Source organism: Capricornis sumatraensis, chromosome 9 (genome assembly GCF_032405125.1).
Source record: "Capricornis sumatraensis isolate serow.1 chromosome 9, serow.2, whole genome shotgun sequence".
NCBI classification, from domain to species: Eukaryota; Metazoa; Chordata; class Mammalia; order Artiodactyla; family Bovidae; genus Capricornis; species Capricornis sumatraensis.
In genome coordinates this window covers 62,498,597-62,567,096 of record NC_091077.1, presented here as the reverse complement: position 1 = coordinate 62,567,096, position 68,500 = coordinate 62,498,597, and the positions used below count along the sequence as shown (strand labels likewise).

Sequence of the window (68,500 nt, the reverse complement as noted above, 5' to 3'; positions counted from 1 at the left end):
CGAGTGGTCCTTGGAGGAGTTCCTTTCCTTTGATTCTTCTCCACCCTATCACTCCCTGCTGGAATCCAGGTTTCCAGCTGAGACCCTAGGTTTTGCTCTTCAACGCCCCAAGCAGCGGGAGCCAATAAGATTTCACAGCAGGGTGTGTGTGTGTGTTGGGGGGGGTGGGGAGCAAATGTGTCCACATGTCACCCCGTGCTTGCCCCAGTGCCTGACCCCAGCCCACCTGCCCAGGCTTCCCAGCCCTCTCTGCAGCCAGCTGCATCTCCCAGCTGCCTTGCTTTTGTTCACACTGCCTCCAGATGGAATGATCTTGCCCGCCTCCCCCTGCCGCCTGTCTCCACGTACAAATTCCTTTCCCTCCCTTGCATACCACAGCCTCCAGGAAACCTCCACAACTGGAAGTAATTTATCTCTCCCCTTGGCCCTCCCAGCATTTATCCTCCTAGCTTCAGGGCTGAGGCAAAGCTTTTCATCCACGTGTCTTTCCGGTCCTCAACAATCAGGCCACACATCTGTTCCCTCAGTGCAGAAAGCAGGCACAGTGGGGATATTTGATTGGATGTGTAATGGCTGCTATTTGGGGGCTGTTTATTGTGCATCCTGCCCTTATGTTTATGTCATTCATTTTTTAAAAAAAAATTTATCTTTTAATTGAAGGATAATTGCTTTACAGAATTTTGTTGCTTTCTGTCAAACATTAGCATGAATCAGTCATAGATGTACATATGTCCCCTCCCTTTTGAACCTCCCACCCATCTCCCGTCCCATCCCACCCCTCTAGGTTAATACAGAGCCCCTGTTTGAGTTTCCTGAGCCATACAGTAAATTCCCATTGGCTATCTATTTTGCATATGGTAATGTAAGTTTCCATGTTACTCTCTCCATACACCTCTCCCTCCCATCCCCTCTCCCCGTGTCCATAAGACTGTTCTCTGTGTCTCCACTGCTGCCCTGTAAATAGATTCATCTGTACCGTCTTTCTAGATTCCATATATATGTGTTCGTTTACGATATTTATCTTCCTCTTTCCGACTTACTTCATTCTGTGTGATAGTCTCTAGGTTCATCCACCTCATCAGAACTGACTCAAATGCATTCCTTTTTAAGGCTGAGTAATCTTCCATTGTGTATATATCCCACAGCTTCTTTATCCATTCATCTGTCAGTGGACATCTAGGTTGCTTCCATGTTCTAGCTATTGTAAATAGTACTACAATAAACTTTGGGGTACATGTGTCTTTTTCAATTTTGGTTTCCTCAGGGTATATGCCTAGGAGTGGTATTGTTGGGTCATATGGTGGTTTTATTCCTAGTTTTTTAAGGAATCTCCATACCGTCTTCCATAGTGGCTGTTATCAATATACATTTGCACCAATGGTGCAAGAAATTCCCCTTTTCTCCACACCCTCTCCAGCATTTATTGTTTGTTGACTTTTTGATGATGGCCGTTCTGACTGGCGTGAGGTGATATTTCATTGTAGTTTTGATCTGCATGTTTCTAATAATATGACATTCATTTTTATCTGGTCCCTGTAAGACAGTGGACCAGGACAGACTCGACTCAGACATGGTAGATGTGTAGGAGGCATTCTTTGAGTTAATCTTACAGAGGCAGAAATTACCTGATCTGATCCTTTTAGCAGGTTTATATTTTTGTAAAAGGTCCCTGTGTGAATACAGCAGTCTGGAGCCCCTCTTGGGGCTCACTATTCCAGGCTCCCGTCACCTTTGCCTCTGTGCACCTTCCCCCATGTCCTCCATGGCCAAAGCCTTACCTTTTCCAGCGCTGACATCCCCAGGGCTGGAGAGAAGCCACACAGGCCCTATGGTGCTGGAGGCAGAGCCCCAGCAGAGTCCAGTGGCTGGACTTGGGAGAGGGCAGCAGAGGGTCCACAGAGGGAGCCCCTCGACTCTGAGCGAGCTTGAACAAGTCACCTCCTATCCATGTCTCCTGTTAAATACAAGTTTTTGACTTTTTTTTTTAAACAACTCTAATGAGGTATAACTTCATTTGATAAATGGCACACAACTTAAGCCTATATATACTGTTGAAGGATATATAGACACACTCATGAGCCTATCACCACAATCAAGAGAGTGATGTTTATCACCTGGGAAAGACTCATCAAACTCCTTGGTAATCCTTCCACCCCTCCCTCCACCCACAAGTAACCACCAATCTGCTTTCTGCCACTATCAATCAGTTTTTAGTTGCTAGACTTTTATATAAATACAGTCATACAGAATAGACTCATTTCTGTCTGGCTTTTCCCACTCACCACAGTGACTTTGAAATTCACTCATGTTATTGAGGTCTCAATAGTTTATTTCTTTCTATCACTGAGTAGTATGCCGTTGTACGGCCATACCACAAAGTATTATTCATTCAACGCTGATGGACACTGGACTTGTTTCCAGTTTTTTAAACTACTCTCTGGTGCTGGCCAGGTTCCACAGCGGCTCCACAGGACACAGGAGTGTGCAAACTAAGGCAGATGCCAAACCAAGGCAGATGCCAAACCAAGGCAGCTTGACATACAGTTTTACCTACCCAGCTCCCTCCTACAGCCAAGGTATTGAGCCACACTCAGGACTTGAGCAGATCTGGGTTCAAATTCTACCTCCACTGCTTACTAACTGCATGGCCTTGAGGGGAAAGTAACGGATTCTTTTGTGCAACTCACTTCCTCATCTGTAGAATGGGAATCATGATATATCTACCTCAGCTGGCTATTGTGAGATTATATAAGGTGGCTTACGTAAGATTCTGAGACTGAAATAAGAATGCCTAATACTTGATGGTGGCATTCCACAAATCAAGTCTTTTGAACAAAAAGTTTCACCATTATACAATTTGAAGTTTGAAAACTAGAATTTGCAGACCTACAGATCTGGGTCCTTTCAACCCTGGAGACTACGAGAAGGAAAAACAGACCCTCAAGCATTGCGCTGAGTAGGAGGAGAGCGGTGGTTGTTCAGGTCACAGCCCTCTCTGTGGCATTCTCCTTTAATTAGGGATGGTCTCTTCAAAAACACAAGCCTGTAATTTCTGGGGAGTGTCCCGCAGAGCTGCTTTTAGATTTCCATGTCTTTAGGGGCTGTGGTCACTTCGTTTAAGTGGATGAGAGAGTGCTTATCTGCTCCCAGGAAGGGAAAGGTCTGCAGAACTTTGAAAGAGAATATCAAAGCCTCTGGAAACAAGGATGTTATCCCCCACTGGTCTGCTCGTCCTGGGCTCCTAGCATCCTAGTCCTTTTAGGACTAAAAATCCCCAGACAGCTAGAAGCCAGCCGGATCTTAGATGAGAATGCAGGCTCTGCAGACAAACATGGGTTCAGTGCCAGCCTGGCTGTTTCCTGATGGCATGAGCTTGGGCAGGTTGCTTAACTGTCCTCGGGATCTCAGTTTTCTCATCTGTAAAATAATAACTATGCCTTTTTTCACAGTGAAATGAGGTGATGCATGCACACAGTGGGTGCTCAGCCTGGCTACTGTTATCATCATTGCAGGGTTTTGGGGAAGAAGATGGCTGGTTGTCCAGTCCAATATCCACACAACCCCCCACCCTGCCTCCCCCCAGTGGTGGGCCCCCAAGTCTTGGCCTGCACACCAGCCCTGAGAGAGAGCTCTACAAGCAACTGGCTCAATTCCGGACAGCTCTGGGCGGCGGGGAAATTCTGGTGTTGAGCCCACATGCACCTCCCTGGCACTTTTCACAGTGGAGGCTAGGTTTATCATGATACTCAGGCGTCAGTCCAGCCCCTCCCCATGGTGGCACCTGGCCCATCCCCTCAGCTCTTCCTCCGGAACACAGCTGGAGTCATCAGACCACCTGGTCACCAACCTCCTTGTTAATGCCCCCCCTTTTTTTTTAGCTGTACCTCAGGGCAGGTAGGATCTTAGTTCCCTGACAAGGGATCCAACTTGCGCCCCCTACAGTGGAAGCATGGAGTCTTAACCACTGAACTTCCAGGGAAGTCCTTGTTGATGCCCTTTTGATAGTGGAAGCCGAGAAAACAAGAGGGCCAGGCAGCCCTGGGCCCCCACTGCTCCTAGGCCCACCCATACGGTTCCTGGCACCTGGCACATGTGGAAGCGGATCCCCCACCCCACTCCGCTTGACATTTTGGGGAGTGGGTTCCTGAATCCTATGGCTCCATAACAGGCCTGAGGCTACCCGGTCAGGCCGCCGCCCATCTCAGACCTGACCCCTCCTCTGCTCAGTCACTGCCACTCCCAGGGCCATTTGGAAACCATCCTCCCTTAAGCAGCCACTGGTGGGTATCTAACTCCTTTTTTTTTTTTTTTTTTTTTTCTGGTCTAAACAGAAGCTGTGGTTCCCTCTGTGTTCCTGGCAATTAGAGAGGCCAGAAAAGCCACTGAGATGATAGGAAGGGCTAGAAGGAGAGGTGGAAGGTTAGAGGCTGGGGAAGCAGCCCAGAACCTCTAAGAGCTTCAAATGCCCTCCAGCGCTGTGAGACAAGCTCCCCAGACCCTTCCATCACCACCTCCTGCCTCTGCCTCCTCCACACACCAAACTCCAGAGGTAGCAGAGGCCTTGAGGAATTCTAGAATGTTAGAACTGGACAGCTCTTTAGAAAGAAAAACTCCTACTGCCTCATAATGGAAATATCTAAGTTATGATGATGATACAGAAATAAAACCATCTTATTCATAAATCACTCCCTGCATTATAATCTCTACATGATGAAGAAAGTCTGTGTAACATTTTGGTGTATTTCTTTCTACATCTTTTTGGTGCTTATGTAAATATTTATGTGCATGCATGCTCAATTGCTCAGTATGTCCAACCCTTTGCAAGTGTAGCCCACCAAGCTCCTCAGTCCACAGGATTCTCCAAGCAAGAATAATGGAGTGGGTTTCCAAATCCTCCTCCAGTGGATCCTTCCAACACAGGGATCGAACCCACATCTGATGCATCTCCTGCATTGCAGGCAGATTCTTTACCACTGAGCTACCAGGGAAGCCCCATAAACATATACATATATATGTAAACATAAAAGGCAATATACTGTAGTGTTTCAAAACTCAGGCTCTGGAATTAGACTGTGTGCATTTAAATCCCAGCTCCATATCTTACTGGCAAATTATTTAACCCACCTAGTTTATTTATTTAACCCTCTCTAGTTGCAGTGCACAGGTTTCTCATTGCAGTGGCTTCCCTTGTTGCAGGGCGTGGGCTCTGGGACGCTGTGGGCTCAGTAGTTGCAGGTCCTGGGCTCTAGAGCACAGGCTCAGTAATTGCAGCGCACGGGCTTAGTTGCCCTGCCGCATGTGGGATCTTCCCGGATCAGGGATCAAGCCCATGTCCCCTGCACTGGCAAGGGGATTCGTTACCACTGAGCCACCAGGGAAGCCCTCATTAATCATTTTAATAATTTTATTGGTGCTGATGTTTTGTAACCTGCTTCTTTCACTAAGTAGTTTCCATGGATGCATTTTCATCTTGGATGTATTATCTGTGGCTGCTTCTTCACTACAATGGCTGAGTTGGATAGTTGCAACAGAGATTGTCCACAAAGTCTAAAATGCTTACTATCTTTCCCTTTGCAGAGAAATTTTATCAATCCATGGACTAGATCAGTAATTTCACACTGTGTTCTATGGAAACCCAAGGTTCCTACAGGTGCTTCAGGGGAAAGAGAAATAGATGGTGAGGTTCCAGGCCCCCAGCACCTTTCTATCAAGACTGATTCTCTTGGGAATTCCCTGGTAGCCCAGTGGTTAAGACTCCATGCTTACACTGCAGGAAGCATGGATTCAATCCCTAGTTAGGGAACTAAGTTCCCACATGCTACGATGAAACTAAAGAATAAAATAAAAAACGACTGATCCTCTTATTTGTTAAGATTAACCACCTCACACCAGTCAGATTGGCCATCATTAAAAAGTCTACAGTACAGAGGTTTCCCCGGTGGTCCAGTGTTTGCCTACCAATGCGGGGGACACAGGTTCAATCCTTGGTCCCGGACTAGGAACTCACATGCCATGGGGCAACTGAGTCCATGCACCACACCACTGAGCCTCTGCTCCAGAGCCTGCAAAACACAAATACTGAAGCCCTGGAGCCCATGCTCCACAAGAGAACCCACTGCAATGAGAAGCCTGCATGGCAACTAGAGAGCAGCCCACGTGCAGAAATAAAGATCCAATGCAGCCATAAATAAATAAATGTTATTTTTAAAAAGCATACAAATGCTAGTGAGAGTGTGGAGAAAATGGAACCCTCCTACACTGTTGGTGGAAATGTAAATTCGTGTAGCTCTGGAGAAAGCATGGAGGTTCTTCAAAAAATCAGAGTTGCCATATGGTTCAGCAATCCTATGCCTGAGCATATACCCAGACAAAACTATAATTCAAAAAGATACATGTTCCCTTATGTTCATAGCAGTATTATTCACAAGTCATAGCCAAGACATATTCAAACAATCTAAATGTCCATAGACAGATGAATGGATGAAGAAGATGCGGAATATATACACAACAGAAAATTACTCAGCCATAAAAAGGAATGAAATAACACCATTTGCAGCAGCATAAAGGAATCAAGAGATTATCATACTGAGCAAAATCAGAAAGAGAAAGACAAACGCCATATGCTATCACTTACATGTGGAATCTAAAATGAACAATATATATGAATAAAATGAATATCAAATGAACATATCTATGAAGTAGAAACATAATCGCAGATATATACAACAGATTTGTGGTTGCCAAGGGTGAGGGTAGGTGTGGGAGTGAGGGATTGGGAGTTTGGGATTAGCAGACGCAAACCACTATACATAGAAAAAAATAGGTAAACAACGAGGACTGACTGTATAGCACAGGGAAATATACTCAATAATATCTTGTAATAACCTATAGTGGGAAAGAACCTGGAAAAGAATATATATATCTATATAACTGAATCACTTTGCTGTGGACTTGAAACTAACACAACGTCGTAAATCAATTATATTTCAAACATAAATTGGCAAAAAAAAGAAAGTGTTCTGTGTGACAGTAAAGGAGAAAGACACAGGAAGAAAACTATAAGCTTTTCTATACAACCATATATGGCAAAACATTAAATTTGTTAAAGCCAGCAGGTACGTACAAAGATGTTGATTTACTATTCTCTAAACTTTCTTTGTGTGCTTGTAATAGCTCATAAATTAAAAGAAAAAAGATGATATATAAACACAGAAAACACGCCAACAGTTCAACAGGATATACAATGAAAAATGAGCATCCAGTTCATCTTAAATCTGTGGTTCTTTTCCTTAGAGACACTGATTATCACCAATTTCATAAGCGTCTTTCAGGAATAGTCTGCAAATGCAGGCTTTAAGATCCAAAAGAGTAACTCCACTGGGAACAATCATCCTTACATGCATGGACATCTGGTCCCATTCCTCATATGGGAAGCAGCCTGCACACCACGGCCTTCCACTTGGAGAGTCAACCTTGTGACTCTTTACTTTGGACATTGACTGGAAACCGCTTTTTGTTCTCTCTGCCAGTGGATCTGAACCCATCTGGTGCATCTTTTCCAATTAGTGACTTTGTGGGCCTCTCTTGTTAACCAGAGTCAGCTTCTCTGGAGAATGACTGCTTGTCTCTGTGACATCCCCCCCAAGGACCCCTGGGGCTTCGCTGGTGGCTATTGGTAAAGAATCTGCCTGCAGCGCAGGAGACCACCTGCAATGCAGGAGATGCAGGTTCAATCCTTGGGTCAGAAGATCCCCTGGAGGAGGGCATGGCAACCCACTCCAGTATTCTTGCCTGGAGAATCCCATTGGCAGAGGAGCCTGGTGGGCTACAGTCCATGGGGTCACAAGAGTTGGACACAACTTAGTGACAACCACCAAACCACCAAGGACCCCTAGAATGAAAATTTTGTATGCCAAGCAACCTGTATTTTAAGTCACCCGGGAAGCCTATATTTTAAGTCAGACCCTCCCAAATATATTCTCAAAACTTGGTAAGAATCAGTCCAGCCGTTTTACAATGGGGTACACAAATAGACAAGAAGTCATAAACTTCATTTTCATATTATACAGATAAATCCTTTACTGCTCTCTGACCCTGAACTTTAGGAAAAACAAAAGAGAAAAAGAGAGAAAACATATTAAATGGGAACATACTTAGCACAATGTTCTGAACTTTGGCTCTTTTTTGCATTTCACAGCATCTTACAATGATTCCACATTTCATATTAATCCACATAGTTTTGCCCTTCTATTTGTAAAACAAATATTGGTTCAATTTTATTTGTGAATATACTGGGGGCTAAAATTAGTAAAGATCTTATTCTTTCTAAAACAGTCTTAACTTGCTGAGTATAGGAGAATGACTTCATCTCCTTGCCTGAGAGTTTTTTAGTTTTACCACTTAACATCCTGTGTCCTGGGAAACCCCTCAGTTCTGGGTGAACTGGGATGTTTGATCATCATATTTAAGTACCATAAAAATATCAGACAAGTTTGAATAGGAATTGGTCCATTACAGCAATGTGAGCAGTAATCTTCATTTTTGCCCCCAAATTAAATTATCAACCAAACGTTTTCCATATGGAGGAAGGATTTTCCTAGTACTTTTGTCATTATTGTTGGGAACTGCCTCATGTCGTTAGGGGGCTGCATAATATTCCATTGAATGACTTCACCATAATTTTATTAAACCCATTCCCTCCCAATGGTCATTTCATTTCTTTCCAGTGCTTTGCTGGAATAAACAAGCCTGCCATAAATGTCCTTATTTACCTGTTCTATAAACTGGTAAATTCTTCACAATAATTTGTTTTGAAAATAAGGTTTTCCTGCTAAAAACAAAACTCCAAAAGCCACAGGATTAAAGACTCTTTCGTCTTGGGTCTCCTGCAAGTCTTTTTCTTCAGGTGACTGTGCTCACAATGAGTTAAAAATGGGTGGGCAGCCAAGACCCCAGGAAGGAAGCCCAGGCAAAGGGAAGGCTTCCTGGTGGGGCAGAACAGAGGAAAACAGCCTGGCACTGTGGTTCCCAGCTTGGAGCTGGTGTTTATCAAGGCGGGTGGGAGAGGAGCTGGCCAGATTTGGAGGGTCCAGTGTTGGCTGGGAGAAGGGCCGGGAGACTGGAGCCATTCAGCCGTGTTCTAAAAAGAGCAGGGAAAGGAAGGAAAAACAAGCCCAGACACACACTGGGTGGCTGCCGGCTGGCCAGGGATCTTGGCACAACAAGCCAGGTGCCAGGCGTTGAGGCCAAGGCAGTGGGAACCCACCCCAGACTAGGCAGGTTGAGGTCAGTTCCACAACTGCCTCTGTTAGGAATGAGTTTTTACAGACTACGGGATAATTCTGTACTTTTCCAGAAAGATGAGCAACATGGGCCAGAAGGGTGCATTTCTAGCCATGTTGTATATGAGATCCATGTGTATTAATGCATCCTTTGTCCCTCAAAGGGGCTCAGCATCATTTGCCATGGTGTTAGTGAAACACAAGAGCCGAAGTCAAAAAAGTCTGGGAAATGCTAGGTCAGTCAAAATCAAGCAAAATTCTCTAGTCTGGGAATTCACAGAGCCTTCAATATACTAATACCATAATTCATGGATTTTCCAAAAGGAGAGATTGTGTTGTTTCCAAAACTTGGAGTCCTCAGAACACAACTCTACCCCCAAACACGGAATATATAATAACATCTTTGCTGAACGTTGATTGCTAATTTTAATCGGTAGGATAAGGCAGAAGCCAATAAGCCTAGCCTTAAACATCCAAAAATCTAGGAGAGAGAGGACTGTGGAGCCTGGCCAATATGGGATGCTGTCAGGCCCTACAAGAAAGCATGAGGGGCACTTTTCACAGTGTAACATAATTGACTTTCATGAGCGCAAGGGATTCCCTGGAATTCTGACTTGGGAGTAGCCCCATCCAGGTCGCAACATTTGACTGATTATGGCAGAAGAGCTCGGGTTTGCTCCAGCCTGCATCTCACTCCTATTGGTCCTAGAGACTCAGCAATACCACAGTGCTCTCTGAGGACCTTTGTGTATCAGGGTGGGTGCACACAGAACCATAGGAGAGAGGCCCTATGCTGGGTTCTGAGAAATGCTGAGATCACTTCATCCAGTTAGCATCCCCACTGCATGGCTCTGTGTCTGTGACTCCACCTTTGCTGATGTCTCCTTCAAGGTTAAAATGCAAAGCCATCTGGGGAGAACCACTGGCGCCTCTCTGCCCTGAGATCTGAGTGGAAAGAGCCAGGTTTGGTGCTGGTCAAGGATGAAATGCCCTGTACTAAACAGGCTATATTTGCACATCTTTCCTATCCTTGAGTAACTAGGTAAGGCAGATACCTTGTATCGAGGGTCCCTTCCCTTAGAAAGAATTAGCAAATGAAATGCTAAGGTGTCAGGGAAAGTCTTAGTTTCTCTGCCACTAATTTGCTGATTGATATTAGAAAATCCTTTCCCCTCTCTGAACCTCACGTTCTCCCTCTGTAAAACGAGGTGGTCACACTATTTCCATTATTTTCTAACTTTTGACCAGAGGAAGACTTTGGTCAAACAAAGTCTTAAACTTTATCCTGTATATTGGGTTGGCCTGAAAGTTCATTTGGATTTTTCCATAACATCTTATGGGTATTGTGCTTTTAGGAGCAAAGAGGTTGCTGTGATTGAGTCAGAGCATGTGTTCTTCTTCTGTATGACTGCAAAATTCTATTTCCTGACCTGAGTGGTAGTTACAACTGGTGGTTTCCTTGGAGAAGAAAATGGCAACCCACTCCAATATTCTTACCTGGGAAATCCCATGGACAGAGGAGCCTGCAGGCTACAGTCCATGGGGTCACAAAAGAGTTGGACATGACTTAGAGACTAAACAAGCACTAACTCCAAAATAAAAGTGGCTTGGGAATTTCCTGGCAGTCCAGTGCTTTCATTGCCAAGGACCTGGGTTCAATCCCTGGTTGGGGAACTAAGATCCCACAAGCCAAGCACCAAAATCAAAACTCAAAAACAACAACAATAAGGAAATAAAAGTGGCTTAAATATGACAGGATAAAGCATCTGCCTATAATGCAGGTAGACCCGGGTTCAATACCTAGGTCAGGAAGGTCCCCTGGAGAAGGAAATGGCACCCCACTCCAGGCCTCTTGCCTGGAGAATCCCATGGACAGAGGATGCAGTCCATGGGGTCGCAGAGTCAGACATGACTGAGTGACTTCACTTTAAATATGACAGAAGTTTATGTCTCTTTCATATAAATGAAGTCTGGAGATAAACAGTCCAGGAACTCAATATAATCAAGTTAGAACTAAATGATCATCATGGATGACTCTTTGCAACCCCATGAACTGTAGCCCGCCAGGCTCCTCTGTCCATGGAATTCTCCAGACAAGAACATTTGGAGTGGATTGTCATTCCCTTCTCCAGGGGACCTTCCCGACCCAGGGACTGAACCCAGATCTCCTGCATTGCAGGCAGATTCTTTACCATCTGAGCCACAAACAGGCAGGTAAATGAAATGACCATTAAAGACCCAAGATCCTTCCTCTGTTTTTGCCCATTATCTTCAACATGAGACTTCTAAGTCCAAGGTAGCTGACCGAGCTTCAGCATCATGTCCGCACTACAGCCAGTGGGAAAAGGGAAGAAAAAGAGCATAGACCCTCACTTTAAAAAATCTCCCAGAAGTAGCACTCACAACCATTACTTATATCCCAGTAACCAAAACTTCATTACATGGCCTTACCTAGCTACAAGGGAGGCTGGGAAATGTGGTGTTTAACCTAGGGGGCCATGGACAAACCCCCCGCCCCCCATCCCCCCCCCCCCCCATGCCAACTGTAGTTTCCACAACAAAGAGAAGAAGGAAGGGTAGATTTAGGGGACAGTATCAGTGGACTCTGCCACAACATACTAATGAATTTTCATTTCTGATATGTTGAAAGTTACAGGTGACCAATATTGGTGTCTTCATTGTTTTTCAGTCACAGTTTTAAATACAGCTTGAGGTATACAAAAGGAGATGAATATTAACAGTTTGTGGAACTGTGGAAGCATCCACAGAATGTGGCTTAAAAACCCCTGAACTAGAAACTCCCTAAGAGATTTTCCAGCACTGACATTCTAGAATTCTATGAAAGCCCTGCCCCGTTCCATGGGTTAACAGTGGGCTTTCTCTCTGGGGACTGGCAAGGGACTTCTTGTTATCTTCAGGACTGAGAATTGTACTGCTTGTTTCTTCTGAGTCAGCATGGCCCCAGCCAAATATCTTGAAAAGCTCTCTGTCATTCAGTAGCCTTCCCTCTTGGGCTGGGAGTTCCCTAGAGGAGGTGGAGTTTACTGAGGCATTGATAACTTAGTGTTTCAAAGCCAGGGCAGTTTCTTAGCAGGGAATGGCTCAGACTTTCCGTCAAGAGTTTCAGAGATCTTTAGAGTAGAGGGACCTATTTTTTGGTTCAGCTCTTTTATTATTTCAGAGAAGCAAGAACTGATCCAGAGAGGCTGAGAGATTTATTGAAAGTCATCAGCAACTTGATAGCAGGGCTGGGTCACATACTGACTTGTCCTGATGCTTTCCATCAACTGAGATAGCTTGAATTTAATGTACACTTTCTATGTGCCAGGCTCTGAGCTAAGCACATTACTTGCTAATATAATGCCCTCCGGCACCAGAGGCTTTTAATAGATTCCTGAGACACAGGAGGGAAGGGATGAGGTCATGGGCCTGAAAGACTTGGTATCTTAGAGAAGCTTCTAGAAAGACCCAGAGGCCAAGGTATTATTTCCTGATTCTGACCACATTTCTGAGAGGAATGTTGTGGGGTTTGGGACGGCTGGGCAGCCTATTGCAAGGGTGGTGGGGCTGGAGCAATGAAAGGGGATCAACATAGCTGACCTGCCTCTGTGAGAGCATAACCCTGGAAAATTCCAAAGCTTCGAGCAGCCTAGTCTGGACAGAGCCACGTTCGAAGAAAACAAAGTCCCACCATCACCAGTCATTTAAAAGCTCTATAATCTTTACTTTTATATCTCTAGGAGCATTATAAAGTATCTAGTTAATTAATCTAATTAACAAATCCATTCCTGTCCCCTTCAAATTCTCTCATCTTCTCACTCCTACTGCTCGACTGCTAGGAAAATACAAAACCCTGCACCTGGCCTTGTAAATTTTTGTCTCTTTCTTCCTATTAATGAAAAAAAGAATTTTTTTTAGAACTTTTAACTTTGAAATAATCATAGATTCATAAAAAGCTGCAAAGGTAGTAGCAAGAATACTCAGGGGTCCCTATCCTCTCTACCAGGTTTCCCCAGCGGTTACTCCTTATGTAACACTTCCATGTTACATCTTCCCAGCTCATCTAACCCTTGCAACAACTCTAAGAGATGACTCTTACAATGATCATTTTACACAGGAAGAAACTGAGTCTCCAGAAATGAAATACAATGCTCAAGATCCCCAGCAATTTGGTGCAGATAATCAGGACTTCAATTCAGATTTTCTGTGTAAAGTTGGCACGTGCTCACATGAAGTCTTGTTCTCCCTCCAACTTCTCCCTGACCCTCCCCAGGAAAGAGGAAAAGTCCAGAACAGAGAGGCCCAGCCCCCAAAGAAGGCAGTTCTTCACATGTTTCAGGAGTGTGAGGGCCAACTGAAGTTTGCTAAAAGTTGGAGGAGCCTCCTCTACATAGCTTGGCTGTAGAGTCATCAGAATTATGTGCATGACCCAGACAGTGGCCCCAGACGCTGTTTCAGTTCCTTTCCAAAGCTGGGACACGTTTTCTGCTCTCCTTCAGGTTGCTCTTTGCTCTCTCCCGGGACTTTCTTCCTCTCTCACCCCCCTGCTCCACTGTTCCTCTGAAACCACAGGGTGATTCTCCTCTGCCACGTAACAGATATCATCTCCTCTTGTCTTAAAGCTACGACTGGGGCTCACGTTGTAGAAGAGGTTAGCCACCCGCTTGAGTAAACACAAGATCTCCTCAGAGCCAGAAATCTGACTTTTTCTCCTGAAAGGGACAGAGCCCCCAAGCTGAAGCAGCATAAGCCCCAAAGGGACTCGACGGGCTCCTATAAACAAAAGGCCAGGAGCAGGGCTGTCTACCCTGTAGGGATCGCAGGCGGCTGGGTGTCACAGATGTTTCCATCCAAACACGTTTGCCTCACTCTGTAAAGCAACCCGTTCCATCTGGCAGCCTTCCTGGTGCCTCTCGCTCCCCTGCTGCTCCCCTTCTCATCTCTCATGCCTGCAATCTGAGAAGACAGGGACAAAGAGCAAAGGCTCCTTCCTATCGCAAGTTTCCCCAGAAGCTTCCGGGCACAGACCTACCTACAAGTCATTGACCAGCCCTGGGTCATATGCCCTCTCTCTTCATTGTAAGGAGGTCTAGGAAGCTTGGTGTGTTGGCTGGACATGGACAGAGAGCTCCCCGAGCTAAACAGAGGGTCTTCAGATTAAGCAGAAGAGCAGACAGATAGCAATGGCTGCCCTGGGCTGGTTTAGGGATTCAGACCAGTCTCCCAGGATGGGTCTCCGTCTCTCTCACGTTGGCTTCCTGTTCATATGGGCCTCCCAGGGTGATCTTGGAGAGGCTGTTTCTACTCTGGATCTCACATCCACTACTAGTCCAGCCCAGGAGGAAAACACCAGATCCTTTGCTAGAGACCTGCCTTCCACCTCATGTTCCTCCGTGAAATAGTCACTATTAATCACGGAGCCTGGAATGCTAAGTAACTTAAGTAATTAAACCATTCCTGTCCCCATCAGATTCTCTCCTCTCCTCATTCCTACTGCCCAACTGTTGGGAATTAGCCTAGTCACACCCTCTTTCTCTAAAAGGGACTGAGAATGCAGGAGATGGTGTCATTGCCCAAGAGGGAAATCAAGGCATGGTGCCCAAAGAAAGGAAAATGGGTGCTGGTAGCCCCCCAAAACCCCAGCAACTATCTACTGCTGAACCTTAGGCATCATCCGGTTCTGAGATTCTTCAGTCACTGAAGGTATGTCCAGCTTCCCCAAATATTTGATTGAAATTTCATATTTTAGATCAGTTCAGTCCAGTTCAGTTGCTCAGTCGTGTCCGACTCTTTGTGACTCCATGAATAGCAGCACGCCAGGCCTCCCTGTCTATCACCAACTCCCGGAGTTCACTCAGACTCACGTCCATTGAGTCAGTGATGTCATCAACCATCTCATCCTCTGTCATCCCCTTTTCCTCCTGCCCCCAATCCCTCCCAGCACCAGAGTCTTTTCCAATGAGTCAACTCTTCGCATGAGGTGGCCAAAGTACTGGAGTTTCAGCTTGAGCATCATTCCTTCCAAAGAAATCCCAGGGCTGATCTCCTTCAGAATGGACTGGTTGGATCTCCTTGCAGTCCAAGGGACTCTCGAGTCTTCTCCAACACCACAGTTCAAAAGCATCAATTCTTCGGCGCTCAGCCTTCTTCACAGTCCAACTCTCACATCCATACATGACCACTGGAAAAACCATATTTTAGATCAGTGGTTCTCAAAGTGTGGCCCCAGGGTTCCGGAGATCCCTTTAAGGGACCACAAGTTCCAAACTATATGTTCGTAATACACTAAGATGTTATTTGCCTCTTTCACTCTCATTCTCCCCCAAGGATCCAGTGGAGTTTTCTAGAGGGTACGTGATGTGTTGGCTCCAGATGTTGTTTTGCTCTAATACCTAAAGGGGCGTGTGTGTTTGTATATTCTTGTTCTTTAAAAAGGTCTTAGTGTTCATTTCTAACACAGTGAATATTGACAAATATAACTAAATAAAACATTTATTCAAAGTCACAACAATTTTTTTATTTTTTTGGGCCATGCCACACATCTTGTGGGATCTCAGTTCCCCAGTCAGGGACTGAACCTGGGCCACGGCAGTGAGAGCCCAGAATCCTAACCACTAAGCAACCAGGAAACTCCTCACAATAATTTTTTTTTTTAATTTAACTCACAATAATTTTTAAGGCAATAAAAGGGTTCAAGACCAAACGTTTGAGAATCATCCTTCATATTTTGGGGTGGCATATTCTGCTCCCCATCAGCTATTTTAGATATTAGGTTCACTTAAACATCTTAAGGAACAACAGGCACAATTATAAGTGTTAGGTAACAAATTTTAACCCATTCAAGACCATCATCTGTTTAATTTTCTGTATCACAGTTTCAGCTGTAAGTATCAAAAACCAAATGAAAAAATAGCAATGCCTTAAATGACACAGAAATATGTTCTGCCCTCAAACAAACAAAATTTGGAAGCAAGTTATCAAGGGCTGGAGTTCTGGCTTCTGTCAGGGCAGCCCGAGTGTGGGCTGGAAAAGAATTTCCAGACACACAGTATTTCAGAAGGGAGTGTGAGTTTATTAAGAGCAGGGAGTAGAGATAATCAGGGTTCTGCAAATGCATCAGGTTGACCTCCTGACAGACCAGGGAGAGCCAACAGGATGCTGTTAGAGCAGAGGGCTGGCTCAAGAGAGAGCTGAGGCTTTTTTCGTGGGTTGCATTCTCCGTCGCTTCAGTCCCCTCTGACTCTTTGTGACCCTATGGATTGTAGCCCACCAGGTTCCTCCGTCCACAGGATTCTTCAGGCAAGAATACTGGAGAGGGTTGCCATGCCCTGCTCCAGGAGATCTTCCTGACCCAGGGATCGAACCCACGTCTCTTATGTCTCCTGCACTGGCAGGCAGGTTCCTTACCACTAGTGCCACCTGGAAAGCCCTTTCACGGGTTAGCAGTCAATTTTTATAGTCTCAAGACATAGAAAATTCCTGCTGGAAGGGTGGCATTAGGTGATTTGTTAGAGCACTATAGGATAAGTACCAAGGTGGGCATTTTTGCCCAATTTGGGGTCAGGAAGCTTGCTGGTGATGATTAAGGGGGCTTTTGGCAATAGTTACAAAGGGTTAGCTTCAGAGGTAACCTTGGTGGTGGTCTCCACTTTGGTGGCCTTGGTGCAAGGCCCCATACCTCTCTGCTTGGGATAGGACTCCACAGCTTCATGGTCATGCGAGACCTGGATTCACTCTATTTTGCTGCTCTGCCGCACTTTAAATGTTGTGTTCCAAAGTGGCTGCTTAAGCTCCACCCACCCCAGTTGCATTCTGTCAGCAAGACATTTCCCCAAAGTTGCATATGACACTACTATGTACATTGTTAGGCCAGAACTTAGTTATATGACCACATCTATCTGCAAAGAACTTGAGGAAATTCAGTTTTTAAAAGTCTGTTCATCACACATTCAGTTAAAAATCAGTGTTTCTATTTCTGAGAAAGAGGAGTCTACAAAATATCAGGGATTAACTATCAGGTTAAGTTTTTTTGGTGTGTGTAGACTTTGGAATCAAGCTTCTCCTTTATTCTCTGTTTGTTGTTCAGTTGCTAAGTTGTGTCTGACTCTTTGTGACCCCATGGACCGCAGTACGTTAGGCTTCCCTGTCCTTCACTATCTCCTGGAGTTTGCTCACACTCATGTCCATTGAGTCAGTGATGCCATTCAACCATCCATCCTCTGTCACCCCCTTTTCCTCCTGCCCTCAATCTTTCCCAGCATCAGGATCTATCTAGTAAGGTGGCTCTTCGAATCAGGTGTCCAAAATATTGGAGCTTCAGCTTCAGCATCAGTCCTTCTAGTAAATATTCAGGGTTGATTTCCTTTAGGATTGACTGGTTTGATCTCCTTGCTGTCCAAGGGAATCTCAAGAGTTATTCTGTTTAACTGCAAAATATTCTGTGTGTCAAAGTGAGCTGTTTAAAAACTGCCCATTTTCAACTATGTATCTATAAATTGATATTCTCTCAATATTATGGCATAAAAAATACATTATTCAATGAATTGGCTGTGAGGCTGATTGAAGTCTACGATTGAAACCTAAATCCCAGTTTTAAGTTCTTGTGATCATCAGTGCCTGCTCTTCATGTTGACTGGCTTTCACAAACAGATAAGACAATGTTTATTTAGCTATTTATTTATTTTGGCCAAGCCACTGAGAAGGTTGTAGATCTTAGTTCTTTGACCAGGGATTGAACTTGGGTCCTCAGCAGTGAAAGTCCAGAGTCCTAACTACTGGACCTCTAGGAAATTCCCAAAACAATGTTTAAAATCAGAAAATAAATTTACACTGATAAAACACTACTGTTATTTGTTAATATTTTGAAAGTCTGTGTATAATTTCATTTGGAATTGGGGATATATTGATAGCAATGATTTTCTCAAGGTTCTAGGCCAACAGATGTGTTTTGTTTGGTGACGACTTTGTTCATAGCATTTTAAATTTGAACGTCTTTTAAAGACCAGATACTCTCCAGTTCAGTAAGGCTCCATTCCTCCCTCTTGTGTTAAACTGGGCTATTTAACCAAATCTTAACATATGCCTGGAGGCATCTGAAATTTCTAACAGATTATACAGAAAGGGAAAGGTTTTGTTTAAAGTCCAATAAGCATTTGTTGAACTTGGGAAAAACCAAGAAAGTAGGTGAGCAGTCTACAGAGAATAATCACTAAAGTATGAATTAAGTACAAGTTGCATAAAAGATGATGGCATATGTTGAGGTCAGATGTTGAATAGTCTTGAAGGAGAGCTGAGAAGTCTGGCCTTAACTACATGGGAGATGGGAAACCACTGGATGATAAATAAATTTTAAAGGTTTTAGGATTGTTATGGAGGTACTGGGACATGACTCTTTAAAACCAAGGGTAAAATGATCTATTCTGAAGATGAGACTAGGGCACATTAAAGCAAGGCACATAGAAATGGTCTCTTGCTTCTGTTGTTCAGTTTCTAAATTGTGTCTGACTCTTTGCAACCCCCTGGACTGCAGCATGCCAGGCTTCCCTTTCCTTTACCATCTCCTGGAGTCTGCTCAAATTCACCTCCATTGAGTCAGTGATGCACTTTTCCCCCATCTATTTGCCATGAAGTGATGGGACCGGCCTGGGGTTAGTGTTAATAGAGACAAGTGCTGGGTGTGTCTACCAAGGGAATTTGGAAAAGTCTTCTAGGAAAAAAAGAAGGATCAGATCCATCCTAGCCTCCTGGCTGTTCTTAATGGTCATTAGTATTCCAGTGAACACTCATAGAAAAGAATTTGATTGCTTTCTTGAGTGTTCCAAGGATACCTGCTTGGGTCATTCAACTCAGGGGCCATAAATTGAATGACCAGGGTTCCAAAGTTGGGTTTTCTGGGTCCAAAGGGAGACTGAGAGCAAGGGTCACAGATAATCAACAAGAAGGTTACACTCCAAAATAAATAAAATAAAATAAACAAAAGACAATTATACTCCAGGAAGGCTAGGCAAGCTAGAGAGTTGTTTCCGGGTCTGGTGAAAGCACGGAGTGGACAAGAAGCAGTGAAATGTTCCAGTTACTGTGCTAAGCCTTTTACATGGAGTATCTGCCTGGATCTTAATTGCTTTATGGGGATAGATACCTTTATCCCTAATCCACAGAGAAGGTAGAAAGGTTAAAACAATTCTTTGGACGGATTCCTATTGACACATTCCCATTGATGGGTTAGTTAAAAAGTCGTGTAGTGACATTTCGTTATGTTATCTCCCTGCAGAGGAATGGGCAAGTGTGGTATCTTTATTCTAGCACTGGCAGTGAGGTTAAGGGAAGCAGTGGGCTGGTACCTTTTGTCCCTCTGCCTTCACTGACACTTTCTCCATTTTATTGCACCCAAGTTTTCCCCTGGCCCATCCCTCTCCCCACTCTCAGCCCCTGTGTGGGGAGGGAAGACTCTGCTTCAGGATAAGAACAACCCCCTTACCTAGGCACTCAGAGGATTGCATCTCCTGGTCCCAGAGGCAGCAGTTGTTCTGAAATGCAGGCAGTTTGGGGAGGAAGAGTCAGGATTTGAGTAGACAGGAGACCTGGGAGAAAATGATCAGGCTCCTTCCAAAATGTGTCAATACACCACTGTCTATTTTTCAGAATAATTGACATTCTCTTGGAAATAGCCAATTACAGCTAGACTCTAAGCTCTATGAAGGCAGAGACTATGTCCAGGCTCATCCCAGCATAAAAAACCATCAATAGCAGGTGTTGAAAAAATCGGTTGTTGAATGATTTAATGAGTTGTTAGACACGTTGATCATTTACTAAATCACAGCATGACATAATTGGAGGGATGCTTGATATCTTTTAGCCTGATTTCTCCCATTTTACAGAGAAAGAACCCAAGGCAAGGGAACTTCCTGTGAGGCAGTACTGAGTGAGAATTAGATCCCAGGCCTCCTGCCCTGAGTCCTGGGTTCACTTTATAATACCAGAGCTTCTCAAGGTGGGACACAGACCATTTTTTGTCCTGAAGATTATTTTTTGCATGAAACTACACTGAATCCACAGAGTAAATAAACTATTTTCCTTTAAATATTTTTCCAAGCCTTCTGATCATGCGGAAGAGAAAGTCATGGTTTGGAGCTAGTAAATTGCTAATACCCGTCACTTGCTAATAATCTGTTTTATTCTTATTTTTTAACAAGAAGAGAGCCCATGTTAGGATCAGAACCTTCACAAGAAACAGAAACAATTTAGTTTAATTCAATATTGTTATCTAAATGTTTTGTGGGAAGTTTCAAGCAGAATTCAAGACAAACAGAATAATATTATTAACCTTCTAAGTACTCAGCATCCAGCTCTAATCACTATCAAGAGTTCATCAAACTTGTTTACATACTCAGCCCCATCACACACTTTTTCTTATGAGTCTTTCAAAACAAATCTTGTATTTACATTATACCATCACAACCATAAATATTTCAGTATGTAAAGCTAATAGCTAAGAACTTTCTTTTTGGTAGAGCCACAATTTTATCATCTCACCTAATACAACTGAAAGCAATTCCTTAGTATATATAGGAATAAAACTACCATATGACCCAGCAATCCCACTACTGGGCATATACCATGAGAAAACCATAATTGAAAAAGACACATGTACCCCAGTGTTCATTGCAGCACTGTTTACAATAGCCAGGACACGGAAGGAACCTAGATGTACATCAACAGATGAATGGATAAAAAAGTTGTGGGTACATACAATGGAATTTGTGATATGTACATTGGAATATCACTCAGCCATTAAAAGGAACAAATCTTAGTCAGCTCTAAGCAGATGGGTGAATCTAGAGCCTGTTATACAGAGTGAAGTAAGTCAGAAAGAGGAAAAACAAATATATTAATGCATATATATGGAATCTAGAAAAATGGTACTGAGGAATCTGTTTGCAGGGCAGGAATAGAGACTCAGACATAGAGAACAGACTCACGGACACAGCAGGGGCAGGAGAGAGTGCCCCTGGGACGAATTCAGCCCTGGGATGAACTGAGAGAGCAGCACTGAAATACGTACATTACCATATGCAAAACAGCCAGTGGGAATTTGCTCTATACCACAAGGAGCTCAAAGCAGTGCCCTGTGACAACCTAGAGTGGGGGGATGGGATGGGGGGTGGGAGGGAGGTTCAAGAGGGAGGGGACATAGGGATACCTATGACTGATTCATACTGATGTAAGGGAGAGACCAAAACAATTGTAAAGCAGTCCAAGTGAAAATAAATAAAATTTTTTTAAAAAGTAATCTCTTATTATCGTTCAATACCCAGTCTGTGTTCAAATTTTCCAGATTATCTTAAAAATCTTTATTTCTATTCGGCTGATTTGAATCAAGATACAAAGAAACCCACACTCTACACTCTTCTTACGTCCCATTAATCTATTGTAGTTCCTACCCCCACCCACCTCTTTTTACACCATTTATTGAAGAAACCATCTCATTTGTCCTGCAGAATTTCTCACATTCTGGATATGGCTGGTTGGATTCTCACAGTGTTTCTAAATATTTTCCTCTAACCCTTCATTTCCTGTAAACTGGTGGTTTGATTCAGACACAGATTGATATGAGATTGGCTCCCGAGGAATAGAATATTAAGATGAGTTTTTTAAATTCGTTCTCTAGTCTGACTGGATTTAAAGGCAATAATGATCTGTTTTCAGTCCTAAAGGGGATACTTGCAGTCCATGGCAAGTGGTGGCACTATTAGCTGGCACTTCCCTGCCAATGGAGGGAACACAGGTTCGATCCCTGGTTGGGGAAGATCCCACATGCCTTGGGGCAACTAAGGCTGTGTGCTGACACTGCCCACACTTTAGGGCTGGCAAGTGGCCACCTCTGAGCCCACACGTCTAGAGCCTGTGCACCGCAACAAGAGAAGCCAAAACAATGGGAAGCCCAAGCACCACAACAGAGAGAAAGCCCTGCTCACTGCCAGGAGGGAAAGCCCTGCCACAGCAACAAAGACCCGGGGCAGCCATAAACCAACAAACAAACTACCAGCCGTAGATTCTCATAACCAAGTACCTAGAGAAGCCGAGGCTCCAAGCGATCAAGTATTTGCTGTCAAAGAGCATCTTAGTGAAATGAAGGAAGATGATACAGCTGATTGGCTGCTTCTAAGGGTGCTGGCAACGACAAGGAAAGAAAAGTGACGAGCTCAGCGCTCTAAATTCCCAGCATTTTCATTTTTTATTTTTAAAAAGTTTATCTCTTAGGCTCCAAATCTTGAGTGCTAATGATATCAATATGATTCCTTCACCACATATAATTTCTTTACCTACTATATCCAGATAATAATATCTGGATAATATTAATACTAGAAGTAAGTCTGTGGAATACATCTTTCCCCCCCTTCCAGATATAATGAGTATATATCTCATTAAGGATGAACAGCCAAAATACTATTAAATTTACTTGAAATAATGATTCTCAGGATGGTTATGCCACCAACTTGATATACAATGAGGTTCAGTTGCTCCTGTACCTTTTTCTTTTTAGAATTTATTATCTCTTTGATATAATTAAGCATTTTAAATTAGGGCTTCCCAGGTGGCACAGTGGTAAAGAATCCTTCTGCCAGTGCAAGAGATATAGAAGGCACAGGTTTGATCCCTGGGTCGGGAAGATCCCCTGGAGAAGGAAATGGCAACCCATCCCAGTATTCTTGCTTGGAAAAATCCACGGGCAGAGGAGCCTGGCAGAGTACAGTCCATAGGGTCAAAAAGAGTTGGACACGACTGAGCATGCATGCACAGCACATTTTAAATTATGTAAAACATTTAATAGTTCCAATGTTAGAATTATATAACAAGGTATATTCAGAAAGCTAGCTTTTGCCTTTTTCTCTCTCCTTAAGGAAAACATTTCTGTTAAGTTTTGGTTTATCTTTCATTCATTTCTCTTTGAAAATATAAGCAAACACATATATACGTTTTTATTTGTCTCTTGCCTCTAAACACTGTTTGGCACCTTGTTTTTTTGTTATTGTTGTTGTTTGGTTATTGTTGTTGTTTTAACCTAATATGTCCTGGAGGTTGTTTTATAGCATTTTATGGAAATTACGAGGGACTTCCCTGGCAGTCCACTGTTTAAGACTCTGTGCTTCCAATGCAGGAGGCTCTGGCTTGATCCCTGGTCAGGGAACTACTGTCCCACATGCCAGGCAGCGTGGTCAAAAAAAAAAGAAAGGAAAAAACATTATTCCTCATTCCTTTTTAGACTGAATTAGAATTTAACATCATCATTTTCTTAGCACTGTGTCAATTGCTTTCTGTTTATGACAAGTTTATCAGTCAGGTTCCTGGCAGGAAACAGATGGCACTTTCAAAATGGGTAATCTGAGAATTTAATCAAGGGGCTATTTATACATATGTGGGCCCATGTAGGTAAGCCACAGAGATGGTGCAGGTCCCCAGGGCCAACAATAGCTTGAGGCCTGAGGCGGTGAGAGGAGAGATGGTTACAAGAACAAGAAGGGGGCCTTGGTTGGGAGCTGGGCCCCGGGGTTGAGGGACAGAGTCAGTTTGCTGTGATCCCCTAGGGAAGGAGCTGGGGGAAATCAACATACCAACCTCACTCTTCTTCCTGCTCTTCCCAGTCTCCTACTGTGCTCCCCACTGGCCCCTCCCAAGTGGAAACAGGCCACTTAGGTGTGCAGATGCGGAGGCTGGGGAGTGGATGCCAGCAGCAAGCAGGACACAGCTGGCACAGCCAGGGATACTTTTCCATTTAAGTTTTACAAGCTCTCATTTAAGCGAAATGCATGTGGGACTTCCCTGGTGGTCCAGTGACTGAGACTTCCAAAGCAGGGGGCCTGGGTTCCATCCTTGGTCAGGGAACTAGATCCCATGTGCCATAACTAAGAGTTCACATGCTGAAACTAAAGATCCTGCATGCAGGAACTAAGACCCAACACAGTCAAATAAATAAAAATATATATCAAAATATTAAATGGATCTAAGCTTTAAAAAATAAGCTTAAATAAAGCAAATAAGAGGATAGGTTTCAGGAGGATACTGCAAGGGTGGTGAAGGTGGTGCCTTATGCCTGAATCTGGAAAACCCTGGTCAGGATCACCCACTGTCCCCCTCTCCCTACCCCCACCCCCCACCCCCGTATTTTAAGAGATAACCTCCTCTCTCTCCTGGCCATCCCTGGCTGCCTCTCTCTGGACCTTTGAGAGTTGCTGAGAAACATTAGGGGAAATGATGCTTTTCATCAGAGAGGAAAGGCCCTGGGAAGTCACGAGTGAAGGGCTCTGAGAGCTCCTGAAGTGGATCCTTACCCCCCACCCCCAACTCTCACCCATCCCCTCCCCACCCCGGCCGTCCCCACTTCCCCTGTCCTGTCCCCTCCCCACCCCTACTCCAAATCCGCTCCTTTGGCTGTCCTCCCTCGGAGCACAGGGCCTTCTTTCTTATTCTCTGACCAGCTGAGCTGTTGAGGGAAGGTGTATGCTGCGTGTCCTTGGGGCTGAAGCTCTAGGTTGGAAACTGGAGAAGGACCAGAAGGGGTGGAAGAATCCCCACCTGTATTCAGTCCAAGCCCCCTGGAGGGGGAGCTTACAGCCTGTGGCTTGGGCTTACAGCCTGAGGGCTGAGTGTGGACCTCAGAGATGACCTCTCCAAGAACAGGGAGCCAGGAAGTTATATGACTCTGGGGGGGAAGAGACATAAGAGACCATTGTAAATGGAGTCAGCCCTCTTGCTTTATCTTTACCCTCCTCCTCTTGGTATAATCCCATTCACTCAAATGAGTGACGGAGCACCCCCCTGGGTGGGGTGCGGGGCAAACGCTGGGGCACAATGAAGAACAAGATGTCATTCCCTGGCCCAGGAAACAGTAGAGTGTGGAGGAGAGATGAAAAAACAATTACACAGCCTGTAGGGGAGGTGCCTAACCCAGTTCTCTGGAATCAGAGAAGCTTTCCAGAGGCTGAGAATTAAAGGAGGGTAGGAATGAGCAGTTCAAATCCATAGAGAACTTGGTGGGGAGAAGAGGATACACAAAGGCAGCCATCGGTTCAAGAGATCTTGGTGGCCGGCAACAGTTACTGTGGGTCAGCTTCTTAGAATGTGTGTTGTGTTGGGTGGGGAGGAACGGTATAGGAAGTGTTCAGAGATGAGGCTGGAGGGTAGGCAGGGGCCAGGCTGTGCAGGGACTCAACCTGCCTTAAGGACCTTGAAGGGTATTCTGTGGGGAAGGAAGTGTTTATGTAGGGGAGTGACATCATCAGATTCGTGTTCAAGAGTCTCTTCATGGTATTTTAGAGCCAGCTCTCAGCTGCGCTTCCACGTTTCCATCCTCACTGTTAATCCCTGGACCCTTGTAACAGCATTGCTCTCTTCCTGAACCCCCAGCACATTGTATCTCTGCTCTACACTTGAATCTAACAGAACATTCAACTTTAAAATGCATAGGGACTTCGCTGGTGGTCCAATGGTATCCAGTGCAGGGGGTGTGGGTTTGATCCCTGGTCAGGGAACTAAGATTCCCACATGCCTCATAATGCAGCCAAAAAATAAATACATAAAATTTTAAAAAAATCAAACCAAGTTTCAGTGAGCCTTAAGATTTATTAGCATAAATTTCTTAAAAATTGCATCATTATTCCTTAAACCTAATCGTTGCACCTACTAAGACTGATTTTCTAAACATTGTAATTAAAAAAACATAAAATTCATATGGGGAGTTCTGGAAAAGGAAAAACCATCTCTGTTGAAGAAATGTAGGCACTGTGTGAAACACAAGTGCTCTACCAGTGACCAAGACATGCAAGATCCCTGCTCAGGCAACACTTAGATTCTGGGGGAGAGACAGGCAGAGCACAAGCCCATGAGTAAGCACAGGGAAATTTATCTTGTAAAAGAAAGAGGATCCCCTCAGGGTGGATGACAGAGCGACTGGAGATTAGGGCTGGGTTGTTGCTGTGCAGTAGCTCGGTCGTGCCCGGCTTGTTCAACCCCATGGCCTGCAGCACACCAGGCTTCCCTGACCTTCACTATTTCCTGGAGTTTGCTCAAACTCACGTCCATTGAGTCAATGATACCACCCAACCAGGAGATCAGGTAGTTCGTGAAGGCTCCTCTTAGGAGTTCACTGAGCTGAGGTCAGATGGCTGGAGGCAGTGTGTCCAGGGCTGCTATGGCAGTTCTTTGGCCATCAGACCCCAGGCTCTTTCTTTCTTCTCCATCGCCTTAGCTAATGGCTTCCATTCTTGAGGTAATTTTGTGGTCCAGTATAGCTGCTGGTACTCTAGCCATTCATTCCATGCAGCAGGAAGAAGGAAGGAAGAAAAGGCGAAAAGATGGACTTCTGCATGCCAAATCGAAGTATGACTTCAAATAACAACTCTGTCCTTTGGAGTCCTTTTCCATCCCACCAAGACTGAGTGTCTACCTCATCATAGGACTTCACTACCTTAGGAAGAAGAAGTGATGAACAGGGCCAGCTAAGTCTACTCTACACGCCAACAGGGATCTGAGGAGAGAGCCCAAGTCAAGAGCCTGCTGAGGACATTATACATAAGGCATTTGGATTGAGCCACAAGAAGCGCTGCCTCTAGGATGTACGTGGCCTTGGCCAAATGTGCAGTGGGCGGGCAGGGTAGAGCCCTTATCTGTATAATTTGATATTTTAAAAGCAAGATGGACTACCCAGCTGAGTCAGATTCCTGAAAGGATCCTTCTCAGAAGTGCCATACATCTCATTAGCTAGAAAATGGCATTGGGGGAGAGAATTCTGACTGGTTTCCAGCAGGGAAGGGACATAAAGTGATGTGCATTTTAAAAGAGCCTTTCTAGTTGCTGTGTGGAAAATGCAAAGTGGTGAGGCAAGAATGGAAAAAACTCAAAGAGGGCGTCATAGACCTGGCTCCTCCTGCTGATGATATACAAATTAACCATGTGAACAAGTCTCTCCCCATGCCTGGGCCTGAGTTATCTCCTTTCATAAACTGGGTTGAACGTGACAGGCCCTCAGTCTGCTTCTCCTTATGAGGCTGATGTGCCAGAGGTGGTTGCCTGTGGGCCTGCCAGCTCTCAGGGCACATTCCATGCCCTGGAGAAGCATCTCTGGGAGGCTCCCCCATCCTCTATCTCCTGGACCCCACAATATCTCTGAAAGGTACCTCCCTTCAGGCCTGGGTGCCCAGGTTCTGGGAGGTGGGAGGAGGCCTGGCCTCAGCTCCTGTTTGTCCCTCGACAAGCCCAGGATCTGCTTGTTCCTGCTCGTCTCTCTCCGCCATATCTGCCTCTTCTCTGTTTCTTCTCGCTCCCTGCCCGCCTCCCACACTTCTGCCAGCTCCACACCCAGCCCACAAGGGCTCCAGGCTCAGCGAGCACAGGAGCCGGTGTGAACCGTTCCTGGTCCTGCCTCCACAGCCTCCCATCAAGTCTCACTTGCCCCGCCTGTGCTGCTCTTAATGCCATCCATCTCTCTTTGGTGGTTTCTTTTTCTCTCACAGTGTCTTTTGGCCTTGCCCTTTGTGTCTCTTTTAAAAGCACAAAACAACAGGCAATTATATGTCCATAAAAAATGCACTAGGGAAGTGGTAAGAAGTTGGTATAAAGTGCCTCTCACCTCCGTTGCCGCTCAATCCACCCCCTCTCCAGAAGCTACCACTAGTTATGGTTTCGTGCGTATGCATGGCTGACGCTGTGCTCTGCTATCAGCTCTCCTTTCTCTCTCCTTCTCTCTCTCTGACTTTGTGTATGGGTTTGACTGGGTCTCAGCTCCTCTGCCTTGATCTCTTTCCTTTTGGCTGTGCCACGTGGCTGGCAGGATCTTGGTTTCCCAACCAGGGACTGAACCTGGGCCCTGGCAGACAAAGCGCTGAGTCCTAACCACTGGACCACCAGAGAAATCCCATCTCTGCCTTTAGCTCCTTCTGCTTCTCTGTGTTGCTTTCTTCTCCTGACCTCTCAGTGCCTCTCTCTCTCTTTCCCTTTCTCTCTCTACCTCTTACTCTTTCCTTATCTGCCTCATTCTATTTTTTGCTTCTCTTGTCAAAACCAGTTTTTTTTTAATTAAAAATGTTCATAAAAAATAAAAAATGGGCTTATGTCAATGATTTATTTAACCTGTTCATGAGGGAATAGCAGGGTGGTAAAACTGATTCCAGGAGAGTTCAAAGAGAGATCATGTCTGCAGAGGCACTGAAGGAAAGCTGGAGAGCCTGCTAGGTCATATACAAAACTGGTTAATGTCCTACAAGGCATTAAAACTCCAGCCTCTGGGGTTCTTCCTTTAACTGGACAGAAATCTATGGATTAATATGTAACTTCAGAGCCAGGCCCCCTAATCAACTGTAAACAAGTCAAACAACAGTACGTCTCCTAGAGAAGGTGGTCCCTGGATGGGTGTGTTAGTCCCGGCTTTAGTCTAACGTCAAGAGGACATGTAGTCACCCTCTGGTCTTATTGCTGAGCTTTGGGTCGATTTCTCCACATTTGTTTCTCTGTGGGTGCCTTTCCCCCTCTCTCCTCACCTCTGCTTCTCTCTTGATCATGGCATGCTCGGTCAATGTCTTTCTCTTCTCTGTCTGAGCCTGTTTCTCTGTCTTTCTTGGACTCTGTCCCTCTGTCTGGATCTCACAAACTCATCTTAATCACCTTGACCCGGGAGTCAGCCATGTTGTGCCAGCAGCCGCACAGGAGCTGCAGGGAAGGGACAGGGCAGCCATGCCCCTGCCACTCTGTCTGAATTTCTCTTTAGCCTTGGAAGGACATCAGATGGAAATTCTGAGCCCCTGGAGCAGAGGAGCTGAGGGTGTGGGACGTGGCAGGAGAAGGGAGGGCTGGCCAGCTGCTGTGGGCTGGAGCGAGCTCCTGGCTTCAGCTGGCTGGGGCGGGGATGATTTCACACCACAAAAATGTCTGAATCAGGAGAATAATCCAACTTGGGATAAGGCTGGGAAGTGGGCCATTTAGTGGGGGAGGGCAGGGGGTGGAGATCTCGGTGTTGGGACTGGGGGCCAAGATGGGTAGCTGGCTCCAACTACTCATAGCTCTGGGGTGGGGCCCTTATGGTTCTGGGGTTTCAGGAAAGAAATGATTCCTTCTCCCACATTGCAACTCAAAGTGCAAAGTCTGGCCTCCTGAGAGATAGCAGGGCAGACCCAGGGTTGCCACTCTGGAGAATCACAAGGCTCCACTAGAAAACCTGAGCATCTGGGGGAGGGAGAGACACAGGAGACAGCAGAGAAAGAGAAGAGGAAACACTGAACTGAAAGTCTGCAAGGCCTTGAGATAAACGACATAGTGCTTTTCAAGAGTTATTTAGCTGCAGAACCTGATTAAAATATCCCAACAACAGCTGCCTTGTGGGGGGTGGTCTAAGGAGAGAACCTGAGCCCCCTCACCTTGGTCCTCATCCCCCACCATTTGGAAATTGTGACCCAACCAGACAGCCTCATTTTACAAATGAGCCAAGTGCCCAGAGAGGGGAGATGACTTGCCTAAGTCATTTATGGAGTGAGGAACTTGGGCCCCTTGATGCCTGGCCCACTGCTCTCTTCAAAAAGATGGGAAGGGACTACCTGGTGGTCCAGTGGCAAAGCCTCTGCACTCCCAATGCAGGGGAATGGGATTCCACATGCTGCTGCCAAGACCTGGTGCAGCCAAATAAATAAATAAATAAAGAGATGGGAAGAACAGAAAAAGAAAGTTCAGTCACTCAGTTGTGTCCCACTCTTTGTGACCCCATGAATCGCAGCACGCCAGACCTCCCTGTCCATCACCAACTCCCAGAGTCCACCCAAACCGATGTCCATTGAGTCGGTGATGCCATCCAACCATCTCATCCTCTGTCGACCCCTTCCCCTCCTGCCCTCAATCTTTCCCAGCATCAGGGGCTTTTCAAATGAGTTAGCTCTTCGCATCAGGTTGCCAAAGTATTGGAGTTTCAGCTTCAACATCAGTCCTTCCAATGAACACCCAGAACTGATCTCCTTTATGATGGACTAGTTGGATCTCCTTGCAGTCCAAGGGACTCTCAAGAGTCTTCTCCAGCACCACAGTTCAAAACATCAATTCTTTGGCACTCAGCTTTCTTTATAGTCCAACTCTCACATCCATATATGACCACTGGAAAAACCATAGCCTTGACTAGACAGAACTTTGTTGGCAAAGTAATGTCTCTGCTTTTGAATATGCTATCCAGGTTGGTCTTAACTTTCCTTCCAAGGAGTAAGCATCTTTTAATTTCATGGCTGAAATCACCATCTGCAGTGATTTTGGAGCCCCCCAAAATAAAGTCAGCCACTGTTTCCCCTGTTTCCCCATCTATTTGCCATGAAGTGATGGGGTCAGATGCCATGATCTTCATTTTCCAAATGTTGAGCTTTAAGCCAACTTTTCCACTCTCCTCTTTCACTTTCATCAAGAGGCTCTTTAGTTCTTCTTCACTTTAAGCAATAAGGGTGGTGTTATCTGCATATCTGAGGTTATTGATATTTCTCCCGGCAATCTTGATTCCAGCTTGTGCTTCCTCCAGCCCAGTGTTTCTCATCATGTACTCTGCATACAAGTCAAATAAGCAGGGTGACAGTATACAGCCTTGATGTACTTCTTTTCCTATTTGGAACCAGTCTGTTGTTCCATGTCCAGTTCTAACTGTTGCTTCCTGATCTGCATATAGGTTTTTCAAGAGGCAGGTCAGGTGGTCTGGTATTCCCATCTCTTTCAGAATTTTCCACAGTTTATTGTGATCCACACAGTCAAAGGCTTTGGCATAGTCAATAAAGCAGAAATAGATGTTTTTCTGGAACTCTCTTGCTTTTTCCATGATCCATCAGATGTTGGCAATTTGATCTCTGGTTCCTCTGCCTTTTCTAAATCCAGCTTGAACATCTGGAAGTTCATTGTTCACATATTGCTGAAGCCTGGCTTGGAGAATTTTAAGCATTACTTTACTAGCGTGTGAGATGAGTGCAATTGTGTGGTAGTTTGAACATTCTTTGGCATTGCCTTTCTTTGGAATTGGAATGAAAACTGACGTTTTCCAGTCCTGTGGCCACTGCTGGGTTTTCCAAATTTGTTGGCATATTGAGTGCAGCACTTTCACAGCATCATCTTTCAGGATTTGAAAGAGCTCAACTGGAATTCCATCACCTCCACTAGCTTTGTTCATAGTGGTGCTTCCTAAGGCCCACTTGACTTCACATTCCAGAATGTCTGGCTCTAGGTGAGTGATCACACCATCGTGATTATCTGGGTCATGAAGATCTTTTTTGTATAGTTCTTAATATCCTCTTAATATCTTCTTAATATCTTCTGCTTCTGTTAGGTCCATACCATTTCTGTCCTTTACTGAGCCCATCTTTGCATGAAAGATGGTATCTTTAATTTTATATCTAATAAAATTTTATAATTTTATATTTAATTTAATATTAACTTAAAGATGGTATCTTTAATTTAATATCTCCCTTGGTATCTCTAATTTTCTTGAAGAGATCTCCAGTCTTTCCCATTCTATTGTTTTCCTCTATTTCTTTGCATTGACTGCTGAGGAAGGCTTTCTTATCTCTCCTTGCTATTCTTTGGAACTCTGCATTCAAATGGGTATATCTTTCTTTTTCTCCTGTGCTTTTCACTTCCCTTCTTTTCACAGCTATTTGTAAGGCCTCCTCAGACAGCCATTTTTCTTTTTTTGCATTTCTTTTTCTTGGGGATGGTCTTGATTCCTGTCTCCTGTACAATGTCACGAACCTCCCTCCATATTTCATCAGGCACTCTGTCTATCAGATCTAGTCCCTTAAGTCTATTTCTCACTCCACTGTATAGTCATAAGGGATTTGAAAAAGAAAGGGTTCAGATTAAAAAATGGAAGATGGGAAATGAGAAGATGGAGAAGAAGGAGAGAGTAGCAGCGAGAAGGAAGCACAAGGCTAGGTCTCTCTAAAGTTTTCATAACCAGAAAGTAAGACATTGGTTTTTCTCCCGGAAGGTTACAGAAGAGGGACCTTCGGGAAAGGTGAACCAGCCTCAGCTTCCATCAATAAAGCTGCCAGACTGGTGGCTGATAAGTACCTCCAGCAGATGGATTTTGTTTGAAGGAGAAAACATTTAAAAAGGGGGTAAGGGATCTGAGAGCTTCTGGGTGGGGCATGTTCTCTCCAAGTTGACCAAGCTCCGCGCCCACCCCCCAACCCCGCACCCGCTAGATCCAGCACATTGTCTAGAGGAACTTCTCAAACCTGTCACCTGCCTGCTCCCAAATATGATGACCCTATCTCCCTGGTAACTCTGGTTTCTCCTCCAGGGATGTACGAGGCAGGCGGATGGAGTCCCTTCCTCACGGCTGCCTACCTGGGGTGAGGAGACTTCAAGCTTCTGGGGAGTGGGTCTGACATTGTCCAGGGCTCACATTTGGCTCATGGAACTCTTTCCTTTCCCACGGGGCTGGGTACAGCTTGTGAGTTTGTGATACTCTGTGTCTTGGGACAGATGGCTCTCTCTCTTTGCTCATTTTTTTCTTCACTGGTAAAGCCAGTGGGCTAAAAATAAACTCATGCATTTCCATTTTTTTTCTTAAGTAATGAAATCTAGGCAATAGCCTGATATGTCAGACAAGTAAAAGTAGTTCTGCTGTAGGTAACTAATAAGGACCTGCTGTGTAGCACAAGGAACTCTACTCAGTACTGTATAATGGCCTATACGGGAAAAGAATCTAAAAAACGAAAAAGGACATACGTTTATATACAACTGATTCACTTTGCTGTACACCTAAAACTAACACAACACTGTAAACCAACTACACTCCAATAATTTTTTTTTTAATGTAGTTCTGCTCTGGTTGAAGGCAGAGATGGACTGGGAATCTGGAGATCTGCCCCTTTGGCTTTCTTTCTGTCTCCTAAGGCTCCTCTGTGAAACTCCCGTAGAAGCCTGTGTGAACGTCACTGGTGTGGAAAGTCTCGAAGATTCATTACAAGAAGCTGCTGTCTGAGAACTGAAGCCAGGAGTGGGGAGAGATGACCTACTGGATCAGCCCCAGAAGAGAGTGAGTCTGCCAGGCAATGGTGGGGGAAAAGAGACATGGAGACAGGGGTAAGGGGTTAATTGGTAATTGGTTAATCCAGATCTCCCTTCTGTGTCCCCAATTCCTGTGACCCAGAAAAGAAGGATGGAGGCTCTAGGCTGTCCCCCAGGTCAGCTGAGTCACAGCACCAGTTGCCACGTCGCTGGACTGGCGGGGATGTCATTACCCCTGGGTCCACAGTTGCTAAAACTGAAGAGAGGCTTGGTTTGCTGGCCACGTCAGGGAACATGTAAGATCTGCCACGTTGCCGGACTGGGTTATAGGGCTTTCCCCCTCCTTCAGGAAAGATTTCCAGGCGTGTGGGGTTTCAGGAGAAAATTGGTGCCTGCGTGTGAGTGTTCCCTGGACCCAGACCAGCAGCTGGAGTGCTACAGAGCCAGGGATGGGAGGAGGCAGAACTAATCCATCGTCGAGCTCCTCCAACCCCACCCAGGGCTATGGGGAGATAGCTCAGTCCGGAGGGAGCCTGGCATCTTCAGTCATGGATACAGGACCTCAAAGACAGAATAAAAGTCTATGTACTCTGTACACGAATCTTTGACATTTAGAGAGAATTTGTCTACATTTCTGGGCTCCCCTGGTGGCTCAGACGGTAATGAATCCAACTGCAATGCAGGCGGATCAAACCCCTGGGTCGGGAAGATCCCGTGAAGAAGGAAGTGGCCACCCACTCCAGTATTCTTGCCTGGAGAATCCCATGGACAGAGGAGCCTGGCGGACCATGGGGTCACAGAGTTGGACACGATTGAGCAACTTGATGATGACCTGTCTATATTTCTACAGGAGGCCTTTCCTCAGCGAACTTTAATAGAGCACTATGCCAAAGAATTCATGAGCTTGGTTCAAGCCCCGGGTCTACCATTCACTGGCCTCATGACCCAGAACAAGTTACTTCACCTTCCTGGACAAGGACATTGGATCCAACAGACATCTGTCAAAGGCATTTTCATGGAAACTGAGGTCTGTGGGACACACTCAGAAGTTCACTGAAAAGAGGGACACATAAAGGTTTTCCCTGGTTGGGGAAATAAGATCCTGAATGCCATATGGCACAGCCTAAACAAACAAACAGACCCCCCCAAAAGGTTTCTTTCCTGCAGAACTTTTCAGAGGCTTTAACACTGTCTTGTGCCTCAGGAATAACCATGAGGAAGGTGGCTGATGCCACACTTCCCAAACTCACTTGAACCCAGGGTCCCCCTTTTTATCTGAGGACTAATAGTATGCGGACATGCTTTGGGAAATTTTTAATGCTCTAATGATAAGATAGCTCACATTACTTGATAGTGCAGGATATGAAACAGTGAGCCAAACACATCACATATATAATTTCATGTCATCCTTACAAGATCCTCATAAAGGCAGGGAGCTGGGAGCGGGGTGGATTGTACCATTACATTTGAGAAAACTGAGGTTGGAGCTGAAATACTATGCCCCAAGTTTTATTGTTGTTGTCCCCTTAATTTTTGGCTGTACCTCACAGTCTGCGGGATCTTAAATTCCCAGACCAGGGCTTGAACCTTCACCCCCTGCAGTGGAAATGCAGAGTCTTAACCACTAGACCACGAGGCGAGTCCCTGCCCAGAGTTTTAGAGTTAAATCACTTGCCACAGGATCCAGGCCCAGTGATCTGCCTCCAAAGTTGAGCCTTTCAACTTTGCTCTTGTTAACTCATTCTCTGAAACCTACTCTCTCTTGAATCTAACACTGACTTTGTACTCAGGAGGGTCAGATGTATAATCATGCTTATTTAATAAGACAAGAAAATCGAGGTGCAGAGAAAAGATAGGCCACTCGAGGATAGGCTACAGGCAGGGTCCTACTAAGGGTAGAAGCTAACTGCAACTCAAACACTGTTCACTGGTGGGGGGGGGGGGTGATGGTTTATGTCAACTCAAGGAAGTGCAGCCAACACATGGTGAATGCTTTGCCACCTCAGTGGAGAAGAAGATGCCTCGGTAAGCTCTCCCTTGACCCCAGGTAGAGGCAGCTGGTTAGTAGAGAGAGACTCGGACCAGTTTGGAGTGGTCATTTCAGCTTCACCTGGGCCATCTGGGTGACCATGAGCAGAACATTCTGTCTGCTCAAGCCCTGAATGTGCTGAGTGAAGCCTTACTTTTCTACCTGAGGGACTGACTGTGCTGCTCCCTGAGATACGGGAATAAAAGTCCTTCATGAACTGTAGAGAGCTGAGGGAGAATGTGAATTTGCTGGTGGGAGTGTTGAGGGTACAGTGGGTGCTGACATGAAATTCCATCCTCCTCTCCCTTTGGCCTTGCCCTGGTCATCAGCCACTCTGCCCAGGGGGCCAACGACCAGAGAACAATGGGGTCTTTGTGTCCTTCAGCCAATGGGAGGGCCGGCCCAAGGGGAAGATACAGTAACAGGAAGACAGGCTGAGTCAGTCTCCCCGTGCCCGGGCTGTCTTAGTTTGGCAGCCTTGACCTTCAGCCAGATGCACAGATGGTGAGTGTCAGAGTTTTGATACATAATCTTAAGTCCAAAGGGATCAGGTGGCCCAGTCCCTGCCTCCAGAGACTTGGAGCAGCCAGAGTTGGCCTCCGCTTGGGCCTGGAGACCAGGGCTCCCATACTGTGACCTTGGGCTCTACAATCCTCCATTTCCCCAGCCATACAAGGGGGAGTAGGCCTGGATAGAGCTGAAGGGCCCTATCAGCTTTAAACTTTGAAAGACTAACAAAGATTCACCCTGAGCCCAAAAATGGGTGGGCTTGGGGCAGATGGGGGAAGGGAGAGAGCCTCACCAAGAACATGGCACAGGCAGGGTTGTGATTAGGGAAGCGACAGAGAGCTGGGGTCTGGAGTTAAGCTACTTGTGTAGATTCCTAGCTTTACAACAGTGGGGCTTTGAGCAAGCTATTTAATTCTCTGAACCTTTCTTTCCTCATCTCTGGAATGCGAATGGTAATTTCACCTTCCTGCATGCATGCTAAGCCACTTCAGTCGTTTCTGACTCTTTGCGAACCCATGGACTATAGTCTGCCAGGATCCTCTGTCCATGAGATTCTCCAGGTAAGAATACTGGAGTGCGTTGCCTTTTTCTCCTCCAGGGGATCTTCCCAGCCCAGGGACTGAGCCCGAGTCTTCTGTATCGTCTACATTGGCAGGTGGGTTCTTTACCACTAATGCCACCTGGGAAGCAATTGTACCTCCCTATGGTAGACAAAATCATGCCCCCCACCCCTCCAAAGTGTCCATGTTCTTGTTCCTGTAACTATAAACACGGCCAAAGGGACCAACTTTGCAGGTGAAGTTAGGCTTTGGAGATGGGAAGATTATCCCAGATTATCTGGGTGGGCTCAATGTAATCACAAGAGTCTCTATAAGAGGGAGGTGAGAGGGTCAAAGTCAGAAAAAGGAGATGCAACACCGGAAACAGAGGTCGGAAAGATGTGCTTGGAGGATGGAGAACAGGCCACAGGCCAAGCAAGGCAGCTGGCCTCTAGAAGCTGAAAAGGCAAGGACACAGATTCTCCCCTCAGGCCTTCAGAAGGAACGCAACCCTGCCAAGACCTTGATTTTAGGACCTCTGATCTCCAGAAATGTAAAGTCATAAATGTGTGTTTTAAGTCACCAAGTTTGCGATAATTTATTATAGCAATAATGGAAAACTAATATCCTAGCTAAGTGTGTGTATTAAGTGAAGTTTAAAAGAGATGATGAACATAAGTGTTTTGCCCAGTGTCTGCTGAGAAATACTGAAAATTGTCATCTCTCTTTCTAGTTTACTCATAATTGTTCCAAGGGGACCTAGTCTCCCCCAGGGCCTCAAGTTCCCACATACAATACTTATTAATTTTTTTTTCTTTTACTCGCAAGGCCCACTCAGGATTTACGGCCTTGGAAATCTGAACCACTGAGATGCTGACACTGCTTCTGATGTGAGGCCTGAGGGGATGTTTCTTGGCACTGTTTCTATTTACTTAACTTTCTGCTTGGTTGCTTTCCTTCTTGCTAGAAGTCAAATTGACAGAGTCTCCCTGTCTGTTTCCAGAGCTTGGACCTCTTGGTTCCTTTCTAGGTGGTTCTGCTCGTACGTGGGAACACTGGCGGCCCACCCGGCCCCAGTTCAGCTCCCAGAGATGGTCCATCACATGGCTCAGGTCACAGAAGCTCTGGAGTATGAGCAGAAGGATGAGCAGGTTCTCAGTGAGCCTGAGATTCGGTCTCTGAGCCAGGGCTCAGGGGACCTGGTTTTGAGTCCCATCTCCACTGAGTGACTGGGGCCTCAGTTTCTCTACATCTACAGCCTAGGTTCTAATTCCCTATTTCCCTGATTCCTTCACAGCATGGCTCTGTCATTCACTGAGAAAGGAGATGAAGAACAGGGACGAAGCAGAGGAAGAGGAAGGAGAGGAGGATGAGGAAGGCCATGAGGAGAAGGGAAATCTCTGATCTATAATTTTAGCCACATTTTTGGTCACTTGAAGAAGTCAGGGTCTTGGCACTTACTCTCCCCTTGCCTGGAACACTCCTCCCCCAGCCCTTCTCACTGACTCATCATTCATTTTTCCCCCAAAATTGACCTCCTCCAAAGGCCTGCCCTGACCACCCTATCAGTAAATAATTCTCCCATTACCTTCTCAAGTCATCCTGTTTAGTTCATTCACAGAATTGATCATAACCTGAAACTTTATCACCTGCCTCTAGCTGTTAGGATGTAAAAGGCATGAAGACAGCCTTTGCCCTACTTTCGGATACAGCCTCTGTGGAGTGGAGTCCTTGAATGAGTGATGGAGGCAGCTGATGTTCTGGGAGGTATGGGAGCCTGGGCACCATGCACTTGTGGGCACTATCCTGGAGCCCTAAAGCTGTGCTGGGTGCTATGTCAAGACGGGAAGGATCAAGGGAGCAGGGGTGGTACCTAAAGGCGCACAGCTGGTGAGAAGCTGGACGGGGTGATGGGCAGCTGGCAGGGGCCCCGAGGGGCTGACTTCTCATTCTGCAAGCTGGAAAGCTGATCCAATCTGATGTGAGGTCAGCAACACACCCGACTAGGGAGATGGGCAGTCCAGAGCCCAGAGATGGCAGAGATGGAGGGGAACTTAGGAGGAGTGTAGTAGGTTAAGCACTTGGGCACTGGTGACCCTTATATCTGGATTTGAATCTCTGACTTAATCATGTACTTGGTGCATGAGCTTGGGCAAATTATCGATCTAAAATTTCACTTTCCACATCTCTAAAATGGGGTTAATAGTTCCTATCTCGTAAAGGTTAGGTCAGAAAATATGCACCAAGCACTTAGCTCAGTGCTTGGCACATAGTAGGTGTTTAATAAATATTGGCTCTTATGACTACTATGGGGCTTCCCTAGTGGTCCAGACAGTAAAGAATCTGCCTGCAATGCAGGAGACCTGGGTTCAATCCCTGGGTTGGGAAGATCCCCTGGAGAAGAGAATGGCTACCCACTCCAGTATTCTTGCCTGGAGAACCTCATGGACAGAGGAGCCTGGCAGGCTACAGTCCGCAGGGTGGCAAAGAGTCAGACATGACTGAAGCGGCTGAGCACATGGAGGGCTACTATTATGCTGTCCAGTATACTAACCAGTGGAAACCAGTGGCTGAACCAGTGGCTCAGACAGGACCAGGGATGAGCCTGTGCCACTTGGTGACTCAGTGTCAGAGCGGGGACTGGCACCCAGGACGAGTACCCCGGCCCAGCTGCACTTCTCTCTCTTCCCTTGGTGGTGGCCAGAGGGCCAGCCTTAGTCCTAATGGTCTCCCTCCCTAGGTCCAAGTCATCTTGCTTCAGAGGCTCCTGTCCCCCCAGGGTGCTAGGGAGGACCTAGACAGAAAACCTCCCAAGTTTTCCTCTGAGGAATCCAGGCTCAGGGTCTCCCCACAGAGAGCCCCCAGATGGGATCTTTGTCCCAGAGCTTTAGCCTAGCCCCAGTCAGCTTTCTAGCTCCTGAACTGAAGGCCTCGTGAGAACTGCAGCCAAACACTGGGAATGGTTCCATCAGCTCACTTTCATCAGAATCATTATCTTAGTTTATGAAGAAAAACACAACGTTTAAGTTAATTTTAGTCCCCATGATCCCTGGGAGCTATAGCAACCAATCCTATAAAAGCACACATCTGCCCACAGTGCAAACAGATATCTGAGGAATCTGCCAGCACCCTGTACTAAACAGCTGAGGCAGAGTTCTTGATTTGTGCAACTGGGAGAGGTCTTGGGGGTCAGCTGGTGCAGAAATACTTTCATGGATTTCTGACTCATCCCTTTCAAAACCTGAAGGAAGCCATAGGCCTTCTCTGATGAAAAATGCACAGACACCCAGACTTTCTCAGGTTCAAGAATCTCCCCCCTTTTTTTAACTTTATAGTGGAGTACAGTTGATAACAATGCTGTGTTAGTTTCAGGTATACAGCAAAGTGATTCAGTTATACATATACATATCTATTCTTTTTCAAATTCTTTTCCCATTTAGGTTGTTACAGAATATTGAGGAACATTCCCTGTGCTATACAGTAGGTCCTTGTTAGTTATCTGTTTTATATATAGTAGTGTGTCTATGTCAATTGCAATCTCCCAATTTATGCCCCCCTCAACCCTACCCCACTGGTAACCATAAATTCATTCTCTAAGTCTGTGAGTCTGTTTTGGTTTTGTATGTAAGGTTGTTTGTATCATTCTTTCTAGATTTGCATATAAGCAATATCATATGCTCTTTGTCTTTTTCTACCTGACTTTACTGCTCCTGAAGACCAGTGAAGACCAGCATTGGGCACTATTGCAGGCTGGAACCCTAGTAAAAGACAACCACCACTCTGACCGAGAGCCAGCTTTGTGCTGGCCACTGCTCTAGACACTTGGAGCACAGCAGCGAATAAGACGCACGGAGTGCCTGTTCTCACGCAGCGTTTGTCGAGCACAGGTGACAGGCCACTCCTGATCATAACAAGTGCCAGGAAGGAAGCCAAGCAGGGTAAGGTGCTGAACTAAGCCTCTGAGAGCCTCTTTTAGGAGTTGACATTAGAACAGAGATCTGAAGGGCAAAAAAACTCCAGGCACAAGAAAATCAGATGGGAGAAAGTTCCCAACAGAGGTAAGAGCAAGTGCAAAGCCCCTGGGGTGGCAATAATGTTTCAGTTGTTGAGGAACTGAAAGGAAGCCAGTGTGGATAGAGTAGAGTGAAAAAAAGGAGGAAAGTGATGGGAAGAGAGGATGGCAACGAAGCCAGAGCCCATATTGTGCAGAAGTTCATGAGAATGTTCTCTGCCTTCTCCCTTTTCATGTTATTCAAACCCAGTTCATGCTTTGAGAGCTACCTATTGCAGGCAGCCTTCTCTGCCTGCTCCGACTCAGAAACCCTGCTACTCTGAACTCCCGGGGCAAACCTCAGAGTCTGAACGACTCACGTGAGTGGGTGAATGCCTAAGGCCTGCCCTCTCAGCAAGATCCAAGCACCTTGATGACAAGGACCAGATATTAGTTCTTACACTTCTCCAGATGCGAGCTGTGCACTCATAAATATTCATACACTCAGTGATATTCTCATAAATATTCAACTAAGACCTGTCATACCAAGAAGTTCATACACATCAAAGTGAACCAGGTTGGGACTTCCTGGTAGTCCAGAGGCTAGTCTGCTTGCTAATGCAGGGGACACAGGTTCACTCCCTCGTCTGGGAAGGTCCTACATGCCGTGGAGTGGCTAAACCTGTGTGTCACAACTACCGAGCCCACGCAGCTTGGATCCTGTGCTCCGCAGCAGAGAAGCGACCACAACGAGAAGCCCAAGCACCACAAGGATGAGTACGCCTCGCTCATCGCCAACCAGAGAAAGTCCACCTGCAGCAGCAAAGACCCAGGGCAGCAAAAATAAATGCCTAATTTAAAAAAGAAGTGACCCAGACTGAATGTAGAATCTGCCTGCCTACCCCACTTCTAGACAGGGGATCTTGGGCAAGTAACAGCCTCTTAGCCCCTCTATTTCCTGATTAGTAAAATCAGCACAGTAACAGTATCTATGTCAAGGGTTTGCCGAGTAAATTCTAAGTCCCAAGTAAACCTTGGTCATTGTTACCTCTGTAATCATAATCCGTATCAGCAATCACCTTATTTATTCTATACTGATGACACAGATTCCCCCAGCTAGATGGCCAGCCTCTTCTGTGTCTATCAGTGGCACAGCTAAGAGTTTGAGGTGGTTATTTTTAGACAGTATTCCGAGCCATCAGTGATGACGCCATCAATGGCAGCTTCTTCAGTCTGTATAGAGGCAAGTCCTGGCCTAGCCTTTGCCACAGATACAACCCCCTCGCAGGGCTCTGCCCTCCTCAGCACTGCCTGATGCTAGGGAGCTCTTGTAGAGATACCGGTCAGACACTCCAGACACGTGGGCCTGGATATTCCCCTTGGGAACCCTGGGTGGATGATCCCTTGCCCCCTCCAGGCCTCAGATCCCCTCTGAACAAGGAGGGGGCTGTTTTAGGTGATTCCCGCTGGCCTTTCCAGTCCCAGCGCTCTGCTCGGTCAGTCTGTCTCGGCAAGAGCTCCAGAACCCATGTGGCGGGCGGGGTTGGGAGGCGGGTCAGGACAGCCCACCGAGAGGAGAGGAGGAAAGGCTTGGAAGACAGAGACAGCTTTGGCTGTGGGGAGAAGGGGAGGGGAGGGGAGGGGAAGGAGGAGACACAGGAGGAGGAGGGACCGCGGGGTGGAGGGGGAGACAGACCCAGCCCAGAGCTCTGAGTGGTTTCCTGTTGCCAGGCTCTAAGCCCCTCACATTCCTGCAGACCTCCAGACTGCCCGGAGCTTGCCTGCTGCCTGCCTGCCCGCCACTGAGGTATGTCTGACCCCTGCCCTGCCTGTCCCTCCTCTAGGCCTGCACCCCCTGCACCCTGGCCCACTCCTCACTTTGTGTACAAGGAAAAGAAGCTGTGTTGGGAGGTCTCCAGGCGCAGGGACTCCATCCTTGCTCTCCCGAAGGGCAGGGGACGCGGACTTGCTGCCTGTTAACTCCTCAGGTGAAACCGAGATCATGTGGTCTCCCCTTTGGGACTGCAGAAAGTAATCCGATTGTCTCTGAGAGAGTATTTTCTCCCTGTCTCTCTCTGTGCCTGTCTCTCAGGTTTCAGAGGCTGCCTTTACAAATGGGGGCCACCTCTTCCTTTCCTGGGAATATGATCTGGGCACAGCTGCAAGAGGGATGGGCCACCAGAGTCTGCCCTGCTTCCCATTCCAGGAGGAGAAACTTTCTAGACTTGGTTCTTGCACTCTGTTTTCCCAAAGGGATTTGGCGTGAGTGATAAACTGATCTTTGGAGGGATAAGAGAGGGTCTTCACCTTTCATCAGCACTTCTGTGAAGTCTCCTGTTGCCCTGGAATTTCTCCCCTCTCAACCTCCAACCCCTCTCCAACACACACACACACACACACACACACACACACAGACACACACACACCGATTCCGGTGCCACTCAGCCTGAAATAGCACTGTCAGACAATAAGTCCGGGGTTAGGCATTGTTCCCATCCCAGGCTCCCCAGGATGTAAACACTGGAAACTCAGCAGCAGTAGCCCTCTGTGTATCTAAATTTGAAGACTCCTGATATCTGATAGGGTCCAGAGAGGCGCAGGGTCCGACGGGAGACTGGGTGTAGTGGGGGTGTGCTGCAAACAGTGGGAGGGAAAAGACAAGATGGAGAGGGTTTCAGGGCGACCTTCCCACACCTTTGCCATGAGAAGTTCAAACTCTACACGAGGCTGCTGTTAGGTCTTCTTCAGGTACAGCCCTTCCTACCTATGGCTCCACTGGCTGGCTCATGAGCAGGATTCCTGAGTCCCTAAGGGCACCAAGGGGAAAGGGGGCCCTTGGGGAAGGCATGTCTTCCAGGAAGCCCAGTCCACCCAAAAAGGAACAGAGGGGCACATGTTTTCCTCCAGAAAGTGCTACTCTATGCAGAACACAAAGAGAAAGGGTTTTCTCTGTGGTTGAATTTCTGTGCACTCCAAGCGCTGAGAGCAGGATGAGAAGCACATTCGAAGTAGGGGGGCAGACTGAAGACATACATCTTACATGTGATCTTAGGTAAATGTCTCCCCTGGACTTCGTCTCCCTGTCTGTAAAGTCAGAGGAATGGACTCAACCGTCTTTGGGGTGCCCGGCATCCTCTGAACTTTCCAATGAAGGTCTCTTAAAGCAGAATTCATGGACTAGCTTTTGGCTAGGTTTCAAAGAGATTGCAAGCCCCTTAAAATTGTATATACAGTTGTGTGTGTGTGTGTGAGAGAGACACACACAAAGAGAAATAGAGACAGAGTTAGCGGCAATATCCAAGAGGGTGTTCACAGCCTTCAGTCTTAAAAATATTCTCAAATGGACGCCTGCCCCTCCAGGTAGCCAGAGGGCATGACGTGGGAGATGGAGAGGGTGGGGCCTGGAAGCCGAGGTGTATTTGCAGAAGGATGAAAAGCTTTGGAATGGGAGTGGTTTGGGGAAAGAGAGAGTTAACTTGCAGCCATCAGCTGCCACATCGACAAAGTCGGGAGCTGGAGTTGAGGGAGGGAGGGGGAGGGAAGGGAGGGTGCCTGGAGAAGAAATCAACTTTTGAAACTTTCTCCAAGTCCCACCCACCAAAAAGCTCTTCTTTGCTATGACTCACTCTAGGAGGAATGCGAGTTGCCACGGTAACCTTTTTTTCAGGGTCTCTGCCTGCTGGCTGGGAGGGGACACTAGAACACTTAGAATATCAGGCTCTGTAGGTCTGAATGTCCCCCACTCCACTCCATCCCAAGAGGGCAAATTCTAGGTCCTGCCCTGCCGACCTCCCACTCTCCCGGGACCCCAGGGCAGCTATGGGGCTGTAAGTCGCTTCCTGCTTCCTGGGATAGGCTACTTGAAGACCCGAGTTTTAAAACCACCTCTACCTCAAAGGTGCCATTTGACCTTGAACTAATGGCTTCTCCTTTCTGAGCCCCAGGTTCAAGGAGAACCAGGTCCTCCTTGGTTCAAAAAGTGATAACACCACCACCTCAAAGGGATACTGTGTGGACAAAACGGGGATGATACACAGAGAAGCTTGCTACACTGTGGCCCTCTCACCTAATGAGATAGGTTTTTAGAATGGATAAATTGATGGCATCCAAATAATTGGTGACATCATTCCCCGCTTTTTTGTCTGGCAGCTTCATCATCTTGGGGTTTGGATATAACTTCCCTTTACTAAAAGTGCTGACAGGCACATTTAAGCAAAATAAATATTGTCCAGATTCTTTTGATTTGGGCACCTTCATATTTCCCAAGAGTGTTGCACCCTCCAGTGTCCAAGGCAAAGGCAGAGGTGGAGCCTAACTCACAGTGACATTCGGAAAGACACTTTCCCTCTCCAGACTCAGTTCCCCCATCTGTTAAATGGGGAATCTAACCTAGGGCCGAAGAATTGATGCTTTTGAACTGTGGTGTTGGAGAAGACTCTTGAGAGTCCCTTGGACTGCAGGGAGATCCAACCAGTCCATTCTGAAGGAGATCAACCATGGGATTTCTTTGGAAGCAATGATGCTGAAGCTGAAACTCCAGTACTTTGGCCACCCCATGAGAAGAGTTGACTCATTGGAAAAGACTCTGATGCTGGGAGGGATTGGGGGCAGGAGAAGAAGGGGACAACAGAGGACGACAGAGGATGAGATGGCTGGATGGCATCACTGACTCGATGGACTGAGTGAACTCCGGGAGTTGGTGATGGACAGGGAGGCCTGGTGTGCTGCAATTCATGGGATCGCAAAGAGACACCACTGAGCGACTGAACTGAACTGAGCCTAGGGTCTCCAGGTGCCCTTTCAGCTCTGAACTCCTGTGACCCTAGCTGCCAGGTGCTGCTTTCACTAGAAAGAACAGTCAGACTACATTTTTAACAGTGCCTGGCCCCCTAATTGAAAAGGAAACAAGAGAAGGGGCTCTAGGGGAACTTGGATTGCATAATAGCCCGCTAAAATCTTTATCCAACTGTAGAGACTTGTCAACCAATTGTGTGGCTGGGGTTTGCTATTCACAAGAGCAGTTTTCCTTGCTAAAAAAAAAAAAAAAGCTATAAATAGAAAAGGATGGTGGAGGAAAGGAAAGAGCTGAGGATGTGAGGTAAACAGGAAAATATTTGATTTTTGACGTTATTTAGACAGGTAGCTATGTGTGCAGGGATAAAGAGGGACAGACACAAACCCACGAGGATGCCAAGTATATAAACATTGATTTCACCAACTGGCACAGCTGAAAATAAATGTTTCAATACATGAGCAGACACAGGGGGTCATGCACTCACGGCTCCCTCTGAGCAATACCTTGACTCACAGACAAGTCTCAGATGTCCATCTGATGCATATGCAAACTCTGACCCTCACCTATAAGGGCTGAAACCCACAGATGCTGAGTCAGGTAGACACACAGCATCACATACAAAGCTTCACACAGTGGTCCTCAAGGTCATTGGTCACTTATGCAAATACACAATCGCCATTTGTAGCCACACACAGACATGCACAGCCAGACCTAACTACAGGTCATGGCGGAGAGGTAGACCCCTGAGTGTTAGTCGCTCAGTCATGTCTGACTCTTTGCGATCCCATGGACTGTATGTAGCCCACCAGGCTCCTCTGTCCATGGGATTCTCCCAGCAAGAATACTGGATGGGGTTGCCATTTCCTTCTCCAGGGGATCTTCCCAACCCAGAAATTGAACCCCGGTCTCCTGCACTACATGCAGATTCTTTGCCATCTGAGCACCTGTTGTATGTTAGAGACAGCAATTGAGACTCGGGAAGGGAAAATAACTCAAAGTCATGCAGCAAACTGATGTCTGAGCCAAATTTTCAGACATCTGGAAACATCCAGATGTTCATTTTGGCTTCTTTTGTTGGTTTCCTTTGAGCAGTTTGGTACTCTCCTGACACTCCTCCCTGTAGTCAACAGCCCCATGGATAACAAGTGATAAGAGCTACCTCTCTTCCTCCTTTGCTGGCTTGCCATGGCCTGACGCAGTCCACATGGCTTTGTCATTAGGGCAACAGGAGGTGGCTAAGAGGTGACTGCAACCAGTGACTTGACAGAATTATTTAGAAAAACAGCCTCCTTCTTATCCAGGAGATGTCTAGACAGGACATTAACTCTGCTCTCACTTGTCAAGTTATAGAGCTTGATGTCTGTAGGCAAAGTAGGAATGGAGATACCAACTCTCGCTATAGCTGGCTTCTTTCAGAAATGTGGTATTAACCCATTTCATCTGAGGATCTTTCTGGGCCCTTGTGTGTTAGTTATGGCCATAGGATCCTAGACTAATCAAATGAAAAAATAAACAATCCCCCAAACATCTTGATATTTCTGAATATCTGGAAGTTCAGCCCAGATACCAGCTTGCCATGTATGACCTCAAGTGAATTATTTTCACTCTCTGATCCTCAGTCTTCCTATCTCTAAAATCAGAAGCATGGCAAAGGGGTGTTGCTTGGCATGACACCACCAACCCATTGGTAGCAGCTGCCAAAAGAACTGTGTCCAGGATTTGAGTCCAACAAGGAGAAGGGGACGACAGAGGATGAGACGGCTGGATGGCATCACCGACTTGATGGACATGAGTTTGAGTGAACTCCGCGAGCTGGTGATGGACAGGGAAGCCTGGCGTGTTGCAATTCATGGGGTCACAAAGAGTCGGATGCGACTAAGCGACTGAACTGAACTGGACTTTAGGGGGAAAGGTCATATGATTGATTAGTAATGTCTGCCACATGCACAGGAGGAGCAGGTGTAGCCACGTGTGCCATGGATTTGCTTGCTATCTTTAGGATGTGACAGCCTGGACACTTTGATGTTATTTCTCATCCCTTCCATTTGTGGTCACCCAGATGCACCAGTGGCCCCTAGGGGGAGCCAACGGGGAGAGCCTGAAGCTCTGCCCTGGGGCTTCTAACCACAGCAAAACGTGGCATCTTAGATGTGTTTATGGAACCTCTGTCAGACTGATACCAGTCTCATCCTCTGGGGCCATTTCTGAGTTGCCTCTGAACCTCTTAAAACCTATGCTTGAGCACCCTAAAACAGGAGTCCCCAACTTCCAGGACCTAATGCCTGATGATCTGAGGTGGAGCTGATGTAATAATAATAGCAATAATGTGCACAATGAATAGAATGTGCTTTAATCACACGCTCCACTCTGCCCTGGTCTGTGGAAGAATTGTCTGCCATGAAACTGGTCCCTGGTGCCAAAAAGGCTGGGGACTAAATGTTTCCCTTAAATGTTTCCCGTAGCTTCTTCCCTTCCAGCAAGAATTTTTACAAGTGGAAGCAGGAAGTCAAGGGCCAGGCTGGGAAAGGTGGTCCTCTGATAGGCTGCTGACTCAGCTGACTTGGAACGTCAGGGCTGAAAGGAACCTTAGGGACTATGGCCTCAGGTCTTCAAACTCTCTCATGAAAGAACTTAGAGGTTCTCCAAGGCATCTCAGGGAGTGTCCCAGTGCCAGCCTCCATCTCAACACTGTTTTTTTTCTTTTTTTTTAATTTCGAGCTGATTCATTGAATAGATAATAGTGCATTCACATGTACAACAAAAGTGAACGGCTCTTAGTTGTTTCAAACTTGGACTAATGCAGAAGACTTCGCTGAGAGAAAGGCTCCCTGGCTTATATGACTCTGAACACCACTGATCTAAAACAGCATCTGCATTGTGCAGAGGAGTGGCGCTAGGTGAAGTCCAAGGAGTAGCGGAGCCTGTCCTGATTTGAAGGGTGAGCTGGGGGCAACACTGCCAAGACTCAGTCCCAGGGCTCCTGACTTCCACGTCACCTCTGAGTGGCTGTGTGTGCTCCCTGGGGTGTGAGTGCCCACGTGGCCACACTGGCACCTCTCTGGACTGTCTCCGGCCTCCTTCTGAGTCCTGGCATTCTGGCGGGGCTGGCTCACCCACGAGGTCCTTTATTAGCCTCTAGACTTGTTTTCCTCTCTTTGGGCTTGTTTACCAGGAACATGTGTTTGGGGAACCCTTGTTAGTAAGCCAAATGGTAGGAGCAAGATGTCTGGTTTGCGTCAGCAGCCCAACTGAGAGGGCAGCCTGGGGCCTGGCTTCACTGTGCCCTGTGGAGGCCGGGCTGGAGTGCCCGAGACCAAAAGGAGCAATGACTCCTTTGTTCCAGCCCAGCACCTGTTCTCCCTGGGCCGTGAACAAAGAGCTAGGATTCTTGTCCTGGATTTCCAAGGTGAATGGAGATTCTGGGATCTTTGTATTTAAGATACTCTTCTGATGCTTATCTCTTGTAATCACCCATGAGTCTTTTAAGGTAAGTATGTTATTTTCATTTCTAAAATGGAGAAATACATGGAGGCCCAGAGAGGGAAAATCACTTTCTGAAAGTCACACAACTGCTATATGGCAGAACCAGGATTTGAACCTGTATATTCTGTCTCCAGAGCCCCTGGGCTTACCTCTCTGCCATAATGCCTCTATAAAAGTTGATAACCACTCTGTCTAATATGGGCTTCCCTGGAGGCTCAGATAGTAAAGAATCCACTGGCAATGAAGGAGACCTGAGTTTGATCCCTGGGTTTGGAAGATCCCCTGAAGAAGGGAAAGGCAACCTACTCCAGTGTTCTTGCCTGGAGAATCCCATGGACAGAGGAGCCTGGAGGGCTATAGTCCACAGGGTCGCAAAGAGTTTGGCATGACTGAGGGACAAAGCAAGCTCTGTCTTAATATGGTAGCCACTAGCCACATATGGTTACGTAGAATTTAAGTTAATTAAAATGAAATACAATGAAAACTTCAGCCCTTCATTTGCACTAGCAACATTTCAAGTGTTCAATAACCACTGGTGGCCACTAGCCATCACGTTACACATGCGGATATAGAATATTTTCATCATCTTAGAAAGTTCTATTAGACTGCATTGCTTCATAAATTCTTCTACTCAAATCAGATTTGATGACTGTAACTCAGATTCTGTGCTTCATGTCCTTAGGGTTCTATGATTCCAAGATCCACAGTCTAAAATGTAATGATTCCAAGATTTTTCCCTAGTTCTGTCCTTCAGCAACTTTTCAGTGTCCAGAGAGAGCCTACAGGAGGCCCTTTATGTTTCAAGGGAGATGAACTTGGGTGGTGATGGGAGGAGGGGGCGGCTGTACTTTTCCATCCCCAGACTCTTTCTAAAGAAGGAGAGGTGACCTCAGCTTCGGGTCCTGCTGGCAGCCAGGGATGGGTTTTCAGCCGTCTCCAGAGCAAATAAAGGCAAAAGGAAAGGACTGGATGTTCGGAACAGGAGGCAGGGGCGGTGGCGGGGTGGGAGTGAGCTAAGTCTGCATCTGACGACCACGGGGCCAAGGGGAACACGCCTCCTGCTGCCCCCCTCCCAGTCTCATTTCCTCCAGGGTACCTGGGGCCAGTTCACAGCCCAGCTGGGCCCCATCAGGTGAGCACCCAGCGGAGGAACTGCTGCCAAGGGAAACAGCAGGTGAGGCAGAGGGCAGGCCGGAGGCGGAGGGGGGCAGCCTCGGTCTTCATTCAGCCCTGCCACCCACTCCCTGGGGCTCTGGGCAGGTTTTTTCCCCTCTGGGGCTCAGCCCTCTCTTCTGCACTATAAGGTAGAAAGACATGCCTTCAGCCCCCAGGGGATGCCGGATTATGAAAATGTTCTTAAAAGGATAAGCACAGGCATCATTACAAACTAAAGAGATACAGAGTTTTTATTTAATACTGCTCATTTATACAGAGGTGTTTATATTTTCACCAGGTGGGCATGCCAGACCTAGGTTTGACTGGCAAAGGATGTGTGCACAGCTGATCATTTCTGGATGCTGGGGTTTGGCCCTGTGTTCTGACCTTGCTAGGGTTACTGATGCACCCCCTGACCTTTGCAGGATGGGCACCTGGCCTCTTTGACCAGTGGTGGTTTAGAGAACCTCAGAGAGGGAGCTCATGGGTATGCAGGGAGTATGGTCATACATTCGAGAACCGTCCAATGCTGCCCTTCCCTCCCATCAAACGATCTGGATGGAGAGGATGTTGGGACTGGTGAGGGAAAACTGGGCAAACCCTCAAATTAGGAAAACAACTCCTCCTCCAAGACTGTGTGTCCTTTTCTTAACACTTACTTCCCACTTTTCTCCCCGATCCCCATCCGAGTCTTAAAGAAAAACTCTATGAGGCCCAACCCAAGTCCATGAGGAGGAATTTTTTCAGCTTGGAAGGGGCCTGCATGTTGTCTGACTTCCTCCCTCTCCACCTCAGCCCCTTTCATTCATGCTTTCTCTCCTGTTCCTTTCATCCAAAGCCATGTGCATGCTTAAATTGGAGTTGGGGACACCGTGAAGCAAAGCCAAGCTCCCAGGTTGATTTCTCTAAATTTCTGTTGGTTTTATTTCTTATAATGCCATAAAATACTGAGGTTTAGTGTCTATTTCAACCCCAGTAGAGGACCATTATGAAGTCTTCCCTTCTGCTGCCTCTTTCTGCTACCCACATACCATAATTTAAGTGAAGATGGGGATAGTGGAGGGGATGATGTGTGTCAAGACCAGCATGTGCTTGGGACAGTTGAAGGGCATCTCAAGGGCTCAGGCTACCGCCTCAAAGCTCAGCTAGTCGAACCCTCTCAAGTAGTAGAAGAGGGAAACCGAGGTCTAGAGAAGATGAAGGATTGAACCAATATACCAAGTTAATATTGCGACAGAACCAGAATCCTTGGGATTTAGCTCCAAACTAAGCGTTTCTTCCATGATGCCAGGGTACCTCCCACCAAGGTGCTTGGTCAGTTGAGAAATCTTGGAAGGAACCAAGGGCAAATGAGGGGAGACATGGCCACTGCCCACACTGACTGAAAGCTGCTTAGGCGCAGGGGAGATGCTTGCTCTGTGTGGCACCGACGGATGATCATAGGAGACCAGGAGAAGCTTGAAGGGAGGCAAGCTGAACAGTAGGAGGAAGGACTTTCTAGAGCCATTTGGAAATGGAAGTTCATTGAGCTAGAACAAGAAACAAAACATCCCCACCACAGCTCCTTGGTTAGGGACGGTATTTTGGCAGCAAATCATCAGAGATTCTGCTCCAAGATGCCCTCCAGCCATTAGATTGTTAGAGTCAAGAGCTCACCATCTAGAGGACGGTTTCAGCAGTGACCAGAGTGGGAGAATTTTCTAGAGAGCTTTCTAGGTCTCAGTTAACATCTTTTAGCTGTGAGGGAGAAACAGAAGGTAACACAAAACATATGCAAGCATTTGGGTAGTTTCCACACAGAATCCAGAGAAGTGCCATCCCTCCTGGGCAGAATGGAGGAAAGTATGGCCGTAAGTCTCCACTGGCTACCCTCGAAAACTATTGTTCTTTGTTTTAGAATGTAGGCCTCATTGTCTCAAATTGGCAAGGGGTTGCTGCCTATTGAATTCTCTTATTAAAGAGGGGTAAGGGAGAAGGAGGTCCGGGGAAAGATGGGAGAGGAGGAAGAGGAGGGGAAGAGTCTGGGGTATAGGAAGAAAAGAATCCTAGAACATCAGGGATTGAAGGGCCTTTGAACAAGATCTGGTTCAGCATTGCCCAGACTTGATTAATTAACCAGTTGTCTTTGTCCAATCACTGTCTAAAAATTTAAATACATATACTGAGGAAAGAGACAAGATTCCCTACCGTAAATGGAAAAACCTGCGTACTTTTGTCATAAATAGAAGGAAACTGTTAAACTAGACACAAAGGAAACAGGACAACTCTACTGAATTCCAGCTGGATGTCGTTTCCTGCGGAGGCTCTGAGCCAGAGGCCTGCCCTCTGCTCAAAAGGGCAAGAGATGAGTGTTAGATGTTAAAGGCTGGTTAGCACCAAACTGAGACTTTCTCATACCATCAGGATTAAAAGAGAACCAAGTGGAAGCAACCTTCTCCCTGTCTTTCACTATCGTCTACCATGGACCATCTAAAATTATCTTGCGTATCACAGGAATTCAGTGTCAGGAGGAACTCTCCATCAAGAAACCTCGCCCTCACTGAATTCTTCATCTCTCTTCTCCCCACAGGGTTCCCAGCACCATGAGGGCCTGGATCTTCTTTCTCCTTTGCCTGGCTGGGAGGGCCTTGGCAGCCCCTGTGAGTACCTGAAAGTCACATCTTCTTGATCTTACCTCCCACCACAAGCTCAGGGGCATTGAATCCACCCACCCTGGATGTTCAGGGGGGACAAGCACTTCCCTGTCTTGAGTTGTCTTTTTATTTTTTTTAAGATTTTTTTCCCTTAAACTAATAAGCTCAAAATAAAAAGGAGATTCCAGGGAAGACAGATTTCCATGTAATGTGAAGATGTACTTGTTTAGCGAGCAGAGCTTCCCCAGAAAGGGACTAGGATTGTTTTAGAAGGAAGTGAGCTCTTTATCATATGAAGACTTCCAGAAGAGAAGGGGATGCTGATGGGAGTGATGGGAAAAGAAGCCCCAGCCAGCCAGGCACCTTAAAGTCACGTGCTATCTTGCTTCTCTCACTCCAGATTGACTCCAAGAAGGAATTGCCAAATAATGATGATGATGATAGTATCACACTTGTGGGGAAGATACTGACATCTGTTAAAATTCCGGGTTCATCCCCTATGGGTCTCAGTTTTCCCATCTGAAGGGAGTTGGTCTGCATCAGACCAGTTGGTCTTCCATCATTATGGGAGTCTAAGCTGCAGAGATGCTTTTGAGTTTTGATAGACACTTCAGATATAACTATACAAAGTGCGGTGCTCCAGAGACCCACAGGGCCTGCATGTTTGGCTTCTCCTGTGCCCGAGTTGTCCACCCATGGCAGGCCCTGAGGCACAGCCTCGGGGGGTCTCCCGTGAGCCTCTCTCCTAGCTCCCCAGCTTCAGTGGTCCAGGCTGAGGCATGTTAGTGGTGGAAGCTGGCCTGGGCCCCAACCTCTCTGAACCCTATTTTCACCTCCCGACAGCAACAGGAAGCCTTGCCTGATGAGACAGAAGTGGTGGAAGAAACCGTGGCTGAGGTGGCCGAGGTAGGTGGTGAGGGCCCCAGACTCCTCTCTGCCAACATCCACTCGCTGGGGAATCCAGACGGGGGCTGCCGGAGCAGGCCATTGTTCCCCTTCCCACGTGCATGCACAGGACAAATGTAAATCCTGTGGGTCCTCCAATGATGACACTCCCGAGTGCTCCCCAAACTCTCCCTGGAACCTCATAGGTGGGAGCTATGATTCTGAATTTGTCTTTTACTGTTTGAATTGTGTGACATTTTTTCTCAGATGGTCATCCATGGTCTCCCCAAATATCAACTGATGAAAGGGAGACTACCCTGGTGCAGCTGAAGGGGAGAGAGCTTGGCACCCCCTCTTGCCCTGACACGCCTGGTGGCCTCTAGGGCATCTCCATAGAGTTCCGGGTCCATAGCTTCAGTCTCGATTCTGGACCTGGCACTTGTGCCTCCTGGGATCTGAACCCAGCACCCATTTCAGCGTGTCTATCCCCATCCCCTGTGGGTACCCAAGGCTTCGGGCAAGTCCCCTCCAGCCTTTGCCCCTTTCCTCCAGGTGTGGGGGTGGGATGGGGCATTTGACTCACTCTTCTCCCTCCACCCCAGGTACCCGTGGGAGCCAACCCCGTCCAGGTGGAAGTAGGAGAATTCGATGAGGGTGCCGAGGAAGTCGAGGAAGAGGTGGTAGCTGAGAGTAGGTCCCTTCTTGTCTTGTTAGACCAAGCCTTTGCCCTCTGCCACTTGGGCCCGGGGTGTGGGCCAAGCCTGTGTGAGGTTCCTTCCCAAGGAAACGCAGGGTGGGGTCCTCCCTGTGGGAGGGGCTGTGAAGGACAAACTGCCTTGACTGAAATGTTGGGAGTGTTTTCTGGAATCTAGAAAGATCTATTTATAGCCAGGCTGTAAGTGCCAGGAAGGGAAGTCTCAAGCTGGAAGTGGCCTTGTACCCTTGCAGCACTTTAATCTAGTTCCAGAGTTGGGTTTCAGGTTCCTACTGAGATCCCCAGTCCTGTCCGGTCACTTGATGGCCCCAGACGCTTTCACACTTTTAAGCTTACTCAATTTTCACATGGCCACGAGGAAATAAACCTGGAAGCCTGACACAACTCCTATAAGGCTGTGAGAACCGTGACCTGGGGCTTCTGGCCCCTGCTCACAGTCCAGCATGCCTAACCCGCAGAACGGAGACTCACCGTACCCCACGGGCTGGAGGGGGACCAACCAAGGTCTGCCTCCAAACTTTCTGCGATGTCCTCTGACAGCCCTCAAACCTTCTCTGAGCCCAGCTTGCTCATGTCTTCTGTGGGGAAGGGTGAAGACAGTAGGCCCCCGCCCCAGGGTTGTCGAGGAACTAAGAGATAAAAGTAGAGGCCCCCTTTACCAGGACCTGGCAGGGCAGGCACCTAACAGAGGAAGACTTCGACACCCCAGTCAAGCGCCAGGAGGAAAGGCGAGAGGAGCTCTCATCCTCAGGGCCTGAGTATCCGCTGGAGCAGAGGGGCGTCTACTGAGTGCTGTCCCTTCCCCTTCACGTCCCCTATCCGGTGTTTACGAGACACAGGCAGACTATTGTTCAGTGTGGTCCTGGGGCCCTGTTCCCTTTTCCGCTACAGACACTCAGGTCTGTTTTGCTGGGCTGCATAGCTCCCTGGCTCTGTGACAACAGCCGACTTTCCAAGTCATTCTAGAAAGTCTATTCTAGAATTCTGAAATACCTCGCTGTCATTGATCCATGAACAGCCGAGAACACAGTGGTTGCCTCAATCCTTGGGGGAGCCATATGGCACCCAGTGCTCCCGGGTCCCAGACTGAATCCCCAGCCCCTGCAGGTGTGCCTGGCCCTGACCTCAGACAGAATCTCTAGTCCCCAGACTGAGCCAACTGCTCCCTGACAAGCTGATTTCAGCAGAAGAGAAGGGAGGGTGCAGGGCTGCCCAAAGGTCGAGTTGGGGCCAGAGCTGAGGACTTCTGTCCAAGGATCCATGTGGGTTGGGTTGGGATGAATGTGCTAGCCCAGGTGAGGTTAACCACGTTGCCCTCATGCTCTACCAGACCCCTGCCAGAACCACCACTGCAAACACGGCAAGGTGTGCGAACTGGACGAGAGCAACACCCCCATGTGTGTGTGCCAGGACCCCACCAGCTGCCCTGCCCCCATCGGCGAGTTTGAGAAGGTGAGGCCCAAGGGACAGGGTAGGGGATGAGGACTGTGGCCCTCAGGGTGTCTGCCCAGAACACTGCTGGCCTGGGGGGTCCCACAGGGCAGCTCCCGGTGCAGAAGTCCCCTCGCTAGGTCTAGTCATAGCAAGAGACCCAGCCAGAGAGGGTCTCTGTCTGGGACTCTCCAGCAGTCACTGGAGAGTGACTGTCACTGGACTCTCCAGCAACTGGCAAGAATTTACTCAGCATCACCAGCTTCCAGCCCTACTGAGACTCAGAAGGGAACACATGAGGGACTTTCTCATGTGGGAGAATCTTGGCAAAGCATCAGGTCCAAACATGTGGGTTCTGGGTCACAGCAAAGGTTGACATCAACCTTCATCTCCACCTCTTGATAGTGTGAGATCTTAGCTATGTTCCTGATCCCCTCCAAGTTTTCTCACCTCTAAAGATGGACCAGAAATAGACTTTATCTCGTAGAGCTATTGCAGGGATTTGTCAGATAATACCTGGTACTTAGTAAGTACTCAATATACACTATTTTAAAAAAACTTTCAAAGCTGTCCATTCAGTCTCCAATAGGACTCATCTGTCCATTCATCCATCCGAGGAAATATTTATTGAGCACTCATGCATATCAACCATTGTGCTCGTGGTCATCTAGCTCAGGGCCACAAATTGAGTTCCAGGATCATTCCCACAACCTCCACATGATCTCTCCATCTTTAACCTCTCCCCAGTACAACTTACCTTTTGAGGTCCAAATTTTAGCATCTTCATCAGCTCTTCCCTCCTCTTCACCCCTTCACCCCCTATCACACAGGTCACCAGTGCCCATCAGTAATCCCTCTGCAGAGATATGTAAGCAGTAAGCATGTGCAGGGTGTTCAGGACAAGGCTTCTCTCCTCCTGACACAACTCCTTGCTGCCACTGCCCTTGTTCAGCCCACAGCATCTCTGCTCCGCCATCCTCATGCTCAGAGATTCGCAAGAACCAACATAACTCACCACATATTTGCACTCACTGCTAATAGTTAAAGATATGTAGCTGATGAAAAGGGAATTGGGTACAGGCTGAGTGTGGAAGGATTCATGCACAGTCTTGCTTATTCTCCCCCTGCCTTGAAGGGTCTCTTTCCCCAGCTACAAAGATGAACTGCAGCCTCATATGAGCAAGGCTTCTGACCTATGAAGCCTATTACAGACTCAGCACCTAGTGTTTAGTTGAAGCCTGGCCACACAGGCATCCCATGCCCAGCATATACCCAAATTCCAGACTCTGAGCAGGAAAAGAGATGTTCAGCATGAACCATACTGTTTGTGTGAGCAACCCAGGCAAATTGAGACACTTGCATCATTTATGGACAGTTTTCTAACGGTGCAGGCAACTGTTCACCAGCCTCACTCCCAGACACCAGCCAAGGGCCAACATCACAAGAAGGCCTTTCTAAGGATAACAATCCCAGGCCTGCTGTATTAACCCTTTTCTGAGTACTCTGCCTTTCCCTCATCCTCACCTTCAGTTCATCTTTTCTGTATCTCCCAGGTTTGCTTTCCCATATCTCAGCCCTGACTCTGTCATTCTGCTGCTCAGAGACCAGCATGGGCTGAACATTGACTTAGGAGCCCAAAGAGTGGCTCCTTGCCAGGCCTCACCCCTAACTCACCTTGTGGACCCCGAGCTAGTCACGTTCCTTGCCTGGCCCTCAGTGTGCCCATCTCTGAAATGGGCATGGGTGTGGTACTGGCCAAGGGCTTTGGGAATGAGGGCGAGGCTCTCTGCTTTGCCAACAGGTGTGCAGCAACGACAACAAGACCTTCGACTCTTCCTGCCACTTCTTTGCCACCAAGTGCACACTGGAGGGCACCAAGAAGGGCCACAAGCTCCACCTGGACTACATCGGGCCTTGCAAATGTGAGTCTCCTCGGGCCCCGCCAAGCCTCCCGTCTCGGGGAAGAGGTGCCAAACTGGCACTGCTGCTGGCTCTGCCACCTCTGGGCTGTGTGATCTTGGGCACCTCTCTTCCCCTGTCTGAGCTTCAGGGATCCCAGTTATAGAATGAGATGATTGTTTATGAGCTGGTATCTGTACTCAGGACCCCTCCAGGGAAGGACTGAGCAGTGGAGGGAACACAGGATCAGGGCAGATTTCCAGAGCCTCTCACTAGCATTCGAGACAGCGCACTTCTTTTCTGTAATGATGAGGAAGTTCTTCTATAGGTCTAACCACAATCTTTCCTGCTTCAATGTTGTGAAGCAAAAATGATGTTCTTCCTGGGCCTAAAAAAGTGTTTTAAAAATACTTGCATTTGAATGCTTTAAAATCAAGGCAATTCTGTCAGTTCCCCTTAGGCCCTGTTACTCAATATTGTCATATCCTAGGCCCTTTTACTCTGTTACATTCCCATCTGCCTGCATAAAACATATGATTAAGTACCTGCTTCTAGAAACCTAGGAGCCAGGTGTTGGGGGCAGGGATGCCAGGGTTTGCCTGGCCTTTGGGGAGTGATCCCAGGTGCAGACTCAGCTGGCCCAGGCTCCTGCTCCAGTGTGTCTGCCTCCCTGTCATCTGAGACAGGCAGGGGCCCCTCTGCTCCCCTCCAAGACAACATCCACACGGTGTGTCTGGTACATTCTGGCACCAGCTGACACTGGGGAGGGCCACTCACCTGCCTCAGGTGTGCAAAGTGCAGAAAGGTGGAGGAGGGGGAACCAGGTTCTCCTGTGGTCAGCACTGCTCTTCCAGTTACAGGGCCGTGGATGTGAAAAGAGAAGGCTCAGGCCTGGAGAAGGAGGGCAGGGGAGGAATGTTGGCAGGAATCCCTGGGCAGTGAGACTGACACTTTTGCCAAGTGGCTCTTCTGTTCTCTGGGGCGTATCGCTTGCTCCAACTCCTAGCGTTTCCCTCTCAGATGTTCTCTTCCACTCCCCAGCTGCTGGTGAAGAAGGTCGTGGTCCTAACCACAGAGGGGACTTTCCATAGGTCCAAGGATGGGGGAAACGATGGGCCCCTAGGCCCCCTGGCACCCACATGCCCTGGTGCTGGATGAGGCTCTGATAATGTGGCCTTAAGCAAGCCCCTTCTCTCCACACTGATCTCTAATAATTCCAAGAGGGTGGACTTGGATGAAATCTCCAGGACCGACATTTTGTCACCTTGAGTTCCAAAGACCAGGATGCAATCCTATCGCTAAGAATGTTCTGGTGATTAAGCATACCTGAACCCCCACCCTGGCTAAGCTGGGCCTCTGAGTGAATGCTGTCCCTCAGTCTCCCAGCTTCAAACACCTCTCAAGGGTCAACATTATCACGGTGGGTCCTGGCCTCTGTTTTCAGGGCCCAACACCCAGGAAAGCAGGAGTTTCTGGAGCAAACCATTCCCCCCCCACAGATGAGATCAAGGTCAAGGGAACAGGGGATGTGCCTTTGCTCTTGTCCAATTGCAGAGTATTCTACCCCCACCCCCTCCAATCTCCTTTGTTCAAAAGATATGAAGAAACTGTGGCCCCGAGAGGCTGAGCCCGGTGCCAAGGCCACAGACTGAAGCAGCAGCAGAAAGGCAGGGGTGGGGAGAGCGACCTGGCCAGCGCATTGGCCCTCGGGCAGGGAGTCAGGGTCTGTGCTGACCACCCCTGTGTTGACCCTAGACATCCCCCCCTGCCTGGACTCCGAGCTGACTGAATTCCCCCTGCGCATGCGGGACTGGCTCAAGAACGTCCTGGTCACGCTGTACGAGAGGGACGAGGACAACAACCTCCTGACCGAGAAGCAGAAGCTGCGAGTAAGGGTCTTTTCTCGTCCTGTCTCAGGGCACTTGCTCGACCCTGAGCTGGCCCTAACCTCAGGCCCCAGGCTGGCTGAGATCCCCAGTCCCATTCCCAGATCTAGGAACCCAAATGTAAGCCCACATCCCTGCTCCAACGAGCACCTCTGTCCCGGGCTCTAGGACACAGACTCCTCTGTGCAGCCTTTGAAGGCTCCTAGAGCACATTCAGGGGCTTCCCAGGTGGCGTAGTGGTAAAGAACCCACCTGCCAATGCAGGAGATGTAAGAGATATGGGTTCAGTCCCTGGGCTGGGAAGATCCCCTGGAGGAAGGATGGCAACCCACTCCAGTATTCTTGCCTGGAGAATCCCACGGACGGAGGAGCCTGGCGGGCTATATAGTCCATACCGTTGAAAAGAGTCGAACATGACTGAAGTGACAGCACGCAGGCAGAGCACATTTACACGTTAAAGGCTCTGAGGGGTCGCGTAATGAACGGACCTGCTCACTTTGTTTAGGTCCATGTTAAGCACGAGACATAAACAATTCTATTCCTTTTTCCTTCTGAGTCTGTGGACTTTAAGGGACATATCAAGCACTAGGAGTACTGATAAAATACAGCTCCCTGGGCCCCACCTTAGGCACAATGAACCAGTGTCTCTGTGAAGGAAGGCCCAGGAAGCTGCATTTTGACACACTCCCCAGTCATTCTGATTGAGATGGCCCCAGGCCTCCACTTCTGTGGATGAGATAATGATGGTACTCATCTAACCACTTCCTTCCCTCATTTGGTCTTTTTTTCCCTGGCCACACTGCTCAGCATGTGAGATCTTAGGTCCCCGACAGGGATCAAACCTGTGCCCCCTGCAGTGGAAGCACAGTCTTAACCCCTGGACCCCCTTCCCTCATCCTGAACCCTGGAGTCCCCCTTCCCTCATCCTGAGCCCTGGAGTCCCCCTTCCCTCATCCTGAACCCTGACTTTGGCTGGTCTCTGCCTACTCTGGCCTCCGGTCGGGGGGAAGGGACCTTGACTGGCCCCGACAGCCTCCCCGGGCCCTCTGTCACACAGCATCTCTGCTCCCACAGGTGAAGAAGATCCACGAGAATGAGAAGCGCCTGGAGGCTGGCGACCATCCCGTGGAACTGCTGGCCCGGGACTTCGAGAAGAACTACAACATGTACATCTTCCCTGTGCACTGGCAGTTCGGGCAGCTGGACCAGCACCCCATTGACGGGTAAGACCCCAGAACCTCAGGGTCATGGAGGGGAGCTGCCTCTAGCCCGGCCCTGGAGTGGACAGTCGCGGCCAGGGCTGCTGGGTGCTCTAGATGTGGTCAGAAGACTTCTCAGTGGCCTCTGCTGCTCCCAACCCTGGAGGCCCATAGCTTGCCTAAGGGCTGCCACCGGAGAGGATAGGTGTAGGAGAAAGGATGTAGAAAGGATTTGGTACCATGAGACAATCCCTCTTTACTGCCTAAGAGGCAAAAGCCATCAGAACTGAAAACCCCTCCTTAACCCCATGAGTGCCAGCCTGGGGTATCCATTCAGCAAGGTAGAAGGAGCTGGGAAGGAGCTCCAGACTCTGTGGGGTGGCAAGGCTGAGGTGGGAGAGCAAGGCCCTAAGACCTGGCCCCCATGGGGCAAACTGGCTCTGGAAGTTAAGACAATCACAGCGCCCATCCCATCTCCATGGCAAGCTCCTGGTTTGATCACTCCTGCCCCATGTTGAAATGAGTTAGGAAGTGCTGTGTAAATGCCCTGTGGGATAGGCCAGGAGTTGGTCAGAGAACCAACATTTATTGAGTGTCTATTACATGTCCAGCACGATTCCAGGCAGGGGATTTAACTGTAGTCAGAACTGCCACGTAGGCCCTTGCCCCCATGGAGCTCACCCTCTGGGTGGTGCTCTGTTTCTCACAATGGAAGGAAAAAGTAAGGAATGTGCCCGGAAGTTGCAGGTGGTGGCTGACCGTCTGCAGCCGAGCTGGACCGGCCCCTCTCGCCCCCGCCTTCCTTTGCTGTGCGCTCCTGGAGCAGCTCAAGAGGGGGGCTGCTCTGCTTGCACAGGATGCCCAGGGCTGCTCCCCTCTGGGAGGCTCAACCCTCCCTCCAGGTCCAGCCCACCCTGTGGGTGATCCTGGGGGGCTGGGGTCTCCTGAGTGCTGGGAAACTGCCTTCAGCTTCTCTCCCAGGCTCTTTCCGTGGCTGGGATCCATCTGAGTCATACCGTGAAGGGGAGGGGAGACATAGGGAACATCTGGACTCAGGCTGAGCAAGGAAGGGGCCTGGAGGGAGGCTTCCAGATGGGGCTGCAAGGACCCTGCATCTGGGAAAGCAGCCTGGGTCAGAGGATCCGTCCTCCCCCTCTCCTTGTCCCAGAGCGGCCTGGTGACCTTGCCTGAGTCCCTGCCCCTCTCTGGGGCTCACTTTCCTCACTGATATACAAAGAAGGGGGAGGAGCTTCAGTTCAACCTATCCCTTCCATGAGTTGGGCCAGATAGGAGGGCCCGGGGGTCCTTGGGGAAGAGTGTTTTGAGGACGACTAATGGAGGGCTCTGGGGAACAAGGGGAAAAATTCCTACATGTGCTCTGGAGTCCAGGCCAGCTGGGAGGACAGGAACAGAGGAGATGGGGAGAGAAACCAGAAGGCCTCCCTCTCACACGGGACACAGTACATAAAAGATAAAGTTCTACTCACCCTCTGCCTGCCAATTCCAGTCCCTTCCCACGCTCCCTCCCCCAGAAGTCAGCACCCTCTTCCTTTTTTTTTTTTTCCTGGCCACACATCTTATGGGATCATAGTTTCCTGACCAGGGATCAAACTGGGCCCTTAGCAGTGAAAGTGCAGAGTCTTAACACTGGACTGCTGGGGAAACCCCACCCCTCCTCTCCAAGTGTTTCAGTACTCTCTTCATTTTGATGCATCTCTTTTTCATCTCTTTTCTGAGCATTTGCAGATGTATAAATGTGTGTCTGCAGAAAACATGCATTGTTGTTTCATGCCAGATTTTGATCTACCAATAGCGGAAATGCTGAATATCTTAAGCGTTTGTGCCCTCAAGTCTTAGCCAATTAGGAAACAATGAAATGCACCAAGAGACCTGTGTTATGAACCCACAGACCTCAGACCTGGAAGGGCCCTTTAGAGGTTATGATCAACTCCTCCCCCTTTGATGGAGGAGGAAACTGAGGCTCAGAGTTGGCCCGTGCTGTATGCTCAGAACCACAGCAGGTCAGTGGTAGAGCCGGGGTAGACCCAGGATCCTGGCTTCCCATTGAACATCCTCTCCTTCAGCCCCAAGGGGCAGGCTCCCTCCCTGTCTCCCCAAGCAGGGCTGTGGGGCTCGCTCAGCCTCAGCCTCTCCCCACCTCACCCCTGCAGGTACCTGTCTCACACCGAGCTGGCCCCACTGCGCGCCCCCCTTATCCCCATGGAACACTGCACCACCCGCTTTTTCGAGACGTGTGACCTGGACAACGACAAGTACATCGCCCTGGACGAGTGGGCCGGCTGCTTCGGCATCAAGGAGAGTGAGTGTTTGAGCAAAGGAGCCAGTGTCCTCTCCCTCCTTGCTGCTGTCTGTGTGTCTGTCCTTCCTGTCCATTGCTGCTGTCTGTGTGTCTGTCCTCCCTGTCCACCTCTGCTCTGTGCCTGGTTAACTCCTGTCTGCTCTCCCTGCCTGGGTGGGCCTCGCTCTCTTATGTCCTTCTCTATCCTTCCAGCTGTCTCCTTCTCCCTTTGCAAGCATCGGTACTCACTCTGTGTCTAGCACTGCTTTGGGAACTGACAGGCGCCTACAGGAAACAGCACATGTAATTTGGCAGCGCAAGTGACAAGGATCAGCCAGGGACGGGGAAGACCAAAGTTCTCAGTCATAGACTCCCTTGGTGACCTTGGACTGGTTACCTGGCCCCCGGCCCCTGGGATGGGTGGTATCCGCCAACTCCATGGGAAGCATCTCCTCATTGACCCCGGCCCCCAAGTCTAATTCTGCTCCTTCTTGCCTTGCAGAGGACATCGACAAGGACCTCGTGATCTAAAGCCACGCCTCCTCCTGCAGAACCAGATTCTCTCTCTTAACCTTTCCCCTCCTGTTTTCCCCAATGTTTAAAATGTTTGGATGGTTTGTTGTTCTGCCTGGGGTCAAGGTGCTAATATAGACTTAAACGAATACATTAACGGTGCTAAACATAGACATTTTAACCCAAGTCACGACATTCTTAGCCTTAACTCAGCTATCACGGCCTCTTGCTCACTCACTAGTGGTCCCACTTTCCTCTTGCTGTGTGCACATCTGCCCATTGTCTTGGGTGGAACACTTGATCTGCTCGAGTCTGCCTTCAGCACACGATGCATCTTCAGGTTTTCTACTTTTTGTTTGAAACTAATATTCACCAAGTCAGACTTTGAGTTAATTTTATTTCAGGGTATTGGCTGCCAGGGGGTCATCCCTCAGTGGTCTGAAGATGGACAAAGGGAAGTAACACGTGATGTTGGCAAGGATGCTTCTAGGGCTAGAGGGTCAGTGGTGGGAGAGACCTGCAGAATCCACCAGCCAGAACCACAGATAACAAATCTTGTGGTCAGGGGCTGTGACTGAGAGAAGGAAACAGGCTGTATTCTGGAAGTACATAAACTCTCACATAAACCCAGTTCTTCACCATTTCCCCTCCTCACTTTGCACTGCCATTTCTTTTTGCATTAGGCAACTTGCTCAGACTTTCCAGAGCCATGGCCCATCCGTTCTCTGGAATCCCCCCACACCTCTGAGAGGTGGATCACCACATCCTGCAGGGCTGCTCCCCTCCAAACTACCTTTAGGAGATACAGGACAGGGAGGCTGTTTCAGCCAGAAAGACCAAAATCAAGAGTGAGGTGCAGAACGTGGTAAAACAGAAAAAGGGCAGGTGGCAAATTGGTTTTCTTTTGGGTTTTCTGTTTTCTTTTTTCACATCTGGATGGCTGTCACCAGAGATCTTTCCTTCAGTCGCTAGCATGTTCCTCCTCTTCTCCCCTCCCCATTTTTTCTTTCTATTAATCAAAAGAAATTTCAAAATCAATGGGATGGTCGGATCTCACAGGCTGAGAACTCGTTCACCTCCAAGCATTTCATGAAAAAGCTGCTTCTTATTAATCATGCAAACTCTCACCACGATGTGAAGAGTTTGACAAATCTTTCAAAATAAAAAGTACTGATTTAGAAACTGTCTCCCTGAGTGACTTTGCATGTGTCTTAGTGACCTCATTTTCCTGACATGGAGATACGTGGACATAACAACATGTCCACACATGAATGCACAGATGCAAAGCCTCGCAAATGCATTATTACCCTTTTGTATACACAAGCTTACTTATACACGGGGAATGTATGGTGCCTATAAGCATGGATTTAGCTTTTAATTTTATGACCTGGGGGCTGACCTTTTTCATGATTGCATTTCATTATCAAAGCACCGGGCTAAGCAACTAGGGAAAGCACCAATGAAAGCAATGCCTTCACTTAGCATTCACTCATTCATTCACCGATCCATCAAGAAATGTTTATGATGTACTTACTATGGATTGATCCCATTACAGGTGCTACAGACACAGCTGTGGCAAAGCAGATAAAGCATTTGTTCTTCTGGAACTTACAGTCTTAACAAGGAATGGGTTTTAAAAATGCCCAACTAAATACAAGTGACAACATGTGATACGTGCACTGAAGGGCTCCCCTGGTGGTTCAGACAGTAAAGAATCCAACTGCAGTGAGGGACACACAGGTTTGATCCCTGGGTTGTGAAGATCCCCTGGAGAAGGGAATGGCTACCCACTCCAGTATTCTTGCCTGGAGAATTCCATGGACAGAGGAGCCTGGTGGGCTACAGTCTATGGGGTCACAAAGAGCTGGACTGAGTGACCAACACTTTCACTTTCCACACTGCAGGGGGAATATAAGAAACCAGCAGTGTATGTCACAGAAGGAATCAGGATTACTCTTGTTCCACGGTAATCACTCCCTATGCCTGGCTATTTAGACTTACCTTAAAATTTAAAATTCAGTCCCTCAGTCACTCCAGAAACATTTCAAATGCTCAACAGCAAAATGTGGTTAGCGGTTACCCTACTGAATAGGGCAGATATAGAACATTTTCATCATCACAGAGTGTTTGCACAGGGCTGTTCTAGGGCTTCCCTGAAAAAACCTGAGTCACAAAGGAAAAGAACGAAGTATTGGGAGAGGCAGAGGTGAGACAGGAGAGGGGTCGGGGAAAGGGCATTCCAAGCCCGGGGAACAGCACAGGCAAAGGTCTTGAGTGGGTGGGGAACATGAGTCCCCCGGCATGGCTGGTGTCCAGGCTGAGGGCTGTCTGGTACTGGATGAAGCTGAACAGGTGGGCAGAGGCCAGACCCTGAGGTCTGGTAGGCCATGTGAGGAGTTTGGATTTTATTTTTTTGTTTGCAGTGGAAGTTGTGGGAGGATTTTAAACCAGAGAAACAGACAAGATTAGACTGCCTTTAAAAAGAACACTCTGGTTCTGGAAAGGCCCACCGTTAAGTCCACTGAGCGTTTTACAAGGCCCATGCATGCCCATCACACTGGTGTGATATTTCAGGCTGGTGTTCTGAGGCTCCCCTTTGAGACAGAGAAATAGTTCCAGGAAGTGTGCTCCGTTGCAATGGACCACACACAGAGCGAGGTCTTCAGATGCCAAGTCTAGAGCTGGTTTATTCCTCTCTTATTTTACATTATTTTCAAACTACTAACAATACAAAGTCATTAAAAAAAATCATGAAACTCATAAACTTTTATTACAGTGTTGCTTGCTCACACAATGGGAGGCAAGAACTGGGCAGTTTGAATTTGATCCTGGCCATTTGCAGAAGGCAAGTCCAGCCTAGTGTCATCATCTAGAGGAATCCAGGCAGAGACTGATTGATAGGGTACATTTCAGAACTGGCTCCTTCCTTCGTTCTGTGATGCTTACCAGATGCCCACAATAATGTTTTATGTTCTCCCGAGTACGCGCAGGCATGGCCTCTGCTGCCCTGGAGCTTTCATTCTGGCTAGCCAGACTGTGCACAAGTCAGACCATTTGAGGCAGAAACATGTGCTGCAAAGGCCATAAAGCAGAGAGCTCTGACGGAACATGGCTTGAATGGGTTGTTCCTTCGGGTAGGGATGGAGCTGTGATGTTTCCCTGAGACTGTAGAATGCAGTCCTTGTGCCTGGGTCAACCTGGGGGAGATCACCTGTATAATGCACAGCGCTCTCTCAGAACAGCTCTGCTCCCCATACTCACAGAGGAGGAAACTGAGGTTCAGGGAGGCTGAGTGACTTGCTCATTTTTCATAAAATGGGGGAAATTGGAAACCAGAGCTTCCCCCCGCCCTCATATCTAGAATTCTCCTTCTAGGGAGTTTTGCTGAGTTTTCAAGGGAAAGGCAGCATCAAAGAGAGGCAAAGAGCATGAATCAGTCTGGAGCCCTAGGAGGACAAGCTGGGGTGGCAGCAACACTGAGGAGCTGAGTTGAGGGGTCCCTCAGAATCCTTACAGGCAATGTTTTCATATTCTCCTTCCATCAGTGCTTCGCTCCCTGTAAGTCAAATCTCTTAAAAAAAATTAAAATTTAAAGGAAATTATCTCATTACCCTGCGAGAAAAATCAGTATCATTCACTATTGACATAAATAAAATAAAATTTAAAAACACAGTGGAAAAAAACATAATGCAATTACAAATATTCCCTGTTCCTGAAGGATGCTGTTTCTTGTCGAAGGAAGAAAAGACTTTCTCTTTGATAATCAAATGGTCCAGAAGAGAATTAAATTACACTTAATTCAATGCCAAATTGGTAAGTCTCCTAAAATCATTTCCAGTCCTGAAGTGGTGGGTATCTCTCCCTATCTCTCTTTTTCTTGAAGTGGGTGGGGGTCCTTTAGAGATCTTCTAGGTCTTCTCTCCCAACAGCTACAGAACTGGTTTGAGCCCCTTTTAGCCCAATGAGCAAACACTGAGCTTGTTTCCTCATCTGTAAAATCCTGGCGATAACGGCCCCTGCCTCACAGGTCGTTGTATCTGGCAGAGAGGAAGACGATGTTGATGACAACATTCCCGACTTAAAGGAGAGGGGCCTGCACTTTCCCCACTGCCTAGATGAGTCCTTTATCCCTGGTGCTCTCTCATTTACAAAGTTTCAAGACCACATCCTCTTTGTGAAGGTGCTCAGGCATGTCACAGTGGTTAGGCTGGGCTGGGCTGCCCGGTCTCTACACTGGTTTCGGTTTTAGAACTGCAAGGGTTAAAATGTGTCCAGCAGGAAACAGAACTAAGGGAACCCTCATAAGGTAAAGGGCCCTGGAGAGGGAGTTAAAGCCTAGTTTCCAGGACAGTGGTCTTTGCCTGGATTAGGGCCTTCCCCTCAGGGGTCCAACCTCCCCTTCTAAATAATGGTAGAGGGGCAGCTGGATAAGATGGTCCCATCCTATGAGCCCTTCCCGTCTCTCCGTCTGAACCAGCGGTCCCAGGGATGAGTAAAGACCTGGGGCCATCGAAGCCTCACAACCCGGTTTCCAGATGGTCCCCCAGAGCCAGACGGACCCAGCAGTCCGCTCCCTGAACTGTAATCCCCGAACCCGCTGAGGAGAGCCAGGGCGCCCTCTGGTGGAGCCGGGGAGAAGGGCTCCCAGAACTGTGGGATGCCTCTGAACTGACTGCTACAGCACCCAAGTCCTAGGAACCTACAGAAGTCATCTAGCCGAGGCCCCCTCATCTTCCAAACGTGGAAACGGAGGTTTGAAGGAGCAGAAGATACTACCTAAGGCAAGATTGCCAGATAAAACACAGGACTTTCAGTTAAACATGAATTTTATATAAACAATTTTTTTAAGTGTATGTCCCGTGGAACGTTTAGAACATACTTCTTTTAGAAAATTATTCATTATATACCTAAACTTTGCTAAATCTGGAGACTCAACCTCCAGTCCACCCGCTGAGTTAATGTCTGAGCTGGGGATGCAGCCCAGACATGGGTCAGAGCTCTTGCAAGCAGCTCTGCCCAGCACAAAGAGGCATAGGAAATGCTTGCTGACATTATTCTGGGGGAAAGCAAATGTAAAGGTATCAGAATCCGACTTAGATGATGCCAGGAATGTTTCAAACAGGACAAGGGAGACGGGTCTTCCCCACTCCATCCCCCCCTCTTCCCCCAGCCCCCGGCAACCATCCACAATCCACCTTTTCGAGGTTTTGGTCATAGAGTTTGCTGACATCCCTGCCCC

The 68,500-nt window shown here is 47.6% G+C and overlaps 1 protein-coding gene across 1 annotated transcript; it reads left to right on the top strand.

Moving 5' to 3' along the window:
- Positions 1–42,079: 42,079 nt before the first annotated feature.
- On the top strand, positions 42,080–64,426 carry SPARC (secreted protein acidic and cysteine rich). The gene is made up of 10 exons (XM_068979518.1): positions 42,080–42,175; positions 52,371–52,440; positions 53,278–53,340; positions 53,922–54,009; positions 55,365–55,486; positions 57,267–57,387; positions 59,120–59,253; positions 60,325–60,473; positions 62,621–62,769; positions 63,251–64,426. Exons 2-10 carry the CDS (start codon positions 52,384–52,386, stop codon positions 63,277–63,279), a joined length of 912 nt encoding a protein of 303 aa, XP_068835619.1. The 5' UTR covers positions 42,080–42,175; positions 52,371–52,383; the 3' UTR covers positions 63,280–64,426.
- Positions 64,427–68,500: the final 4,074 nt, after the last annotated feature.

What these genes read in the sequence shown, in the direction of transcription:
- SPARC (XM_068979518.1), top strand. Translation starts at nt 52,384, where the DNA reads ATGAGGGCCTGGATCTTCTTTCTCCTTTGCCTGGCTGGGAGGGCCTTG. An exon ending in GGAGGGCCTTGGCAGCCCCT is followed by an intron (nt 52,441 to 53,277) that starts GTGAGTACCTGA and finishes ACCTCCCGACAG; the next exon opens with CAACAGGAAGCCTTGCCTGA. An exon ending in CTACATCGGGCCTTGCAAAT is followed by an intron (nt 57,388 to 59,119) that starts GTGAGTCTCCTC and finishes TGTTGACCCTAG; the next exon opens with ACATCCCCCCCTGCCTGGAC.